This window comes from Telopea speciosissima, chromosome 1, assembly GCF_018873765.1.
Source record: "Telopea speciosissima isolate NSW1024214 ecotype Mountain lineage chromosome 1, Tspe_v1, whole genome shotgun sequence".
Classification (NCBI taxonomy): domain Eukaryota; kingdom Viridiplantae; phylum Streptophyta; class Magnoliopsida; order Proteales; family Proteaceae; genus Telopea; species Telopea speciosissima.
The window spans coordinates 71555573-71618726 of record NC_057916.1 but is presented as its reverse complement, the minus strand read 5'-3'; the positions used below and the strand labels follow the sequence as shown (position 1 = coordinate 71618726).

General features: G+C 40.1%; 2 protein-coding genes and 1 non-coding gene across 3 annotated transcripts; 2 read left to right on the top strand and 1 right to left on the bottom strand.

The window, feature by feature from the left end:
- The first annotated feature begins 26370 nt into the window (after positions 1-26370).
- Positions 26371-28045, top strand: LOC122654011. Its single transcript, XM_043847987.1, has 2 exons — positions 26371-27573; positions 27611-28045. Exons 1-2 carry the CDS (start codon positions 26371-26373, stop codon positions 28043-28045), a joined length of 1638 nt encoding a protein of 545 aa, XP_043703922.1.
- A 21782-nt stretch (positions 28046-49827) lies between these two features.
- LOC122644133 (pEARLI1-like lipid transfer protein 3) lies at positions 49828-50566 on the bottom strand. Its single transcript, XM_043837745.1, has 2 exons — positions 50377-50566; positions 49828-50319 (listed from the first exon to the last, which is right to left on the bottom strand). The coding sequence occupies exons 1-2, from the start codon at positions 50547-50549 to the stop codon at positions 49890-49892; spliced, it is 603 nt and encodes a 200-aa protein (XP_043693680.1). The 5' UTR covers positions 50550-50566; the 3' UTR covers positions 49828-49889.
- Positions 50567-62249: 11683 nt separating this feature from the next.
- On the top strand, positions 62250-62321 carry TRNAG-UCC. The gene has a single exon. It is a non-coding gene; the product is annotated as a tRNA-Gly (tRNA).
- The last annotated feature ends 833 nt before the right edge of the window (positions 62322-63154 follow it).

The following is a 63154-nucleotide window of genomic DNA, read 5'->3' as shown; positions in this document are numbered from 1 at the left end:
AAAACCGCAGTTAACTATGTGTAGCTACAAGTGTATTTTGTTGTAGTGAAAAAAACTGTAAAATCGTAGGAAAATCAAACAATTTTAAACAAAGACCAAAAGAAAGAGGACATACCTGCCTATAACTATCGTGAAGGAAGGGAAGTTGTTTGAGTGGCCCAGACTCAGTTTAAGGAAGCTTCAAGTCGAAATTGATGTAGCAACACAACTCAACCTCAAAAGTGTATTCCAATGTGCAAGTAAGTATATGTGAATATTCTTCAGAAAACCGGTGGTATCGTATCGGAGTCCGCTAAAACGTGTAAGGGTCACCTATTTATATTTTTTTAGAGTCCCAAAACCGTGCGAGGTAGGGGTTCTCAACTTCCAATTGAAGGGAATCTTCTTTCCATAAGAAGAAGAGTTGATATTGACTTTGGATGGAAGGGAATCACTTCGATCTACCAAAGGAAGGTTTCTAGGGTATTATGGAAAATCTTTTGAATCCTAAAATGTGTCTGGGAGCTATGGTTGTGGATAAGGAATAAAATCAAATCCCGAGCTGGTATTTACCAAATCCCCGAGATCTTGCCAAAGCGTCACCATTTGCATAGCAATTGGTGTCGTTTTCCTGGCAGTTGGTGTTGTTTTTGGACAGGACGAACCTGGTCCTAATGCAGCACCAAGGGGTATATTTTAGCCGGGTCTAAGCCCATTCCAGCTAGGGTCTTGGTCTGTGGAGTCAGTCTAGGTCTACATAAATGTGTCAAAATAATTTACCATTATTTTAAAAATCATTTTTTTTTAGCACCTATACCAACATGGGGGTGAGATCATTGCCTAGGGCAAGGGGATACAATGAACTATAACAAGGGTACCACTTCCATACTTTAGGTAGATCCTAAGCTTAACGTTGTCTAGGGCCACTCGGGCCGACAAAATGGGGTATCTACAAAACACCTATCTTTGGCTGAGACTAAGCTATAGTTGAAAATCAAAGAAGTGATTCCTTGAACACATCACATTGTCAGGAGGTGAGCAAAATGGACTTGATACCTTGCACAGGGGTACAAGGTGTAAATCGTGTAAAAATATTAATAACTTCCCTTGAGAATTCAGGGGTAGCTTTGTGGGCCTTGAACCAAAGAAAGTTCAAAGAGAGAAAATCAACTCTCTTGAAAAAGAAATTTTTCAAGAGACCTTGGAATACCAAAAGTTTTTCAAGGAAACCAACTCATCGAAAAATCCTTTGGGAATACCAAAGGTTTTTCTCAATGAAACCATCTCATGGGAAAATCCTTTGGGAATTCCAAAGGTTTCCCTCAAGGAAAATCCGCATTACCTGAAAGACCTTTGGGGAAGCCAAAGGTTTTCTTCTAGGAAATCCCGTTTTTGTTCTTTTTTATTATTTAATTTTCTTTGGATTTTTTATTTTGAGGGTATAAGGTACTTACCTATGAATTTGGTTCCTCCCTTGAACAAGGTGTCATTTGATGTACTTGCTTGATTGCGAGGCACTTCTGTTCTTTTATTTCATAAGTTCGACCTACTTGCAAGGCTCGGTTGAAGTATGATTCACCATAATAATTGGATCAGGTTTCCTCCCGATGGTAGGAATAACATGGGATGTATGCCCTTGCGTTCGAGCTTCACTCATGAACGTCCATCTTTTTTCTGCAATGAGATGGCACCGTTTCGTAGGAACCGGCACTGTCTGCACAACACGGAGTGTCGTCCAGCATGCACCTCGTGTCATTTTGGTAGTGGTTGTTCTTCTGCAACTCGATTTTTCAAGTTTTAAAGTGGACTTAGGGTCATTTTGTCTTCTCTCTTCATCTTCCTAAGTCTCTTCCTCTCTAATCTTCTCAAAATCTCTGAGTCTCAAGTCCTCCACTTAGGGCTTTTGAGTTTTCCTTTTGCCCTTGTAGTTTCAAAACCCTAGGAGCGATTTTGCTTGGTTAGGGTTGTTGGAATCCTTTTGAGTTCAAATCTTTAGGGGGAGACTTGGTTTGATCTCCTTTGATCGTTCAATTCTTCTCATAAAATTTTTTTCTTCATTTTTCCCTCCATTTGAGGTTTTCCTCGAGTTTTCTTTTCTTTTACTTGGAAACCCTAGATTTTTTAGGGTTTTGTTCGATTGAGTACCAATGGCACCAAAGGACAAGGGCAAATGCCCAATGGTTGTTGAGGTGGAACTGACCCATACAACTACGTGCGGCTTATGGGACTGGCCCATACCTCATTCTATTCTCCTTCTAGGATTCTTCGCCAGTATCGGCTTACTCAGGACGTTCTTGAAGAGATTGTGAATTTCTGTTATAATAGGTGTTTGTATTCCATAATTCAAATAGAATCGATTACAGTAAGTATACTTATAATACAAAGAGGTTGAGTTAGAGTAGGTCTCACATGCGATAATAGAAGAGTCCATTATCACATGGGAATGTACAACATGAAGAAGACGTGATAGAGTGTGAGTAAAAGACCAATATAGTGATCCTAGAATAGGAACGACTATATTGGTCAATAATTTCCATCGTTATGAGTGCTCCACTACTACTCTTGTTGTTCATAATGCCAAAGCTTGGTATAACCACGTGGTACTTGCTGACGGCGGTTTCAAGAAGTGTGGGTGTCCCACTGATGCTTACATGAAGTGATGTCGCACACATTTGAAGTTTCTGGAGAGACTCCCTCATTGGAATCCGAATGTATGGACACAGGCAAGTGAGGGAGATTCAAGCTCAAAGTGACAGAAGAGTGATGAGACTAGCAAGGACACGAGGGGTGACCTAGGGACTATAAAGGGACAGATAGAAAAGCTGGAGGAACAATTCCTCATTGAAGCCGAGAAGCTCAAATCCAAACCAGATGAAGAAGCAATCGATCCCTCCCCTATCTAGCTATCCTTTCAGAAGCTAATTTAGACCCATCTCCAATAATCCATCTCTCATGTGAACACACAAAATTCCAAACCTTCCTCACTCCTAGCCAAATTGAAGAAGATGGAGTTGAATCTTTGAGAGAACCATCCTCCTTCAAATATCTTGATCTTATGTAGCTACCAAAAATTTATTTATCATCTTTAATTAACCAAGTCTTTTTTTTTTTTGCTAAAGGGTCAATTTATTAGAAAACACAAAGAGCAATTACACAAATCTGAATCTGGGCAACCCCATAGCGTCCTGAGCAAGTAGCTCACCAATGTGACTAGGAAGAGTACAATCTAAAACTGATTCCCCGGTTCTTGTAGCCCTTTAATTAACCAAGTCAATTTACAAAGAAGAGCTTTATTAATCGTACCTGTCAAATGCAAAAGTCACCCTTCGTCACGAGGTTTACAAACCAAGTCCCATTTCACAGTCACGCTCTTTGAAATTTTTGGGTCGCCTGACCTTATAAAGTTCCTCATCCTAGTCTCCATCAAAGTGATTAGCGACGAGGGCCACCAGTAAATGGAAAAATTGTGTACAAGTAAGCTTGAAATCATTGAATGAACAAGTTGAACACTACCTACAAGAGACATAATCCTCCCTTTCCATCCAGAAAGCTTAGACTTAAACTTGTCCCGTTTCACCCTTCCTTTGAATATATCCACTCTTGTGGGAAAAGAAGAGATAGCTAAGCTGAGTATGTTTGCAAGCTGATTTTGTCTTCTCCATGAGAGTTTTTCCATATAAACCGTACTTTTCCTGAAGTGAATCTTTTGACCTGAAAAATGTTGATATTTTTCTAGAAACAACTTCAAGTGCCTTACATATCTGGTACCTACATTCATATAAATAAATATATCATCTGCAAAAAGCAAGTGAATAGGAACATTTTCTCCTCTAGGACCTCGCAAGGGTTGGAGCTCCCTCTGGCAAAGCTTGGAAACGCAGCTACATAGAACCTCTTCGATCTGCAAAAATAAAATTTTCAACATACATGACTTTATATTTTTTCGGAATTAAGGTTAAAAGGGTATGGTTCATCCCAAAAGGCAAATTAATATGACTAAAGAAATTATGAACATAACCAATGATAGCAGTCTTAACAAGGTCCCAACAATTCTGATAAAAAACTACTGAAATACCATCATGTCTAGGGGATTTTAGATCACCAATATTAAAGACAGAAGTCCTAATTTCCTCTTCGGAAGGGATATTGGTTAGAAAAATGTTGTCTTCCTCAGATAACACCAGATCAAATAAACATTCAATTAAACAATGGATCAAGGGGATTATTAGTTCTATAAATAGATTGGAAAATATCAGCAAACAACCTGGCTTTGGATGGAGCATAGAAAATCTTCTAACCATTATTATTATTTATCATACATGGAATCGAATTGTGACGAAGATGCATCTTAGTTATAGAATGGAAAAATCGGGCATTCCTAGCTCCTTCATTGATATAAAGGACTCTAGATTTTTCCTAACAAAAGACCACTTCTGCTTCAAGCAACCATTTCAAATTATTATTAATCTCAGCTATATGACTAGGATTAATAGGTGAAGGCTCTAATGGTTCTAAAACACCCTATTGTTTAAACAGAAACTCCTTCCTAAGAGATAAATTGCCAAAAACATCTTTGTTCCTATTAGAAATTAACCACCAATCTGGTTATCCAAATACACAGCGGAATTTGGATTGAATATTTTACCTTTGTATTCAAGTTTGAGATCTCTTTCCATAACAAAAATTAATACTGTAAACATATGTTACTTGAGAACCGCAAGTGTAGGGTTTCTAAAACCTTAACAACACACTACCACTCACAAAAGAACAAGAGAGTGGGGAGAGAGAAAATTTGTCCAGGGAGGGGGCTCTGGAAAATTCGGCCAGCACTAGTCTGCCCCCTCCCTTTTGGTATACTTTTATATACACAAAAGAGGGAAGAAGTAGAATCCAAAAGGGACTTTGTGATATTTTAATTATAGTCAATTATATTTATCAAATAAAATTAATGATCATAAATAAAATATCACCAACCTATTTTTAATTTCTCAATTAAATGTCATGCATAATTAAATTTTTTAATTTGCACATAAGACCCTCCACTAAACATGTCTCATGATGAACTATAGGGCATGTAATTAAACAATGGTAAACTCTAATCCATCGTACATGTCTTTAATCAGAGATCAAGTGATCATAAGCGGACGACCAAAAATGAGATTAAACATTATTTGAAATAATATACTAATATGTTTAAATAGAAAATAAATTTTAAAAATCATTTACAAAAATACCACTGGATCCAGATTTCTGTCTAATTAATCACATGCATTCTCTCTACTTGATATTCCCCAATCAAGGGTAGTGGATTCCATGGTGAGCATCTCTTTCATTCACAATACGCAATCACGAATCCAACAAATTGATATTTAGTCCATATGACATCAACCATTGGTGTACCAAAATCCGTGATGTGTACACTATAATGATAAGGATCTCTCAGGTCAAAGGGTCATTGGTGACGGATACGCATTTCTCCATACAAACAGCAACACATGTGAGAATTTGTACCTGATTCTTTTCTATACACACATTATGTGTACTTACATGTATGCCCTGAAAACATCTTTTTTAGTGACATACAATGTAACGACCATATGAATAGGATGTCCAGTTCTATCCCTAGTTGATAACCGTTTTGGTTGAAAATCCATGGAGCAAACTTCTAAGCTTATAAATGAATTCATGCAATAATAATAAAATTAAATTTATTTATTCCAAATTAACCAAGTTTGATGGATCACAATCCAACAGTTCCCATTTTTAAGGAATTAATAAAACCATTATGTAAACAGACTATATTTTGCATACTCTGAGACTTACAAAAATCTAGAAAACTTGGGTGTTTGAACCAGGTTGCTTGGAAATGAAAAAGGTTTTTGTAAAACGCATACTTAGGATTCAAAATCAAACGATGGCAAAACCTTAACACAGACATTAGGCTAGAAATTCAAGAATCAAAGGTAACTATGGCCCTATCTAAAACTTCTCTAATTAGAGAAGGAGGCCTCTACTTGTTAGACCAGATGAATCTAAGACTGCAAGAAGAAAGATCGACAGGCTCCAAATCCGAAATTAAAGTAAGAATATCTTTTCAAACTGTAATTGAGTGGAAGATTTCACATTGTTTTAGAGAGGCTAATCTAATTGCGGACTTCATCTCTAAATCAATTGTTAAAATGGTGTCTCATCTACCCTTAAAGTTTTTCCTCATTTGATTTGAATTAAGCTTGCACTTGATGCTTTTTGTAAGCCTAGATTTCGAATCTCTTCTCATTAGATCATTTTTGTGTTAGGGTTTAGGGTTTAAGCACAAGGTTGCGTAAAGCATTACACCCTGAGTATCGAGTTTGGAACACTCAGGCTGCTGCCTCCAGCTAATATTTATAGGGAAACTAAGGTTTAGGTCAGATGGGCTAATTACTAGATTGGCCCTCATAGCCTGAGCTTTAATACAAATAGGATTATATTTGAACATATGAAGGGATATTACATCAATACCCTTACAATCTCCTCCTATGTTCTACATATATCCGCCACACATGTATAGAAAACCATTGTTCAATCAGTAATTGAATCAATATAAATTGAATAAGTTGAATATCAATAATCCAATAAATCAAGTAAGTAATAAGTAAACTTCAAGAAATAAAACTAGGGTTTTAGGTCAAAACTAAACCCAACAATAAATCTGAAGTTTCACATGCAAGTGGCTAAACCAAAAGAAATAGACAAAAGGAAAAGTCCTTGCAATCCATGTGACTTTACTCCTCAAGTAAGTCATCCTCATCGAGATCTAGATTCAACCGTTCTCCTCCATCTTCGCCATTCTCTGTAATTTGTCAAATATGAATTTCATAAGATAACATGAATTCAATCATTTGCACAATAGTATCTAGTTCAACAATAAGAATTTAGTACATTCCATCAAAAACCAATAAAGCATCATCATCAAGTTTCTTTACAAGAACTCGATCCTATATAGTCTCTATTTGGAATACTGTGTTCATCATATCAGTCATAGATTTATGTTGTATCATCAAATCTGGAATGGTACACCGTACTATGAAATACATGTCATCAAATTTGGAATGACATAAAGACAAGCACAATATCATTGAAACATATCCGACATTTTCCATATTCCTTTGTGGAATAACAAAGTAAGGAAACTTCACAAGAAAAATTTGTTATACCATCAAATTTGGAATGGTTTCACAAACCCCCCATACTTAGTAACTTAAGTTATCTGAAACATGTAAACTGTCCCGACTGCTTTCTAAGTTAATTGAAACATGTAAATTGTCCCGAATGCTTTCTAAGTTAACTGAAACATGTAAACTATCCCGAATGCTTTCTCCGATGGCAATGCTGAAGGTGGGAGAATTGAACTTGCTCTCTTGTTGGAGTTTCTGGTTTGATTCTAGTGTGTGATCTTCCTTCTTCTTCTTCTCCCATATTTTAATACAAATGATCTTTAGGGGAAAAAAAAAAAAAAAAGAAAAGCAGTTTACCAGTTAACACCAACAAAGGAAAATCAATTTTCTGTTTTCACTTTAGATATTGAAACTAAGTACATCAAAGGGTATGGTTGCGGTTTCACCTGACCTGAATTCAAGGCTGATAGAGGAGGAGAAGACCTGCATCCACCGTGCCCAATTTGAAATCAAGCAAGTCACCAACTATTTGTCCTGGTCAGTTTTAACTGATTAATTTCTCTAGATTAAATAACTTCCTGGTAAATTTGACTTTGACCAGTTTTATATATACCAGATATGATTTTTTAGGGAAAAAGAACATTGCCTAGTCGCGTGGTTCTGTGCTAGACATAAGAGTGCGTGAATTTACCATCCCGATTCTTGTGAAATAAAAAAGATCATCCATGTTGATGCCCCTATACATGGTCTCATTAGCCCCCACGCTGGCTACACAACTAGACAGCGACCAAGGAAAGGGTTCCTTGAAAAGCACCGCGACCCGTACACCAGTGTGGGGGACAATGAGAGTGTCCATAGAAGCATCAATAGGGGTGGGATCGTTACCTTTCAGGGGCAGGGCATGCATTAGTTTCACACCCCTTTGTGTTTGGCTAAGGGGCCACGCTGTTTTTCAAGAATTTTTTTTCGTTTTATATTTATACGCCAGTGCAGGGGGCCAATGGGAGTGTGCACAGAAGTACCAACATGGTTGGGATTTCTGTCTTTCAAGGGGCAGGGCGGTCGTTTTACACCCCTCTGTGTCTTGCCACAAGGGCCACACTGCCTTTCACAGTTCTTTCTCCCTTTTATTAATTAGCGAGTTAATTTGAGTAAAGGATGGGTCATGTTTTCAAAGCCTATGCTTTTATGTCTTAGTTTGTCCATGCCAATCAAGGTTTTGAAACCCAGAATCGTGAATGGGATCGGTTTTTGATCCATTGATTATTTGTCGGATTCAATTATGAGTCAAATAATCTAGGAATTGGTCCGGCTAGGAGGGAATGGTCCGAACTTGTCGTAAAACATTACTTGATCGGATTCTATACGCGTTGAATTGGGTTTAACGAGAATGACCCAGGAACGATTCCGAGTCACCTCAATCAATTCTGGGTTTTTAATATTACTAGCTTCCCTGGTCAAGAGACTCACAACCGTCCAAGCTTGCCCCCCTTCATGAGAGGGAGAGACATGCAAGAAAGAGTAGTACTGCAAGTGGATTAAGAACCAGTGATTTGGAATCACATCATAGAATGAGTTAGTGATCAGAATTATCCCTAAAATGCAAAGAATGTTCACCCCATCACCGGTCTTATTTTCTTTTTTTTTTTTTTGGTAGAATGAAGATTCATTAAATGATAGTATGTTTACAGCCTAAAGCTTCAGATCCACAAAGATCATGAAATCACAAAGTGGAATTTTACCAATGTATCATACACATAATAGATAAGACCTTCCTAACTAGGATATTTGAAATAACGTTTATACCTCATGGAATACAATGAAATGATATGGAATCAAAAGAAAAGGATAGTCTCCTAATATCTAAAATAATGTATGGGAAAGTGAATTTAAAAGGTAATTAATGCCTAATGCCCATTCTCTAATTTCTACTTCTGTTTTTTTTATTATTATTATTTTTTAATTTTGGTAAGGTAGAAATTGAATTCACAAAAACAAGTAACTGATGAGCCACGTACCAATGTACCATGACCTAGTACTACTAAGAGGAGGGGAAAGAAGACCTGAAATCGAGGGCCATGCATGCACCCTTTTTGTTTTTAATCGGCGCCCATTGGAAAGGTAGATGAGCTTCAAGAAACAAGTAGATTTGGACTGTGTTTGACAATTTAGGCTGCATCCCTCCCAGTTTGATGCAACCCTGGATTCCCAATTATTTCCTCCTAATCAGTCTCTTCCTATGTTAAGTAACCTTTTAAAATAAAGAGAGAGTGAGGGAGGGATTAGAGGATGATTAGCAATCAAGAAAGATTAGGAGAGGATTGGTGGAGTTTGTTTATTTCCTATAATAAATGGTGGGATTGATTGAGCAAGATTAGGGGAACCAAGATTGGGTGAAGGGTTTTTCTTTTAAAAAGGGCAAAATCATTGTTGTAATTCTCAGATTTTTAAGAATGTTTGAGTCATGGACTCCATTAACGCAATCTTGAAGAATTGCAACCCATTTTGGTTTTCAGTAGCCTAGAAGAGCAACTGAGCATAAGCACCTCTGCTTCGTTTTTAATTCTCCTTGAAGAGTGAATTAATTCAAGCCCTCTCGATCTGTTCCGCTGCCCGTGCTGCAATATCTGAGAATTACAACAATGATTTGCCCTTTTAAAAGAAAAACCCTTCACCCAATCTTGGTTCCCCTAAGATCCTATGGCCAAGATTACAACTTAAATATGGTAGAAGCTAGATGGGGAAAGAGACCATGCTCAATCAATCCCACCATTTATTCTAGGAAATAAACAAACTCCATCAATCCTCCCCTAATCTTTCTTGATTGCTAATCATCCTCTAACCCCTCCCTCACTCTCTCTTTATTTTAAAAGGTTACTTGAAATAGGAGGCTGATTAGGAGGAAATAATTGGGAATCCAGGGCTGGGTCACAGTTTCACACGAATTTTTATCGGTTGCTGTAACTGGAGCATTGCTGTGTGCATCGTGCGGCGCAGTAGCGGCCCTGTGCATAAACTGGAGCGTTGCTGTGCGCATCGTGCGGCGCAGCAGTGGGCCTGTGCACAATGGGCCCGCTGTGCACACATGGCAGCTGCTGCGCCGCACGATGAGCACAGCAGCGCTCCAGTTACAGCAGCGGATAAAGGTCCATTTCACACTCTACGTGAACTTCCGAAGTAAATATATTTAATAATTGAGTTTCATAATGTTTTATCTTTTTTTAAAAATTTTTGTTTTTCCTTTCATAAATTTGAAATTTTCTCTTCATGAGTTTTGTTTTCGAACGATACACTTTTAGTGTGAAATATTTAATCACATTGGAAGTGGACTAGAACAGAGAAGGGTATGTACATACTTACGGGAATTATAAGGAACAAGAGCTCTTGAATGGAAGTACCTCTCTTGCCATGTGTTCTGGTGGGTTCGAGGTGTTTTCTCATCCACGCCAACCTCTGTGGGCTTGGACTTAGGCCCATGTGACAAGTAGTCATGACTTGTAAAATAGAAGCCCGTGTGGGCTTGGACTCGGTTCCATGTAGCATGACTTGTAAATACAAGCTTATGTGGGCTTGGACTCGGACCCATGTGACAAGGAGACCTTACATATAAAATACAAGCCCATTTGTACATAGACATATACATTCGAATATGTTTCAGTGCAATCCTAACAACGTATTTTCACCCAAAAAAAATCCTAACAACGTATTGAACAAATGTTGTTTAAAATTCGTCTGTCTCGATCCAGTTTTGCATTCAAACCCGATTAAACCAAAGGGGGCAAATACTGACTTTAGTAGAGTGTCAATTGACCCTTCTCAACTCTTGTCAATAGGGGTGCAAGTTTTGCCCTGTCGGCCCGAACCCGTCCTGAGCCCGAACAGGGTCTGGGCTGAGATATTTGGCCGTGAGGGCAGATCAGGGCTGGAAATTTCTGGCCCTGAGTCAAGGTCGGGTCGGCCCAGAGTTAAGGCCTCGGGCTAAGTTTGGCCCGGCCCGACCCTGTTTTAAGTTATACTATAAAATATATATTGATATAATATATATAGTATAAACTTTAAACGTCACACACATTTTGTTATATAATATATTATATATGAACATAATAAGTGATATAATACATTTTATTATAGTGTTATTTTACGTAAGATTGATAATTTCCTCCCCGGCCCATTCCACCCATACATTTCCTTCTCCCTCCCCATGATCAGGGCAAATCAGGGTCAACCTAGCCCGACCCTGAGGGCGGGTTAGGGTTGGATTTTTCAAGCCCTGAATCAGGGTCAGGTCGGGCCTGGGCCCAGCTAAGGGGACTCAGGGTTGGGCTAGGGTTCTATAAAGCCCGGCCCAACCCGACCTTGTTGCAGCCCTACTTGTCAACATACTTATTGGAACGATTCAAGTTCTACACACTCTCCTACCACAACGCCTCAACAAAAAAGTTATCTCATATAAAGTCTTATCCTATTTTTACAACACCTTTACATACATACCAAATGTCCGCTGGTATAGTTCCATAGCCTAGCTATCGTGTAGCAACTCATGAACTTTGACAAAGTTAACTAACTTCATGGTATTTACATTAAACCAATGCTAATTAATTAGGAAAGAACACGTCTGGGATACATTCACCAAGTAATAACTATGACAGTAAGAGTTTAGATAAAGTAGGCTATTCTGGGATCTAGTGCTTGGTATCAATAGATTACTCCATAGATTTCATCTTGTTATTCCCAGCTAACAAGAGGAGGTGTATTAATGTATTCTAATTAAAAAAAATTCTTCCAAGGCTATAACACTAATTGTCTACTCTACTATCAACTGATGGCACTATCTCTCAAACAATCTCAGCACTGTCAAGGGAAACTGTCTCACACACCACACAGCTTGCACTACACTCCCTATACTGACAACTATCACAAAACATACGCAATATCACTATTCTTCCCTCGGGCACTTAAACCCATGCACAATCTAATTTTGGCACGAACTGTACTATTTCAGGCAATACTACAATTCTCAGGCAGAATCCTTGACAAACTGGGACAATCCCAAGTTTACCAGTTACCAGCACACACAATCACTCCCACATACATAGTCATGTAACATACATTGCTTCTCAACCACAAGACTAAACATCAACTACCCTTGTGACAAGGTCTGCGTGGTGTACACACCCATGTTGCAATAAAAACACTCTAATCTCCACAACGATAAATAATCACATGCATAGGACACCAAATATACGTGATTTGGCGATATGCCTACATTCTCGGGGTAATGCCCTAACTAGGTTTTCGTATTGTATCCAATACACAACTCACAATTTTGACCACTACAACGGCTCAAGTGGTTCTATACCTACTTCAACTCTTACAATACAAGAGCAAGGGCTTTAGCCCCAAAGTTTTCACTTCCTCAATAGTGAAGACGTTGCAACACTTATGTGTCCAGCTGCAACTTAACACCCTAAATATAATAAAAGTTGGTTTATATTAATGCCTTACAATGTAGCACAATAGCACATGCAAATCTCCCAATTACACTAGAAACATTCACATGGGCATTTTTACAAATATCTAACCTACATATGAAATAGAACTAAATATGGAAATGCAAAGGTGGATTACCTTAATTGAAATAATCCCACAATCTTTGGAATCTCCAGTGATGGACGTCTCCAACACAAGCTTGCAATTTCCCTCTTATCCCTCTATTCTTCCTCTTCCCTTTCTTTTCTTCCATAGCCTTGCATAATCAATCGTCACACTCCCAAGTCACTATTTCAGCATTTACATTGTTTTAAGGGCTTCAAGAATAATAAAATAAAGCATATTAATTAACCCCAAGCACCCATTATCCCCTCCCTTTCTCTTCCTTGCAAAAACCTGTAACGTATTCAAAAATAGCTCACATATATTCTCATAACCTCAAAATATCATAGCAACTCATAGAATGGATGAGGAATGGCATTGGAATGGTAGTTAGGATGGATTCAATGTAAAACACAAGCAAAACCCCTCCCAAATCTTCATCAATGCTCACCAACCTTTCAATTTCTTCATTGGAGCTTTAAATTAAGAAACCAAGGATGGTGGTTGGAAATGAGTCAATCCACCTGTACACACTGAATTTTGTCACCCCCTCAGAAGTAATGACAACAGGATGTAGATTGACGTAGCATCTCTCTCAAGAAGGACTCGGCCACATAACCTACCCCACCATGACCCCAATAAGGTTCAGACATGATTTTGAGCATACAATACTTGATGCTAGCCAATGGTGCAGAAACAGTGTTAAAAAAGACTATCGGGAATTCCCCCGACACCAAATTAGGGTTAACTCTTATGCTGAGTTTTAAAATATTTTTTACCAAAACTTGGACCAACACCTACACTATTTTATAGTGCTCTGAAAGGTAATTCCAACATTATATTTTACGAAAAAATACCCGATGTCCGGAAGCGAATCGATGCCCAAAACTAGACTAAGGGATCATTCACGGACCGAAAGTACTATGTCAGATCACACGAAGCAATCTACGGATCATTGAGTAGTTCCACGGATCTATGAAACCGCCAAATCGACAGACTCTTAGAGGTCCCACGGATCCGTGGATCCAATTTGGGTATATAGAGGAATTTTAAAATGCCATCTTGGTCCTTTCTTCTTCTCCTGCAGTAGGACCCCCCTAAGGAAATAAGATCCGAATTTACACATCTAGGTCATTTTTTTAGCACTTTCCCCCTGTTTCAGTGTTATCTTGACACCCCGACCCCCCCTCCTTTATGTGGATAATCCTTCGATGTCCCAAATCAGCAAAAATGAGAATTTCTCCAACTTGGTTTAGAAGTGTGTGCATGATCCACTTCTAAACTCAACACTTTTTATAAGGTATACTCCTTCAATAGAGAGAGAAATAGTCCTTTCCCCTCCACTAGAGCTGGGGTTCTACCCGAATGTTGTCAAAAAAGTACGGAGCCCGATAAGCCAAAGCTCTACCAGAATTTCAACAAAGTTCTTTCGATACATCGAGGTTCTGCCGGAATTCCGTCAATAAAAGTTTGTTTGATAAGTCGAAGTTCTACCCAAATTTCGTTGAAAAATTTCCCTGATGGAATCGAAGCTCCGCCAAAATTTCTATACAAAAGTTCTTCTCTTTCCGACCCTTGTTAGAGATCGTATCCAGGTATTTTTACCTTCTCACTTCATTTTGAATTGGGAATAATGTAAGCCATCAAAGTATCTTCCTTTAATGTAAATATTAATATTTTTAAGGTATTTTATAAAGTTTCCATGCATATATGTCCATCATGCATCACAACTATACATAAAATGTCATTTCTGCCATATAGGGGCATTTTGGTAATTTATCAAGTGCGGGCACAAAGCGTCATTTCAGTAATACCAGTTGTTATGCCTGGACACTTTAAAGTGAGCGACATCACTGTTGATGTCTACAATACCCCTAGGTTTCTGTTTTGACATTTTTTACCATTTTACCCTTGGGGGCATTTTGCGGCCAAATTTTGTTCAGGACCCCAGAGAGGATCCTACTACTTTTACTTCATGTTTTAACATTAGTAAACATGTTTTTAGGCATAATACAACATTTTTATGCATTTTTTGCATTTTTGTCCTCTAGGGGTATTTTTGTAATTTTTACTATTTGTGTAGTTTACATCTTAGATATTTTTCATACCTCACATGCATTTTTTTAATGTAATTAGTCATGTTTTAATCAGTGGTGATGTTCAAATATGACTTTACGTACTTACTTCGCCTCCCTTCAATTTAGATCGTTAAGGTAACCTGTTGTAGTGTAACTATTAATGTACAACAACAACAACAAACTTAGCTTTATCCCAACTTAATGGGGTCGACTACATGGATCCAAACCAAACAAAGTAGCGAAAGAAGAGTTCTAATTTAAAAGGGGAAGAAAATATGGAAAAGAGGGATGGAAAAACAGGTGGGAAATAAAAAAAAGAAAAATACAAATGAAAGATGGGATATAAATAGAAAGATGAAAGCTGAGAGAAGAAAGATAATAAGAGTAAAGAGGCACAGCCCGACACGTCAGAAAATTCTTAGCTACTTGAGGTCTGCTACATGGATCCTTACCCTCCAATAGGCTCTGCTCGAGGTCATACTTGGTACCTTACCTACTTCTTACTTTTTCTAAACACTATATAAACATGTAATATGCCTGCCAAAGCTTCCAAACACTATCAAATTTGCTAAAAACCTTTGTAATACTGTCAAACCATATTCACACCAAGATTGATCAGTGTACTCTACAAACTCACTATCTAACACTATTGAAGCTGCCACATCACCTGTAAATTATCTGGACACCTCCAGAATGCCACCAAACACTGGCACATAAGTTGCCAACAATGACAACTAACCCATGATCCAGTTGTCCAACAATAAAAAATCCACAATTGGTATCAGAGTTAAGGTCACAGTTTCGAGTCATTCGACATATGCTGGGGGATTGTTGTGCCTAAAAGGTCAGCATTTTCTCGTAATTCTACGACTAATCGACTGCCTTACATAAGAAAATAAAGTTGTGCCCTCTCTACTACTTGTTGGTTTTAGAGTAACGGTTAGCGCTTGATTCAAAAAACCAACAAGACGTCATAGCCTGCCCACTTCTCTTGTATAAGTTGTAATATTACTCATATATAGATGGGGGTAATTAGTTAGTGGCCTTGAAATTAATGAGAAAAGATGAATAATAAGTACCCTCACTTTCATGTTTTGGGTTTCCTAAAAGTCTAACTAGAAGGTTTTCTAAAACCACGTGAAGTTGACATTGATAAGAGATAAGGACAAAATCCCTACACTTAGAAGGCCGAAACAACACAAGGCCAAGGGACACTACAAAACAAAGCAACACATTGAACAAGGCAAGAAAAAACTACAAGGATTAGCTCAATAGGAACCCATGCTTCTCAATCCAGATTGGATGCACTCTTTATTTCTGAACTAGGAAGAGGTTTCTAGGGGATTGCTTGCACTTAGGAATATTAACACTACACATATCCTCTACATTGGCTTTGATATCTCTAATGATGCATGGTAAAGTATTCGTCTTGTTGCTAAATAAACAAAAGTTTCTCTTCTTCAAAATATGGGCAATTGTGGCATAAAATGCCAGCTTGATAATACAACCAATAGAATCACCCTTGAAGATCCCAATCCATTTTGCTTCCAAAAGGATGTCAGACCCTGAACTTCTAGATAGAGAGCAAATACTCAAAATATTTCTTCAAATTTGTACCAGATGATTTTTTATTCTCTTCCAGACTGTAGTTTAGAATGTGTGAATCAGTATATTACAACATTCATTAACTCATAATTAAGCCACTGAAGTCCTAATATCCATTTTTTGTTTGTTTTTTGCTAAAGATCAGCAATGTATTGAGATATAAAAGAAAAAGAATGTGTTACAAAAATGATAGGAGTCCCATCTTACAACCCTCTCTAAGGTGTGAGACCTTTTGCTTTCGGCAAAGCCCTCAGCAAGAGGTCTAGCCCCAGAGATCAAGAACTCAAAACCAAAAAAAGGGTGGGAGCCCCACGGCTCAAGGAACATGCTAGGAGAATCGATAATAAGGCCGGCCTAGTGCCTCCCAAACCACTATATGATCAATAAAAGCAGGGGGAGGGTGCCAAGTGTTTGAGAGCTTCCTTTTTGCAGCATGGTTTGCTAGGGCATCTGCTGCAGCATTAGCTTCCCTATAGCAATAAGTGATTCTCCACTCAACAGAGTCAAGGAATGGAGAAATGGACCACCAGCTTTGCATGAAATGCCATGGAATCTTACAGGAGAGTATGGCCAGGACCGTGGCTACAGAGTCACTTTCTATCTAAAGATTAGAGATGCAAAGATCATGTGCTTCTTTAATTCCCTCCATGAACGCCACCATTTCTGCCATGGAATTAGTTCCAACCCCCCGATAGGAGGCGAAACGTCTAATTGGAGAGCCGAGGTGGTTTCTGAAGATCCCACCTGCGCCTGTTGATCCTGGATTTCCCAACGAGGAGCCGTTAATACTTAGTTTCCACCAACCTGCAGGAGGATGCTTCCACTTCACCTCCAAGATGCTTTTGGCTGGAGATTTGAGGATAGGAACCAGTTGTCTAGTAAGGAGCAGCTCATTCATTGAGTTGATCTTCACCCCTATAGTTTTGATACAGTCCTTGACTTCCCTGAGGCACAACTTCACCACTTGGGAATGTGTTCTTTTCAGATTGTCGTAGCGCCATCTGTTACTCTCCGGCCATATATGATGACATATAATAACTATAAGGGGACCCCAAACTTTGGGTAAGTGAATAAACTGTAACTTTCTTCGCCACCAAGAAAATAAGAGCTGGATTGATGGGAACCCGCTCCAACTTTTATTGAAGTAAGATAAAATTTCCCTCCATATATTGCACGAGAAGGTACAGTTGAGAAACATGTGACTTTCGGTTTCACAATCCACCCCACAGAGCTCACACCTTGAGACTAGAGTGACCGCTCTTCGGCTAACATTATCATCAGTTGGAAGGGCGCCATGCATCAAACGCCATCCAAATACTGAGACTCAGGGCTACAAACTTTGTTGCCAAATCATCCTACTCCATGTTGTAGGCGCTGCCTTGATTCTTAGAGCTTCCCAGGTAGACGCCACCGTGAAGGTGCCAGTGCTGGAGTGAGCCCAAGCACGGTGATCTCTCTAGCTGGTATTTAAAATATCCACGTTCTCAAGAAGAGAAAAAGCATTTTGCAGGGCTGGGGCTGAGGTCGTAGGCAGTTCCCAAGCTCCCTCCACCATAAAATCAGAAACCGTTGCTTTGAGAGAGCGTGGAATCAAGTGAGGCTGCAAGAGGTCTTCCACACTTTAGTTCCCTACCCATTTATTGTACCAAAAATTGATGGAGTGTCCATTACCCACTACCCAACGTTCGGCCGAGCCGACAAAGCCCCAAACCTTGCAAAGCCCAGGGAGAATAGATGAGGTTCCTATGGCTTTTCTAAGGGAGCCATCAACCTTTACTAATCTCCCTCGCATGAATGCGGCAAAGACCGAGTTATCAGTTTTGATGGAACATGCAAGTTTAGATAACAGTGCTAGATTAAGATCCCTTAGCCGACGGATTCCAAGTCCCCCTTCTCTTTTTGGTTTGCAAAGGCTGTCCCACCTGATTGTAATGGCTTTAGCACTATCAGCCTCACTGGACCAGATGAAGTTGCGGATCCATCTCTCCATAATCTCCACAATTGTAGCCGGCCACATGTAGACAGAAAAGTTATGTATCGGAATACAACCCATTATTGATCGTACTAGTTCAACACGCCCTGCCATAGAGAGAAGGCGACCCCTCCAAGCAGCTAGTCTATTCTTGAATTGATCTAAAAGGGGTAATATCATCTCACGATTCACCCTGCCTTTGTTGAGTTGGATCCCCAAGTATCTCGTTGGGAAAGCACAAACAGGGATTTGTAACTCCAAAAGCAGGCAATGTCGTCTGGCCACAGAGATTCTTCCCATGAAGACTTTACTCTTTGCAAGGTTGATTTTTTTACCCGAGCACGAGCCATAGTTATCTAGGAAGCGCTTCACCCTCTTTACTCCCTTCAAGTACTCTGCTTTCATAAAAATAAATAAGTCATCAACGTAAAGAAGGTGGGAGGGAGTTATCAGCTTCCATGGGCATGGAAGTGCAGCGATCTTGCCCTTGTGATGAAGCTCACTAAGGCCTCTACATAAGACCTCCTCAGATAATATAAAAAGTAGAGGGGATAGGGGATCTCCCTGACGCAGGCCCCTTTCCACTCCAAAGAAACCCACTGGGCTGCCATTGATCAACACTGAGATTCTTGTAGATTGCAGAATTTGATGAACCCAAGAAATCCACAGATTTGAGAAGTCAAAAGCATTGAGAACATCAAACAGATAGGACCATTCAAGGGTGTCAAATGCTTTCTGAATATCCAGTTTCATGCCCATTCCTCCTCCTCTGCATTTGACAGACATAAGATTAGTAAGCTCAGAAGCCACCCCAATAGTTTCAAAGATGATTTTTCCTTTCTGAAAGGCACCCTACTCTGCCGAAATCAATTTGTGTAGCATAGTAGATAGACGGCTAGCCATTATTTTTGGGATTAGCTTGAAAAAGAAGTTCCCCAAGCATATTGGGCGGAATTGCCCCCACCTTGTTTGCATTGTCGACTTTTGGAATCAAGCTTAAAAAATTACAATTGACACCCTTGGTTACCACCCCTTCTCTGAAGAAGTTTTGAATACCCCTACAGACATCTATTCCTACCGTGTCCCAACAAACTCGGTAGAAAGTACCTGGGAATCCATCCGGACCTAGAGCACTGGAGGGATCCAGATCAAACACCGCTGCCTTTATCTCATCAGGAGAGGAAATCTTAGTAACCATTACATTATCTGCATCAGAGACCATGGGAAGGATTACAGAGATCAAATCAACATTCTTTGTTGAGACACCACTTTTAAAGAGAGATTCAAAGTGGGCAGCAAGACAGGAGCCGATATCACTAGGGTCGGTTAGAACCGATCCGTCTTCATTTGTAATCTCTCAAATTGTATTATGAGCGTTCCTGATTTTAGCAAAGAGGTGGAAGAACTTGGAGCATCTATCACCACATTTAATCCTTTTTTCTCTGGCCTTTTCGCTCCACAATTTCTCTTGTAACAAAACCGCCTCATCATAATTTCTCCTGGCGTCCAATTCTTGTACAAATAACTCTTCCGAATCCCCTTTAATATCAATTGCATGCTAAGCCGACTCAAGAAGAGCCCTGGTGCGAGCGACTTCGTGATCTATTTAAGGGAAGGCTTCTCTCACCCAATTTAAGAGGGGGGCATTTAACCGCTTTAGTTTCCTAGCCATAACAAAGAGAGGGGAACCTTGCATAGGAGCTACCCAAGAGATCTTCACAAAATCCCTGAAATCTTCATGCTCGGACAAAAAGTGCTGTATACGAAAAGGCGCATTGGGCGGGCGAATGGAGACCTCACAAGAGATGAGAATGGGGAAATGGTTCGAGGAACCCCTGACCAGAACTCTCTGAGCACAACCTGCAAATTGCTGCCACCATAGGGCGTTACAAAAACTACGATCTAAGAGTGCTCGCACATTCCCCACTCTTCTATTGTTCGTCCATGTAAACTTTGCACTAGTCAATGGGATTGGCGAGAGAGAAGCAGCATCCATCATAGCTGCAAAATCTTCAGCAGATCCTAAGCTGAACCGACCAGGACCCCTCTTCTCAAAAGAGTACAGACAAGCGTTAAAATCTCCACATACTAGCCATGGGCGGGCGACCCCTGCTAACGACACCAAATCGCACCAAAACCGATGATGCACTGCTCTGAAACAACTTGCATGGACCAAAGAGATAAAGCATGAAATACCATTCACCTAAACCTGGAGAGAAATCTGCTGGTCCAAGTCAAGGACTACGACTGGGCGTACCAAACCTTCTCTCCAAAGGAAGCATATATTCGGAATACCCCCAACTTTGGGGTTGGAAATTATCTCTGCTTTAAACCCAAGCTGAGAAAAATATTGTAAAGGGCATCTGTCTACCCCAATTTTAGGTTCTACCAGACACAGGAAGTCTGGCTTGTGTTCCTTAGCGATCAATCGCAGATGCGCACGGGCCCTATTATTGTCGATCCCTCTCACGTTCCAATAAATGCACTTCATGGTAGATCAGAAGAGAGCTCAATATGGCACCCATGTACGGCACCCTCTTTCTAAGAATTGGTAATGGCATTGGCCACCATTCCAATCTCCACATCTCGATGACGACAACGAGTCCGGGGGATGATGTTAGCTTGCTCCACCTTCCTGTCTCTGAGTTATCGTCGACGCTGCACTTTAGTGAAGGGAATTTCCCCTTCATCTTCCTTCTCTTGGTCGTTTGGGGCATGCACAACCACTGCCATGCGACCATGATCATGGCTGGTTACCGAAACCAGGGAGAGAACCACCTCTAATTGTCCTTCCCCTTGCGAGATCCTTCTCGACGAGCTGACCGGACTTGGGAGCCTTGGTCGGACCGCTTCCACCAGTTGGGCTGCATCTATAAGCTAGGTTGGGGACACATGAGTCAGTTGCACTGACCCAACTGCCTCTCTATCAACTTCCTCATCGAAAGAGGACTCTCCAGAGGTAGCATCTCGGTTTTGAGGGGAGAGAGAGTTAGGAACTCTAGTTAAGTTATGAGCAAGGTCTTCCTGAATATCCTCTCTCCAAGGGGAAGAGTCCAAGTTATTCTCAACAACCTGCGGGAAGCACGATACAGTGTCCTTGTCCAAAACCACCACCTGGTCACCGGAGCCCTGCGCCTCCCTCTCTACTGGAGCCTGTATTGGCTACTGCCGCTGTCGCACTCTCTGTGGCAGTGCATCCACATATGCTGCCCCCAGAATAGCTCCATCTTTAGGGTTCTTTGTTTCTCGCTAGGGGCAAGCCTCAATTTTATGACCGTAACCGAGACAACCTAAACATCGAGAAGGTGGCTCTTCATAGATGACTGGTTGCTTGAAGACGTTCAGTTCTGGGGAGCCTTCTTGCTCCCTCTCAACATAGACCTCTTCCACTCTAGGACTTGATACATCAACATCCACACATACCCTTGCGAAATGGCCATAATAGGAGTTTGTGGTCTTACGATCAATTGCAATAGGCCTCCCCACAACTTTCGCAATTGAGAACAGTATATCTTCATGCCAATATTCCTGCGGTAGCATAGGAAAATGAATCCAAGTAAGCCAATGTGTGATAGACTGGGCATCAACCTTGAAGTCCTTAAGCCATTGCTGGAAGCGAAGGATCTAGCCATCAACACGAACTGGCCCTCTCCTCTTGACGATTGTCATATCATGAGCAGGCCAGGAACCTTGGGAGAGGAAGTCCAACTTAGTGTAGACACCACATTTTGACACCTTGGAAGTGTGTCTAGGCAATGATGGTCAAGGACGTAACTCGTGTGGTGACTGAATGGCAAGAATTACCCCTACCCCACTTTTTGTAATCAAACTGTCCCAAATAGAGCCTAAACCCCTAACATAGCCGTATTTAACCATTTTAAGTTCACATTTGAAGTTTCACCCAAATCCAACACCTTTCATGAAAATGACCATTTTGCCCCTAGCACGGTTCTCGGTATCTAGACCACCCGATTTAGTCCGAAATACTTTGGATGACCTCATTTGGTCATATTAAGTTTTCACGTAAAGTTTCGACCAAATCAAGTAACTTTTGTGAAAATGACCGTTTTGCCCCTGGTATGGTTCTTGGTACCCGAGCCACCCGATGTGATCTGAAATCATTTGGATAACTTTATTTGGTCATATTGTGCTTACACGTAAAATTTCATGTAATTTTGGTATCATTTGGACCTTGATCGGTGTGAAACACCATTTATGTGCTTTTCCTCGATATCCGTGCTATTTTTAGGCAAAATCCGACCATATCTGTCACACGGATGAAAAGTACGGGTTGAGACCTTCGCGGCAATATGTGGCGCGTCAAAATTGGCCACACAGATTGGAAGATATCAATATTTGAATGTACGCCTTTAAAATGGAATCTTTGAGAAAGAGAAAAATAAAATTTAAAAAAACATTTTGACCGACCCGAGTCAGGCGGGACTGACCCGAACCGGGTCAACCCAGTCTGACCCGGCCCAGCTGGACTGTCGGCAGGGGACAAACCCCCACCATTTAGGCTGAGCCACACAAGGACCATCACCCATGCCCACTTGCCCAGCAGGCCTAGGCACACGCATGCCCAAGCTGCACAGCAAGCCTAGGCACACGCAAGCCCAGGCTGCTCAGCAAGCCTGGCCACACGCAAGCCAGCCCATCACTCACCTTATCCCCAGCCATTAAGGCCCCAAGGGTCTTTGAGACCTTTCCTCGAACAGATTTTCTCCTATAAATAGGAGGCCATTTGGAGGGTCTAGAGACAGAGGAAAATTAGTGAAAAATTACCTTCACGTAGTCCTTGATCCTCTCTTTCCATACATGGTTTTATTATCCATAGGTTATGCTCCATTACGGATATAAAATTCCGTAAATACCCCTTCTTCACCACTCTTGCCATTCGGAGCAACCACACTTGGAACGGCTTTTGGAGGTTTCCGGCGATACTTACGGTCAAAACAAGGTTACTCAAGCTGAGCCCAGGCACTTCCACGCTTCAAGGGTATTTTTCCATATTTTGTACTTATTTCTAAGTATTTGTTTTGATTTTCTTTACAACAAAGGTTGTTTTTCAGTTATAAAAATGTTAAAAATAATTCAAGAGTGATAAAAATATGAACTTTTCAGGGATGATTCTTGTCACCATGTTTGACATTCATTAATTTTCTCAAGCTCCAAATCATTTTTTTTTGGTGACATTTTTGCCTCTGTAAAGGATTTCAGATTATGTAAAATCTGAACATGTGGGTGGGTATTTGGACAAAAGTGTTATGACCATGTTAAATATCATGTTTTGATTAGTGGGAATGGGCTCTGGTTTGATCCAATTCGGATCTGTGATGGGGATTTTGTATTTTTCTTTGTTTTCCCTTCTTTTTTAGCATTTCAGAAAATATTAAAAATAATATAAATGCATAAAAACTCACAAAAAAATTATGGAATGCATATTTCATCATGCTTGATTTTATGGAATCATTATCCACTGACATGCATGTTTGATAGTTTTTATACATTTCCCACCTCATTTAGGGGTATAAATGTCATTTTTCTAATTATAATGAAAAATTCTGGAAAAATAGAAAAAAATGTTTTTATGCATGACATGCTGTTTTAGAATGGTTTATGATGTTTTCATATGCATACGTGACCATCATGCTTGATAGATATGCATACAAAGTCATTTGCGCCCTCTAGGGGCATTTTGGTAATTTACCAAACGTGGGCCTAGGCTATCATTCTGGAAATATCATTTGGTGTGTTCAGTCATTTTAGGATGTTTAAGATCACTTTCGATGCCTACAATGATTCTAAGTCTCTTTTGACACTTTGCCATTTTGCCCTTAGGGGCATTTTGGTCATTTTGTGACCAAACCTTGCTTAGGACCCTAGGAAGGCTCCTGTTACTTTTGCCGCATGTTTTAACATTTAATAAACATGTTTTAAGCATAAGTCAGCATTTTCATGAATTATCATGCATTTTCTACATGTTTGCCATAATAGGGGCATTTTGGTAATTTTTACCACCCCACATTTTCTTGCCATTTCATGTGCTCTTGATGATCCAAATGCATGATGTTAATGTTATTTAAACTTGTTCTGCTTATTTACAGCATTTAAATATGATTTCATGCCTTTGTACATATTTTGGCCCTTTAGTGGCATTTTCGTAATTTTGGCTATTTTGGCCTATAAGCTGTTTTGCTTATCAATATAATTTTCCTTCTCCATGATATAATTAGACTTGGTTTTCCTTTTTACACTCAACCATGTTTTAGACCATAGAGTTAGGCTTTCTAATTTAGGTAAAATCCATTAATTAGCTTAATTAGGATGCATAATGTACATAATCACCAAACTTAGTAGTAGTAATTAGGATTAAAACATTAATCTTAATTAGCCTAATTAGGTTCATAAATTTCAATCAAGTTAATAAAAAAATCTTCAAAAAAAAAAATTAGTTTAATTAGGTGCATAATATGTATAACACAACAGTACACAACAGAGTTTGGTCTAGGAAGACCGGCCGTCGGCCGGGCGGTTGCTGGGTGCCTAACACCTTCCCAGCCCGTAAGTTGACACTTACCTAGAGATCTGGGGCAGACCATCCATTGAGTCATTGGAGTTAATTTAGCGCCCCTTCTGCAAAGGAGGGGCACCATTCATGGGTCCTAGACCCTAAATCTAGGTGGCAACTCCCATTTTCCATTTTCTTTCTTTCCCCTCGGGTGCATGCCCGCGACCCTCCGTCCGCTGCACCTACAGTGGCAACTCCGCTGGGGACTGTCAGACTTCTGATTGACCACTCTTTGTTGTATACTTATTGTGTTATACATAATTGTTTGTATATATTGTGATTGTACTAACTGCATCATGCATCGTGCTCGAAGTGAAATCAAACGACGAGGGTATTCCCTGTTGTGCCTCTACCCCTGGGGAGGTGGGGCACATCATACTAAGTACTCTGAGGTCGGATGATAGCCACTTCTTGCATCACATTCGTGCACACACTCACTGCATGGAATCACTCAACCTCGTGGTTAGTCGTTGGAACCCATGTGTAGTCATGGGTAATCCGCGGCGAAGCCACAACCCTTGATATCGTACCTTTGGTATATCAAAGGAACCACGTACCCTCGACTTGCTTCGTACATACGAGCGATAGGTATATCGGTTCTGTCAAGGGTGACCTTTTCTGTCCTATAGCCTACCCTATGCATGCATCATGTATTGAACATAGACCCAATGCGTAGGAGCGCCACAATTAACTATACTTTGTCTGCGCTCCATTCCGGAATTCCTTTATAGCCAATCCTACTAGTTTCAGTCTCCCATCTATTGACAGATGAATAAGGATTTGACTTTAACATTAGGGCGCAAGTGTTTACATCAGTGTTGGTTTTTACATCCACACCACAAGATTGGAACTATAGGGTGATGCCTACTCCTCGATAATCAATCCAATGTGGCGTAGATCTCAACCTGGTAAAGGTTTTACATTTTTATCCTGGCAGTAAGGGAAGACCCGAATTTATCCACCATATGGTCCATATGGTCTTTGGTAACTGTCTCAAGGTAGTGTTGGCTGCATGAAATTCTTGTTTGGACCATCTTATTTGTTTTGTCAAAAGAGGATTCCCCCAATTTGGGTATGCCTTTCCTTAATGTGCTCTTGAGTTGGTGGTACTCTCTTTTGAGCTAATTTTTGTGTGTTTGAGTCCCCCATTGTATGCCGAATGTCTATGACCGTTTTTAGAAGAGAGATCATCACCTCCATTATTCTCACACTTCCTTTTCTCCTCTTATCAAGGGGGTCATACAAAGTCAGACACTGTAATCTCCCCCGCCTCACATCATTTCTCGTCAAAGAGTTTCTTGTCAGAGAGAGCCTTGGGTCAGAGATCCCACTACAAGCAGACTTGTCAAAATTCCTTCTTTGCCTCCGTCAAGTGTCACATCAAAGAGCTCAAGAAGTTCCATCAGTTCAGGCAGAATGAGTGAGCATGGTGATCCCCCGTCTGGATGGGAAGCAATGGAAAATAGATTAATGGCCAAAATGGAACAGATGATGGTGAACATGATGACAACTATGAGGACACAAGGGAATCCCAACCGTACACCAAATACTCCTGTACAATCGGATCCTCCTTATCCTCCAGGATTCTTCCTGCATCAGCCTACACCACCAACCCTAGCAGCTGATGGTGAGGACCAAGTCGTGATCGATTCCACTCCTGCTCGGCAAACACAGCAGAGTCAACAGGATAAGACTTGGGAAGATAAGTTCTATCGACTTGAGCATACAATCAGAAACCTGAAAGGAGTTGAGGATCAAATCATCGATACTGAAGGATTATGCTTCTTCCCCCATGCAACACTCCCTGACAGATTTAAGTGGAAGACCGAGAAGTTTGATGGTAGAGGAGATCCTCGTACCCACTTGAGGTCTTTCATCGGCCAGTTGAAGTCTCGTGGTTTCACAGATGAACAGTTGGGGCAAGCTTTCCAATTTTCACTAACTGGTGCTGCTCACCGTTGGCTAATGGCCTTAGATCCATCTGTGATTCGGACTTGGGAAGACATGATGAAGGCTTTCTCCCGTCAATACTCCTACAACACTGAGGTAGAATTGACCAGGCGAGAATTAGAGACAACAAAGCAATTGCCTGACGAGGGGTTCACTAGCTACCTGAAAAGGTTTCGTGACAAAGCAGCTCAGATGTGGGACCGACCCAGTCAGCGAGAGCAGGTCAGCATGCTTATGAAGGGGTTGCGGCATCCATACCGCACATACATATTTGGACAAGGCATCACCACTATTGATAGCTTGATTGTCGCTGGCAAACAGGTTGAAGATCCAATTCATGAGGAGAATCTCCCACAGGATGGCAGATACCAGACAGGTTCCTATGAAGCAAGCAGTAGTAGGAGACCTCCCCGGCCGAGAAACAAGGAGGTGAACACAATGATGGTAGCTGCTCTTCCTCCACTTCCTCTTCCCGAGCCAACACTATCCACAGTACCATACCAGTTGGAACAAGCAGTCCACCCGGCCCCTCCTCCAGCTCCTCGACCGTCGAAGAGAAAGTTTACGGATCTGGGCATGCCATTGGAAGTCGTGTTTGAAAAGCTCCTCAGAGCTGGCTTAATTGAGAAATCTGGACCCCAACCAATCCCAAATCCTCCTCCAAAAATGGTATGATCCTGAACTGTATTGTCACTATCATAATTAGAAGGGGCATGCTACCAACAACTGTTACAACCTCCGGCATGCTATTCAAGATAGGTTGGATTCTAAGGTGTTTGAACTCCGACCAAAGCAGCCAAATGTGAAAACCAATCCTCTTCCATCACATGACTCTATCAACATGTTGCAAGGAGAATGTATGGAGACAGATCCAACCTCATTAATCCAGCCAATGCCAGCAGATGACAATGGAAAGTCAAGTGACTCAGAAGCAGAATTCAATGAAGATGACACTTGGTCATTTAACTCTGGGCCCCCATACTACACGCCGTCTACCCCTCCGGGAGAATACATATGGGTAGATACAGATGAGTTGAACATTTCAGAATCTGCCCCAATCCCAGGTCCAACCAGCTCAGAGTCTACCACTGAATCCGATTCTGATCCTGAAGATATAGAAGAATGGGAGTTTTACATTTAGGAGCGTAATGTCGAGACAAAAGATGAAAAAGAAAGGAAGATTGTAAGGCGAGAAATCATGCATTTTTTGAAGTATGGAGATCGTGATTTGGGAGGATGCGGCACTCTGGAAGTTCTCCCTCCTGACTTTAAGATTCCTGATGATGCCTTTAATGTGTACCCTCTTCGGAGCCCTATCAATGCAGTTGAACCACACAATGCAGCTGACCTATCTGAAGTCTCTGACTCCGCAAGCATCAATGTAATTGCGGCTGATACCCAGGGATTTCCTATTTTGGAGCCTCAGATAATTGAAGTTGATGACTTAGAGCAGTATGATATGGAAGTCCATATACCAGGGCATGGTCCCAAACCGGTGGCGGTGAAGGAAGAGTTCGAGATCTACATCCCAAGGAAGAGCTCAGAGGCGACAAGGGAACAACTAGATAATGATTTAGAGTTATACATCCCTATCACTACTCCCCAGTCTGAGGAAGTGGTTGCGGAGACACGGAGTGGGAAGAAGTACAAGCCCTCTTGAGTTAATTGTTGAGAAATCGGGGCAGCGAAGGATCCAAACAGGCAATCAACCAGGCAGAACCAGAAAATCCAGTCATGAAGCAGCTAAAGAAGACTCAAGCTCAGATCTCCATCTGGGGGCTACTGATGGCATCCCCTCCTCACCGAAACGCAGTGTTGAAAGCTTTAGCAACAATTCAGGTTCCTATGGAAACTAACACTACCGAATTGGCAAATCTTGTAGGGGCAGTGTATGCAGTGAATTCCTTGATGTTCGCGGATGCGGATCTCCCTTCAGGGGGGCCTAATCACACTAAGGCATTACACATCACTGTGGACTGCAATAAGAGTAGGGTCCCTCAGGTTCTGATAGACAATGGGTCCGCTCTGAATGTAATCCCACTCCGTACTTTCAAGCGTTTGGGATTCGACCAACCACAGCTAAAGCCATCAAACCAAAGCGTTAGGGCCTATGACAATATAAGGAGGGACGTATTGGGTGTATTTACCACCATTATCACCATTGGATCAACCAATTTTGAAGTTGACTTTCAGGTCATTGATATACTCACCTCGTTCAATACATTGTTGGGTCGTCCATGGTTGCATAAGGCTGGGGCAGTCGCTTCAAGCCTCCATCAGAAGGTGAAATTCATATCCAACGGGAAGGTAGTAACGGTTGAGGCTGATCCTGAACTAGTGAACACTTTGGCTACCATTACAGTTGATGGTAAGGTGGTTGGTGATGTTTGTCTTGGGGGTTTTCATTTAAGTAATGCGAGTGCCATAAACGGACCATTTCCACCAAGAGAACTATTTTTCCTCCCAGAGTTCAATATTACCAATCCTGTCGTACCGCGAATGAACCTACAGATGGGCTATTTTCCCGGGATGGGTCTCGGAAAGTATCAACAGGGCATCATAGTTGTACCAGCTATTTCCCCAAATAATCAACGTCTTGGTCTCGGATATATTCCAACTAAGCAGGATTTTCAAACTCGGGATGAGAAAAAGATAGTGAAGAAGTATGAACAAGAAAAAGCCTATTCAAGTGGTCATAGGGGCCAAGACTGTGGTCGAAGCAACCACCAGCAGCAGAAGGGTGAAGGATTTAAGAAGTCAACAATCATACCTGAGCAAAGTCAGTCTGAGGGTAGAAATCTCATGGCAGGCAATGGCAAGGGAAAGGCAGCCAGCACAGTGGCAGAAATACCAGATCAAAAACACAAAGAAATTGAAGACTTCAAGATGGCTCCCTATTTTAAAACCCTGAATGGACAATTTATTAGGAAGGGTGAGGACTATCCATACTGTGGGTTTCCTGAGCCATGGTATGATGGGGTCACCAAGTGCAAAGATTCAGGTTTCAAGATCTTTTTTGATGTTGAGGTTGATTGGGTCGAGGTGGAACACGACATCCAAATGCAGATGAACCAGTTGCAAGTGGAAGAGGCGAACAACCTGGATCTAACAGATTTGTTCAATGAAGTGGCTATGGTCATTGAAGACGGAGGAGATGACGTTCCTACCCCACACCTAATGATTCACCCTGCAATAGGCGTCCTCCCCAACTGGAGCTGCTTGGGTGACTTTGTTTACCACCCTCTGAATACTGTGGAGTCTGTTGTGCCTGGACCTGAGTCCTTAGAATTCATAGGTTGTCCAATCCTTACTCAGTCCATTCCTGTAATCCCACCATATAATAATGGTGCTTCTGTTTCTGCTTTTCCTTTTGAAATGTTCGAGTCGACCCCAGTTGGGTCAGTTGCGTCTGATGTAACCGCTACTTCTGGAATAAATGAAATGACTCCATTTGCGTATGATTGTTGTCCCACCTTTCATGATTCTCTTTCTAATGATGATGAATCCTGCGATGAACCATCACCCAAATTTTTAGAAGCAATAAAGGCCTCCGAGGAAAACAAGGCCCAACCCTTACCCGATGAATTCAAGTTGGTCAATTTGGGAACAGAAGAAAACCCCCCAAGAAGTCAAGATCGGCATATCTCTCAATGAAGCTAAAGAGGACAAATTGGTGGAGTTGCTACAGGAATTTCAAGAGGTATTCGCTTGGTCGTACGTTGACATGCCAGGCATCGATACTAGGGTGGTGCAGCATAACCTCCCTTTATACCCGAATGCAAAACCATTTAAGCAGAAGCTCCGACGCATGCGTCCTGAGTGGGCCTTGAAGATAAAGGAGGAGATTGAAAAGCAGTTCAATGTTGGGTTCATTGAAGTGTCAAATTATGCGCAATGGGTGGCGAATGTTGTAGCAGTGCCAAAGAAGGACGGTTGAGTCAAGGTATGTGTAGATTACAGAGATCTAAACAAGGCAAGCCCCAAGGACAATTTTCCTTTACCACATATGGATGTTCTGATAGACAATACTGCAGGGCATGCACTCCTATCATTTATGGATGGTTTCTCTGGCTATAATCAAATCCAGATGAACCTTGAAGATAAAGACAAGACTTCCTTCATCACAGAATGGGGGACATACAGATATAAGGTGATGCCTTTCGGACTGAAGAATGCTGGCGCTACCTACCAAAGGGCTGCAACTACTATCTTGCATGACATGATACACAAGGAGGTGGAAGTGTATGTTGATGATATGATTGTGAACTCTATCGATCGGGATGGACATTTCAAGGCCTTAAGGCTCTTTTTCGAGCGAATCAAGCAGTTTAAGTTGAGACTGAATCCCCAGAAGTGCGTATTTGGAGCAACAGCAGGGATGCTCCTGGGATTCATGGTTAGCCAAAGAGGAATCGAGGTCGACCCATCAAAGATCAAGGCGATCCAAGAAATGCCTCCACCTCGGACAGAGAAGGAAATAAGAGGGTTTTTGGGACGAATCCAGTACATCAGCCGCTTCATCTCACACCTAACCACAATTTGTGAGCCTATTTTTAAATTACTGAAGAAGGGACAACCGAAGGAATGGAACCCTCAGTGTCAGGAGGCCTTCGATCGCATCAAGGAATATTTAATGAATCCACCAGTTCTCGTTCCTCCAACACCAGGGAGGCCTCTACTACTATATCTTTCTGTGCTTGAGGATTCAATGGGATCGATGTTGGCCCAACATGGACCAGATGGTCATACAGAGCAGGGTGTGTATTACCTAAGCAAGAAGTTCCTAGATTATGAAACAAGATACCCAACCTTGGAGAAAACTTGCATGGCTTTGGTATGGGCGACACGGAGGTTGAGGTATTACATGTTGGCTCACTCGATTCTCTTGATTTCCAGGATGGACCCCTTAAAGTATTTATTCGAGAAGCCTGCGTTGATAGGGAGACTTGCCCGATGCCTACTACTTTTATCAAAATTTGACATCACTTATGTCACACAGAAGGCTGTCAAAGGAAAGGCCATCACAGAGCATTTATCTGCACATCCAGTCATGGATACACGAAGATTAGAGGATATCTTCCCTGATGAAGAAATAGCAGTGATAAATACAGAAAGGGAGATAAAACCTTGGCAAATGTATTTTGATGGTGCAGCCAATCAGAAAGGATGCGGAGCTGGCATTCTACTTATAACCCCTGAGGGAGTCTACATGCCCATGGCCACTAGATTGGAATTTGAATGCACCAACAACATGGCCGAATATGAAGCTTGTGTCATTGGCTTGGAGGCAGCTCTCTCCATAGGGGTAAAAAACCTGCAAGTGTACGGTGACTCGTCCATCGTGGTATGTCAGGTCCGAGGCGATTGGAAGACAAGAGATGAAAAGCTGAAGCCTTACCAAGGGTATATAGAAGTCTTGATGAAGCAGTTCGCGGAGATTAGTTTTGACTATTTCCAAAGGGACAACAATAGATATGCTGATGCCTTGGCAACGCTTGCGTCAATGATCAATTTTGGCCCAAAGGAGAAGATTCAACCATTCATGGTAGACTTAAGAAGCCAACCCTCATATCAGAACTGCATTAACACTTTGACCCCTGATGGCCGGCCATGGTTCGCCCCCATTATAGATTTCATTCGAGAAGGGAAGTATCCGACAGATGCGACCTTGAGGGAAAAGAAGTTTCTTAGGCGTTATGCCACCCAGTTCATCATACATGAGAATATCTTGTACAAGTGATCTTACGATGGTGTGCAATTGGTGTGTGTTGATGAAGATCAAGCCCAGACCATCTTGGACCAGATACATCAGGGGATTTGTGGGCCACACATGAATGCTCGCATGCTAGCAAAGAAAATTCTAAGGTTGGGTTACTATTGGAACACCTTGGAGGCAGACTGCATTGAGTATGTGAAGAAATGTCATAGATGCCAAGTGTTTGCGAACCTAATCCATGTGCCACCAATAGAGCTACACACACTAAGCTCTCCTTGGCCATTCTCTACATGGGGCATCGATATCATCGGGAAAGTGACACCAAAGGCCTCGAATGGGCATGAATTCATCTTAGTGGCCATCGACCCTTTATGAAGTGGGTCGAAGTCCAATCTTATGCAATATTGACAGCGGCTAAGGTAGCTAAGTTCATCCAAGAGAACATCATCTGTCGATATGGGGTACCCCACGAGATTATCTCTGATCAAGGTACACATTTTCGGGGGAAGGCCCAATGGATATGTGATCAATTCAAGATCCTTAGGCACAGATCTTCGCCTTATCGACCTCAGACTAATGGAGCGGTTGAGGCGGCCAATAAGAATGTGAAGGTAATACTCCAAAAGATGGCTGACACCCACTCGGATTGGGCCGATAAACTATCATATGCACTATGGGCATATAGGACGTCTATCCGTACTCCGACTGGGGCAACCCCATATTCCTTGGTTTATGGTATGGAAGCAGTTCTCCCCGTTAAAATAGAAGTACCATCATTGAGAGTACTCATGGAATGCCAACTCCCTGAAGCTGAATGGTTGAAGACGAGGCATGAAGAGTTGCACTTGATTGATGAAAGGAGAATGAGGGCCATGGACAATGCAAAGAAATATCAGCAGAGGATTGCAAGAGCCTTCAATAAGAAAGTCCACCCATGCCCTATGAATGTTGGCGATTTAGTGTTGAAGGAGCAGAGGGCTCCCATCTCTGACCCAAGGGGGAAATTCTGACCAAATTGGCGCGACCCATTCAGAATAACAGAGATCCTCCCAGGGAAGGCAGTTCGTCTTGTTGACTTAGACGGCCGAGAACTACAATATTTGACCAACTTGGATCAGCTGAAGAGGTATTATGTCTGATCCATCCACCTCCACAAACTACGTTTGACCTGATTCCCTACTTGGGATACGTAGGCAGCTTTCAAGCCCGGTTACACCACCCATCACATCATCATCACCATAAAAACCATCATTTTGGGCTTCTCGTGAATTTCCTTAGACACTTTTATTTTGAGGGAACAATGAATTCATCGCTATTTTCATCATCTAATCCTCCCATCATCTTAGTTGAATTCTTTCCACTGCCTACTCCATCGGTAGAATTCCCAAAGAGTTCTATCCATCTTTAACGTCAACGGGATCTGCTCTTGCTAACCCGCCATCCACTTTTCTTTCAAACCATCAACTTCTTTAAAATGGTGCGACCTCTCTCGCGAGCTCACCATTCCTTCCAATCTCTCTGTCTGTGGTAGAGCCATCGGACGTCCCTGCGGAGTCCTAAAAAAAAAAAAAAAAAAAGTCTCTTATGGTTGTCATAGGTTTGAGTGGGTCCAGACATAATGTGTTCTTTCTTGAATAGGTCATCCTAAAAAATCAGTAGCAGCAAAAGGGGAGTGCAACCAAAAAAAAAAAAAAAAAAAAAAAAAAAGTGAAAAAAGAAAGAAAGAAAGAAAAAGGGTGTGGGGATGTGGTATGTTTATCCGACTAATTTGTGGCTTATGGTACAGATGCATCGACCACGCACCGAGACTTTGGATGATTTACTACGAGGATGGACCCTCACTAGGTCCACCGAACAGTCCGACATTCTAGAAACTGTCAAACTCCAGGTCCTTAGCCGCATGAGATGTATGGAACTACATAATGATTTTTTGCGTCAAGTACCCCGATTTTGGATACCTGATTTGCATGTGTTCCAGTTTGGATCAGTAGAGATTTGCCCTACCATTGAAGAATTGAGAGCCTGCTTACTATCTCCTCCTCAAGGCAATGTGTTCTGTCCCACTCTACGACAGGATTACTCTCAAGATATCCAACAATTCTTCGGCTGGAGTACCAAAGAAATGAGGCAATTTATGAACTTTGGGAAGATCGACATCATGAAGGTCGCCAAGTCATTCGTTCCTCGATGATACGCAGAAGGAATTTTTCATGAGCAAAGAGAGAATGCTTATCTTTTTTGCATGATAGCTCAATGTCTTTTACGTGCCCCAGGGCGTGGTGCATCCCCCATTATCATTGATGTGATCAAACAGCTCAAGGAGGGTCGCGACATTGTGCCTACAGTTTTAGCTGAGACTTTCAAGGGTCTTGACCGAATGCAACAACTTCAGAAATTTGGTATAGATCATTTCGCAGGTTGTCCTTATGTCCTCCAACTCTGGTTGACTGAAAGGTTGCAATTATTGAAGCCCTTACCAGCTGATCACCTTAGTACATTCCATTATTAGTGCAGGAGAGAGACCACAAATTTTCATCTGATAAGTGATTGGCAGAAATTTCTCCAAGATAAGACAATTGAGGACATCCGATGGGATTGTTGATGAGAACATTTATGTGTGAATTCTTGGGGCATAAAGCATACATTTTACCACATTAGACAGAGTTACTCGGTGCTTTCTTGTGCTTTTCAGGTTTTAGGTGAATTCTTGTGAAAATGGAGGAGATGATGCTAAGGAAATGTTTTTAATCTGTTTAAGGTGTTAATGGCTTGGATGCGTAGCCCATCGAGTCAGCTTCGTAACGGTTCAAACGACACTTAATTCCGAGTTGAAACGAAGAAGTTACGGCCGTTTCTGTAACGACGCGCGAAAATGGTCTGTAAGGGTTTATTTGTAATTATTGATAGTCGGCTGGGGACAAAGTGAAGCAAAAGCTCGGATTCTAGGGGCTTTAATGCAATAACCAGAAGTTATATTTCCTGTACCCGAAAGATTCCATTTGGAGGGCTCTGGACAGTCCAACTTTAACTTGAGATATCTTGGGCTCACGAACTCCAAATTGGACGAAATTTGGGTCTATTTTGGGTGATTTTTCGCAAGGAACACAATGGTGAGGCCTATATAAGCACCCCATGCTCCACGTTTTTTTGAAGGACAGAATGGGTATTTTATTTATTCTTGAAGGAATCCTAGTCATCACCCTTACTCTCTCTCTCCTCCAACTTCTCAAAGGCACTTTTGAAATTCTACTTGGGATAGATTTATTTTGAAAGATATTCTCTCACCTATGGAAGTTGAAAAGTCAAAGATGCTTTGATTTTATTGCTTGGAGAAGATATCTACAAAGAAAAGGAAGCACTTGTTAGAATTGGAAGTTTACTTTTCTAGAAATAGAAAGTCTATGTAAACAATCCTCTCTACTTCTTCTTTCTATTTTTTTCTTTTTTCTTAGGATTCAAGGCATTGTAAAAGAGGATAGAGAAGAGAATATTCTCTTTTCTTAGGGAATATTTCTCCTACACTTCCCTCTTCTCTCTTCTCCTCTCTTCCCCTCTCTTCCCCTTATAAATACCCCTTGCCCTCCCCTTGCCCTCTAGGTTGTAAGAAGTTAGTAGTTTTAGTTCAGTTTTTAGTTAGTTTCTAGTTCAATTTTAATTCAGTTTTTTAGTGTAATTTTTATTTCATTCACTTAGTGAGATTTTCTTTTCTTTTCCTATTTTTGGCTTAAGTTCTTAGTTTTGATTTCAAGTTCTTAGTTTTGATTTCATAAGTCTAGTTTAATGATTGTAATAGTTTTAGTTTAAAGCTTCCTAGTCTAAGTTCCTATGTTGATGACAAGACATGGAGATTTAGAAGAGGAAGCCATGGTGAATTTATTCAAGTATTCAAGCACATCAAGGTATCTCATTCTCTAAACCCTTAATCTCATTCTCCCTTTCCTCTATCTCTCTCTATCTTCTTCTTATTCTCCCTCTATTTCTTTTATTTTTTTATATGGTTGTGGTATGTGGATGCACTTTTATTCCCTTATTTCTTTTTATGTGATTATGAAGTGTGGCTGCGTTTTTGTTATTCCTTTCAATTCGCTTTAGTTTGATAGGTTAGATGCTCATGTGTTAGGACGCCAATTTAATCCAATAATTTTGTTAGATGCTTATGAGTTAGGATGCATTAATTTTCATTAGTTTAATTAGTTTAATTTAATACTTTAATATGGTTCACTTTGCATTACTTTTAAGTTAATTAAATAGAGTGGCGTATATCTCCTCGTGTTCGACCCGTACGCTTGCGGTATTATTTTAACTCAAACAAGTTTTCGGCGCCGTTGCCGGGGAGATTATTGACCACTTTATTTTTCTGATTTTTAAGTAATTCGAAGTGCTTTAGTTTCTTCTCTTTCTCCTCTTCTCTTTAAAAAAAAAAAAAAAAAAAAATTTTAAAAACCTCCTCTTGTTTCTCTTCTGTTTCAAATAGTGTGCGCCCAATCTAAAGTCCTTCATATGCTCAAACCCAGCCAATCTTGGTGCCCCTTGATTCGTTGGGTGGTTTGGATTGGCATGTGACTTATCTTTGGAGGTGACCACTCTTGATAACAGGAAAGCGACATAGTGAGAGCGTTGGAAACATAAACGTATAGTAGTCCTCCACCCTACATCAGAATCCATTTGGAGTCACCCGTAGGTGGCTCGTGAAGACTATACGGGTTCCCTTGCTGTCAACCTATATGGCAACCTTACAGCTTTGAAACCATTGTTTCGATTTTTGAGGGATAGATGCACTATCTACCTTGGGCTCCCTCTTGTTTTTAGTATTTTTTTTTTTTCTAGTCTTTTATTTTTCTTTAAACTTTTTTTTATGGGAGACCTCAATTTGGGATAGATGATTAATTTAGAATAATGGGAGATACACTTCCTTATAAGACTTTGGGGGAAAGATGGACCTATGCTAAGGCAACCATGATTTTGGAGGAAATGTTTAAACAGGTTAGGGAAGCCAAAAGTAGTGAGATAGAGAACAATTTTGCACCACCCCAGTACAATTTTGCTCCCCAACCCAACCATGGGCTTTCGGGAAATTTTGATTGGTCACATCCTCAGACTATCCATGGTATGGAAGGATGCCCTAATCTTTATGGGGGTAGCAATGGTGATGAGAATGTGAGTCCTCAATTTCAATATAATTCTTTTGGCACTTACAATCACGGGTGGAGTGATCATCCCTATTTCCCGTGGGATCAATGGAATAACCAAGCTGGACCACCCAATTTCCAATATCATGGTCAGTATGGTCCTCCAATGCCCAACCCTCCATTGAATCTCAATGGGCCACCTCTCCTTGAACCATACCACCAACCCCCTGAATTTCAGAACATGGGTGAGGAGGCCAGACTGAATGAACTTGAGAAATACATAGATCTTCTCACAACAAGCCAAAATACTATGGAGAAGCAACTCTCTCAACTGATCACCATGGTGCAAGAGGAGGAAACGGGTACATTACCTAGTCAGCCTGAACCGCCCCATCCCCAGTTTAATGATATTGAAAGTCCACCACCCCAATTTGAGGTTAATGAGAGTCACTCCCAACAAGATGTTTTTCATGACAATTTATTTGTTGAGATTGAGTCTCCTAAAGATATTAGTGAAGCGAGGTTTGATGAGCTACCTGGGGAAGTCCACCTTTTGCCTGAAATTTCTGATTTTAGTGAGCCTAGTGAATTTATTGATTTAGAATCAGATTTTCATGATAACATAAAAAGCCAGGAAATTCGATCTCCCCCTCTCTCTTTGGAAAACTTAGATAATTGTCATTTTGAGGATTTCATTGTCTCATATGTTGATTTGTCCAAACCTCCTAGGTTTGACGATTTTATTGAGGAGGATAATGTTAGTCATAATGCCTTTCAAGCATATTTCCATGATCCTTATTTGGCAAACCAAGTTATGCAAAGAGCGGATAGTTGTATTGCCAGGATTGATTTGAGTAAACCTCCAATTTTTGATGATTATTTAGATGAGGTTATTCATAATCCTTTTTATGCTTATTGTGATCCGTTTTTGATTGGTTTTTCAAAGAATGATAGGTGTTCTACATTGCAAACGGGAGAGGAGGGACGGATTTATGGCCTGAGTTTTAATGCCTTCATTTTCCACTGTCCCATGAGGATAGATTTTTCTATTGGATATTTCTCAGTTGTTCTTAACTTCCATATTATTTCTCGCTTTACTAAAATTCATGGTCGAGTGTTTTCTGGGTCTGAAGCTATTTCTCCATTTACTGGCCATGGATTGAGATTTTTGTTTCTGCTCCTAGCACTTTTTGTAAAGCTCATGACTCTTCATGATTCTCTTTGTTGATTATATCTGGTAAGCCCCTTCATCTCCTCCCTTGTCCTTATTTTTTTTCTTTTATGCATGCATTGAGGACACTGCATGAATTAAGTGTGGGGGGGATGTTGGGCTTAATTGATGAATTTTGATTGTGACAATAGTTTGATTTTGTGCATATGTCTCTTTGATTGCAAAGCGAGAGAAAGAGGAAATTAGGTGTCCTAGCATGCGAAATAATAAAAAATCCCTTTTCTAGGACTGTAATTGGTTTGTATCTGGTAAGAGGGATTGAATTGAAAAATATGAGCGTTATTTCATTTGATGGCGAGATTCTTCTATGTGTTTTATGGACCCTTTGATCTTTTGGCTAGTAGTTGAGACCAATTTGTTTGTGGCAAGGCAAGGCATGAAAGTGGAAGTGAATGAAAAAAAGAAAAAGAAAAAAAATAAGGAATAGAAAAGAAAGTGGAATTCCTTGGGACTAGACAGGGCACTGTGCCTCATGAAGCAGGGTGACTTGATCGAAATTCCTTGGAAGGAAACTCAAAAAAAAAAAAAACTCTTGCATCAATGTCTCAATATCTTATGGATATATGCAAAAAGCGAAACTAGCAAGTATTTGGGTGTCTGGTGTATGCTCCACCATGTCATTCAGAGAACAGTAGTGGAGTAGAAATAGAGTTTGTGGTTGAGAAAGAAAAAAACTTTTGCCTTAATGCCTGAAAAAAAAAAGAAGTATGGTCAACAATACTCAATGCCTAAGTCTTTGGTTCCATCGATGCTATGGGGGGTTTACTTAAAGGTGAGTAGTGTTCAGAAAATATGAGGAGATCCCTTGAACTGGATGCATGCTTGTTACTTGAATTGATGTGGGGTGATAAAATTCAAGTGTGGGGGAACCTTTGGCTCCTTGATCTTTAGTTGAACACTTTTTGGGATTATGTGCACTGTCCTACTTATGCTATGATTAAAATTTACAGCATTCATTTACAATTAAATTTTGGGTGTATATTCACTGCAAACACCCACGAGACATAACTCGTCCACTAGGGGTAACCTAGGGGTTTAAAGGCTTGTTGCACATGCTAAGTGCAACCGTGATTCCTACGAAAGTGAGTTAGGATTTTCTGCATTCTAGGTTAGTTTTTCTTTTGCTTTACTTGAGGACAAGTAACGTTCAAGTGTGGGGGAATCTGATGAGAACATTTATGTGTGAAATCTTAGGGCATAAAGCATATATTTTACCACATTAGACAGAGTTACTCGGTGCTTTCTTGTGCTTTTCAGGTTTTAGGTGAATTCTTGTGAAAATGGAGGAGATGATGCTAAGAAAATGTTTTTAAGCTGTTTAAAGGTGTTAATGGCTTGGATGCGTAGCCCATCGAGTCAGCTTCGTAACGGTTCAAACGGCACTTAATTCCGAGTTGAAACGAAGAAGTTACGGCCGTTTCTGTAACGACGCGCGAAAATGGTCTGTAAGGGTTTATTTGTAATTATTGATAGTCGGCTGGGGACAAAGTGAAGCAAAAGTCCGGATTCTGGGGGCCTTAATGCAATAACCAGAAGTTATATTTCCTGTACCCGAAAGATTCCATTTGGAGGGCTCTGGACAGTCCAACTTCAACTTGAGATATCTTGGGCTCACGAACTCCAAATTGGACGAAATTTGGGTCTATTTTGGGTGATTTTTCGCAAGGAACACAATGGTGAGGCCCATATAAGCACCCCATGCTCCACGTTTTTTTGAAGGACAGAATGGGTATTTTATTTATTCTTGAAGGAATCCTAGTCATCACCCTTACTCTCTCTCTCCTCCAACTTCTCAAGGGCACTTTTGAAATTCTACTTGGGATAGATTTATTTTGAAAAATATTCTCTCACCTATGGAAGTTGAAAAGTCAAAGATGCTTTGATTTTATTGCTTGGAGAAGATATCTACAAAGAAAAGGAAGCACTTGTTAGAATTGGAAGTTTACTTTTCTAGAAATAGAAAGTCTATGTAAACAATCCTCTCTACTTCTTCTTTCTATTTTTTTCTTTTTTCTTAGGATTCAAGGCATTGTAAAAGAGGAAGGAGAAGAGAATATTCTCTTTTCTTAGGGAATATTTCTCCTACACTTCCCTCTTCTCTCTTCTCCTCTCTTCCCCTTATAAATATCCCTTGCCCTCTGGGTTGTAAGAAGTTAGTAGTTTTAGTTCAGTTTTTAGTTAGTTTCTAGTTCAATTTTAATTCAGTTTTTCAGTGTAATTTTTATTTCATTCACTTAGTGAGATTTTCTTTTCTTTTCCTATTTTTGGCTTAAGTTCTTAGTTTTGATTTCATAAGTCTAGTTTAATGATTGTAATAGTTTTAGTTTAAAGCTTCCTAGTCTAAGTTCCTATGTTGATGACAAGACATGGAGATTTAGAAGAGGAAGCCATGGTGAGTTTATTCAAGTATTCAAGCACATCAAGGTATCTCATTCTCTAAACCCTTAATCTCATTCTCCCTTTCCTCTATCTCTCTCTATCTTCTTCTTCTTCTCCCTCTATTTCTTTTATTTTTTTATATGGTTGTGGTATGTGGATGCACTTTTATTCCCTTATTTCTTTTTATGTGATTATGAAGTGTGGCTGCGTTTTTGTTATTCCTTTCAATTCACTTTAGTTTGATAGGTTAGATGCTCATGTGTTAGGACGCCAATTTAATCCATTAATTTTGTTAGATGCTTATGAGTTAGGATGCATTAATTTTCATTAGTTTAATTAGTTTAATTTAATACTTTAATATGGTTCACTTTGCATTACTTTTAAGTTAGTTAAATAGAGTGGCGTATATCTCCTCGTGTTCGACCCGTAGCTACGATTGACCCGTTCGCTTGCGGTATTATTTTAACTCAAACAATTGTCATTGGTGGCGAGAGAGCAACCCGATACTAAGATCTCCAGGCTATAATTACATCAGATTGATGGGCTTGACCCATACTTCATTTTATATGCCGACTCGCATTCTTAGACAGTATCGACTAACTCAGGGGGACCCGGTTGAGATTGTGAATTTTCACCCGCCTGAGGAATTGTCAGATAGGACGGTTCGCTTGATCTCAGGGCTATGGGGGTGGCATCAGGACCAGGCCTCAAGATAAAGTGGGTCACGAATGTCAAGGACTGGGGCATCTAGATCTCTTTGACTCCTCTCTCATGTCCCATGTTTGTTTTTTTGTAACCTTGACTTTAATGCAATGTGATTTCGCACCATTATCTTGTTGCCCTCCATGCTGCCCATCTCAAGTATACACATGACATCATGTACCCATCTGAAATTTCAGTCTACACACCTGAATTCGGCCGGTGATACCTGGTCTCTCGAATAAACATGGTGATAGATTGCTTTCTTTCTAAGTTCCTTCTTGCTTGACCATTACTGTGTTAGAATATTTTGGTAATCACTAAACATGTTATAATAAATGCATTATTTTCTAGCATTCTTAAGAAAATAAAAATAACAAAAGTAGCATTTTGCCTTGAACTCTCATAACGAGGTATTATATTCTCAGGGTATTTAGTCCCAAAACAATGAGGTATTTAGCCCTCTGGGTATTTAGTCCCAAAATAACGAGGTATTAAACCCTCAGGGTATTTAGTCCCAGAACGACGAGGCAGTTAACCCTCTGGGTATTTAGTCCCAAAACAACGAGGTATTTAACCCTCCGGGTATTTAGTCCCAGGATAACAAAGTTTTTAGCCCGCAAGGGTCAAATGGTGCAGTTGATCGCAGTTTGGAACTTTTGCACTCATTTTTATTGGCGTAAGAGCTGTAAGATTCCACTTCACCAGGCATTATTCTTGTGGAAATTCAGGTAAGTATCTGACCTCCTTCCTTTAAATTAAGCAAGATTTGCCGGATGTTTAAAATAGTTAAGGGATTTATCGGGTTTTCAATCGGGTAACCGCCTATTTGGGTTATTGGGTATCTCATATTGCTGATCTTTAACGACTTCATTTCCGGTCTACTTTGCTTCTTTTTCTCTTTTTGAAATTCTTGGAATTTGTTTGCCGAGGGGGCTTTCGTTTTCCGGATTTTCATTTTATTTTAACGCTTGCATCCTTGAGCAAGGTGTAGGTCGTATTTTTGTTCCCCTGTGACAAAATGCGGAGTCATTCATTTGACTTTCGTCCACTGCGTGCCCTCAGTCAAATGGGGGCATTCTGTAGACACCACATTTTGACACATTGGAAGTGTGTCTAGGCAATGATGGTCAAGGACGTAACTCGTGTGGTGACTGAATGACAAGAATTACCAAATTACCCCTACCCCACTTTTTGTAACCAAACTATCCCAAATAGAGCCTAAACCCCTAACATAGCCGTATTTAACCATTTTAAGTTCACATTTGAAGTTTCACCCAAATCCAACACCTTTCATGAAAATGACCGTTTTGCCCCTGGCACGATTCTCGGTATCTGGACCACCCAATTTAGTCCAAAATACTTTGGATGACCTCATTTGGTCATATTAAGTTTTCACGTAAAGTTTCGACCAAATCAGGTAACTTTTGTGAAAATGACCGTTTTGCCCCTGGTATGGTTCTTGGTACCCGAGCCACCCGATGTGACCTGAAATCATTTGGATAACTTTAGTTGGTCATATTGTGCTTACACGTAAAATTTCATGTAATTTTGGTATCATTTGGACCTTGATCGGTGTGAAACACCATTTATGTGCTTTCCTCGATATCCATGCCATTTATAGGCAAAATCCGACCATATCTGTCACACGGATGAAAAGTACGGGTTGAGACCTTCGCGGCAATATGTGGCGCGTCAAAATTGGCCACACGGATTGGAAGATATCAATATTTGAATGTGGGCCTTTAAAATGGAATCTTTGAGAAAGAGAGAAAAATAAAATTAAAAAAAACATTTTGACCGACCCGAGTCAGACGGGACTGACCCGAACCGGGTCAACCCAGTCTGACCCGGCCCAGCTGGACTGTCGGCAGGGGACAAACCCCCACCATTTAGGCTGAGCCACACAAGGCCCATCACCCATGCCCACCTGCCCAGCAGGCCTAGGCACACGCATGCCCAAGCTGCACAGCAAGCCTAGGCACACGCAAGCCCAGGCTGCTCATCAAGCCTGGCCACACGCAAGCCAGCCCATCACTCACCTTATCCCCAGCCATTAAGGCCCCAAGGGTCTTTGAGACCTTTCCTCGAACAGATTTTCTCCTATAAATAGGAGGCCATTTGGAGGGCCTAGAGACAGAGGAAAATTAGTGAAAAATTACCTTCACGTAGTCCTTGATCCCCTCTTTCTATCCATGGTTTTTGTATCCATAGATTATGCTCCATTACTGATATCAAATTCCATAAATACCCCTTCTTCAGCACTCTTGCCATTCGGAGCAACCACACTTGGAGCGGCTTTTGGAGGTTTCCGGTGATACTTACGGTCAAAAAAAGGTTACTCAAGCTGAACCCAGGCACTTCCACGCTTCAAGGGTATTTTTCCATATTTTTTACTTATTTCTAAGTATTTGTTTTGATTTTCTTTACAACAAAGGTTGTTTTTCAGTTATAAAAATGTTAAGAATAATTCAAGAGTGATAAAAATATGAAATTTTCAGGGATGATGCTTGTCACCATGTTTGACATTCATTAATTTTCTCAAGCTCCAAATCATTTTTTTTTGTGACATTTTTGCCTCTGTAAAGGATTTTGGATTATGTAAAATCTGAACACGTGGGTGGGTATTTGGACAAAAGTGTTATGTCCATATTAAAGATCATGTTTTGATTAGTGGGAATGGGCTCTGGTTTGATCCAATTCGGATCTGTGATGGGGATTTTGTATTTTTCTTTGTTTTCCCTTCTTTTTTAGCATTTCAGAAAATATTAAAAATAATATAAATGCATAAAAACTCACAAAAAAATTATGGAATGCATATTTCATCATGCTTGATTTTATGGAATCATTATCCACTGACATGCATGTTTGATAGTTTTTATACATTTCCCACCTCATTTAGGGGTATAAATGTCATTTTTCTAATTATAATGAAAAATTCTGGAAAAATAGAAAAAAATGTTTTTATGCATGACATGCTGTTTTAGAATGGTTTATGATGTTTTCATATGCATACGTGACCATCATGCTTGATAGATATGCATACAAAGTCATTTGCGCCCTCTAGGGGCATTTTGGTAATTTACCAAAGTGGGCCTAGGCTATCATTCTGGAAATATCATTTGGTGTGTTCAGTCATTTTAGGATGTTTAAGATCACTTTCGATGCCTACAATGATTCTAAGTGTCTTTTGACACTTTTGCCATTTTGCCCTTAGGGGCATTTTGGTCATTTTGTGACCAAACCTTGCTTAGGACCCTGGAAAGGCTCCTGTTACTTTTGCCGCATGTTTTAACATTTAATAAACATGTTTTAAGCATAAGTCAGCCTTTTCATGAATTATCATGCATTTTCTACATGTTTGCCATAACAGGGGCATTTTGGTAATTTTTATCACCCCACATTTTCTTGCCATTTCATGTGCTCTTGATGATCCAAATGCATGATGTCAATGTTATTTAATCATGTTCTGCTTATTTACAGCATTTAAATATGATTTCATGCCTTTGTACATATTTTGGCCCTTTAGTGGCATTTTCGTAATTTTGGCTATTTTGGCCTATAAGCTGTTTTGCTTATCAATATAATTGTCCTTCTCCATGATATAATTAGACTTGGTTTTCTATTTTATAGTCAACCATGTTTTAGACCATAGAGTTAGGCTTTCTAATTTAGGTAAAATCCATTAAATAGCTTAATTAGGATGCATAATGTACATAATCACCAAACTTAGGAGTAGTAATTAGGATTAAAACATTAATCTTAATTAGCCTAATTAGGTTCATAAATTTCAATCAAGTTAATAAAAAAATCTTCAAAAAAAAAAATTAGTTTAATTAGGTGCATAATATGTATAACACAACAGTACACAACAGAGTTTGGTCTAGGAAGACCGGCCATCGGCCGGGCGGTTGCTGGGTGCCTAACACCTTCCCAGCCCGTAAGTTGACACTTACCTAGAGATCTAGGGCAGACCATCCATTGAGTCATTGGAGTTAATTTAGCGCCCCTTCTGCGAAGGAGGGGCACCATTCATGGGTCATAGACCCTAAATCTAGGTGGCGACAATCATTTTCCATTTTCTTTCTTTCCCCCCAAGTGCACGCTCAGCGACCCTCCGTCCGCTGCACCTACACTTAGACACATCAAAAGCTAGGGTGGGCCCTTTAGGAGAAACCACTGAGAACAAGAATCGCTTCGTTCTTGAATCTAAAAACCACAAAGCCCTTTCCAATAGATTTCAGTGCTACCGTGTCCCTCAGAGCCCAAGCCTTGGCCTCCTCACGAACTTTATCCATTGTGGTGAATCGGAAGTTAACCCTACCCAGTAGAGAAAACTGAAGTTTTTCCAACTGGGCCACATAGGCAGCCTGGGACATTCGAATTCTCGTCAGCGTGCCATCTCTCACCGGGGATGGCAGATTCGAAAGCTCCGGTAGTGTAGGTTTGGCCACTGCTGCATAGGAGCGTGAAGGCACAGAGGCCTCCTGGGAGTGCACCAGCGCCGGGAAGCCAAGGGAGCCACCCAAATCCACGACTTTCTCCATGAACTTGTGAATAACCATGTGAATTTTCAATGTCATCAATGTCATGAATAACCATGTAAATTTTCAACTAATCTGCACATAATATTTAGCCTATATACATGAAAATGAGGAGGTTGGTCATCCATATATCCAGATTACATAGCAGAAGCAACTAGACATTCTACTTCTCATGTACACATAACTCTGGCGTTATCCATTCATTGTGATGTCTACTTCATTTTGGATTTGCAGTTATTTTTAATAAAATTGATTGAAGATCAATCAATCACTTCACTATCCTGATATATATGGTCGATAAAAACCAGTTAGCTTTGCTAGTCTTGACAAAACTATGCCAACACCCATTCCTTGCTCAATTGATGGGTTCTTTGTCTACGTTTTGTTGTTTTGTTGTTACGTGTACGTGCGTCAAAATCCTTTGGCTAAATGAATAGCAAAGATAGAACAAATTACATTGACCTGCGAACCACTGGATTTGTCTCATTACCTGCAATGGGCCAATTTGATTGTCTTGTTCTTTTCGATCTATACATTTTGATTCTCTTTTTATTAGGGAAATACCTTCTACTCAAATGAAGAGGAAGACAAAGAATGGCCTCGGAAGAATTCTTCTGTCTGATGAATTTTTGTGCAGGTCATCATAGCACACTAATTTAGATATTTTGCATGGTAATTTCCTTTTTTTTTTTTTTTTTTGGTAATCATATTTTGCATGGTAATTGGTAGGAAGAAAATCGAGAATTGTTGGGGTACAATGTCTTGTATTCCGTTGCTTGCATTAGTGGGTTGATTCCAAAGGGCTGTTAAGGGCTATTAATATACGTGATTAGAGCGGTCTCGACAAACTAGTGGGTCTATGCAGGGTTTGGGCACGGCAAATCTTGAGGAAAAAAATTTTAGGGCTAAAGTTGTGGAACCGAAAAGAGTTAGAAAGGTGTGAACAAAGCCTGACTGGTTAAAAGCGAAGAGAAAGGCTTATGGCTGAACACCAATCTGAACAAATCCCAACCAAGCAGTTGGTTTTGCGGGTATTTCGATAAAATTCCTGCATAGGGCTTTGCTATATATTTGTAGCGAGGGTTTTCTCTTTGTAACGCAATCTGAGAGAGGTGTGAGGATGAGTGGCTATAATCCTATTCATAGTGAAACAGATCTTATCGCACCATTGACGTAGGAAATTTTGCCAAATCATGTACATCCTTGTATGCAATGTGTGATTGTTTGTTTTGTGATTTCCATTCTTTTCTACGTCGTTATAGGTTATGTTTTCAACAGAGGATTCTATTGGTAACTTTACTTATTTACGACAGCTCAAAACTCAACTAGTCATCATTCCGAGCCATATATATAAGGGGTTTTCTTATGGACAGCCCTTGAGAGGATTCTATTGCTCACTTTACATATTTACAACAGCTCAAAACTCAACTATTCATCATTCCGAGCCATATATATAAGGGGTTTTCTTATGGACAGACCTTGAGAGGATTCTATTGCTCACTTTACATATTTACGACAGCTCAAAACTCAACAATTCATCATCTTAGCAATCAGAAGAAAGTTTTTTTTTTTGGGTGAATATCAGAAGAAAGTTATATGTTCTAAATACATCAATAGAGGTGTCATTTAGACAATCCCCATATAGATATTGTGCATGGTTCACGTAGTTGAGGCATCATAAATCAGATCATAATAATAATCAAACATAAGGGCTTAGGCTGTGCTAATATGTGATAATTAATCCAGTTATAAGATGAACAACCGGGATTTTTAAAAAAAAAACACCTATTAGCATCTTTATTTAACACATTCCCACCCAATTCCTTTGTGAAAGTTATGTTTTTCACTCCAAATACCAGATCCAAATGAAATGATTGCACTAACAATAATGGAAAATCACACAATGCAGCCATGTTCCTGCTGCCCCAATCATGGGAGCGGACTTGGAATCCTGAAAGATATTTTGGAAAATATTAAAATCTAAGGGGGTGTTTATGAATCCAAAGGGGAAGGGAATTTTACTCCAAGTTGGTGCCTGCTATCAGGGAAGGGAATCCTGAAGGATATTTTGGAAAATATTAAAATCTAAAGGGGTATTTATGAATCCAAAGGGGAAGGGAATTTTACTCCAAGTTGGTGCCTACTATTGGGGCAGCATGAACATGGCTGGAACCCGGGTTGCAGCCAAATTTTTTCCAACAAAATAATGATTGGGCAAGAGAACGTTAACAGATCGTGTAGCCCCTCTACCAGCGCGGTAGCCAATGAAAGTGCACACAAAGGCATTGATTTGGATGCGATTTTCGATTTCATTGGGACTGAATGGTCATTTCGTACAACAAAAGCATTGATTTGTGTCTAGGCACAGGAACCACGCTAACCACGTGGCCGGTTAGAGTTCTTAATTTTTCCCATAATGATTATAAATATTTCATGATCTATTTGCAGCTGTTATAATTTAACAAGTCAAAGTCTGGGTTGAAGATTTTAATTTTTTGGTCTCCTAATCTAAGGTCCCATAGGCCAACTACAAAGTACAAAGGAAAGGCTAAGACAAGGCAACATAATCTACAACTACCAAGGGGGAGGGGGAAAGGGTCTCCATTTATGGCACAAATATGCCAAGAGAGTGGAACCCTTGACTTCCTCGGGGGCATGTACTCTGACGGGCAAGCCTCCAACCATCTGAGCTAGTGGCAAGCCTTCGACGGGGAGGGTGCCATTTATGGCACAGCTATGACCAGGAAAATTGAACCCTTGACCTCCTAGGGGTATGGACTTCAACTGGCAAGCCTCCAACCAACCAAGCTAGCGGCTGTTCACTGGATGACTAAGATTGATGCAAATGAACCAGCCATCAAATTGCAGTTACTAGTTCTCCAACACACAGCCTGGAAACCTTCGATAAATGCCGCAGGAATCAATAATTAAGAAGCAAGACAAATCAATTAACTAAGAATTTTGCTTTTATTAATAAGAGAATCAAGTGATAGTCATTACATTCCATAAACTACACAGATTCACTGTACTCGCACATGTTGTTACTTGTTACAGCACAACATACTTATTACCATTACAAGGGGACTAGCTATAGCGAAACTCTAGAGGAATATACAACACGATCAAATGAGAAACAATAATTCCTCAAATCATATCGTAACCATTCCAAAGTCCTAAAACAGAAATAGAGGAATTGAAGGGCAGAAAACCAAAAAAAAAAAAAAAAAAAAAAAAAAGGAAAAGAAAGCTAGAGCATAGCTATAATTAATAAGGTGGCACAAATATGTCTAAGAGCACTGGTAGCCGGATGGGACATTCTTTCCGCAATAATTCAATAGCAAGCTCAAGGAAATAGGGATGTTAAGGTTAATCCCCAAGAGGTTGGCCTTGATGGCAGTGCAAAGGCAAACAGCCGCATCAAGATCAACCAGATTCTGGATGAGACTGCAGCAAGAGCCGGTGGCTGGAAGTCCTATAGTTATGCCGAGCAAGCTCTGCAGCACGTTGGCACAAACACCCAGCTTAAGGGTGTCTATAGGGCAACCGGTAGACACTGGTGCTGGTGCTGGTGGTGTTACTGGTGTTACTGGCGTTGTTGGTGGTAATGGTGTTACTGGTGTAGTTGGTGTTGGTGTTACTGGTGTAGTTGGTGTTGGTGTTACTGGTGTTGGTGGTAATGGTGTTACTGGTGTTGTTGGTGTTGGTGTTACCGGTGTAGTTGGTGTTGGTGTTACTGGTGTTGGTGGGTAATGTGACTTTGGTGGTGACTTTGATGGTGGCTTAGGTGACTTTGGTGGTGGCTTAGGTGACTTTGGTGGTGAAGGTGATGGTTTGCAATGGCCACACTTTGGTGGTGGTGGTGGGCAATAGGTAGACGAGACCAAAGTGAAGAAAAGGATGTTGAGCATAAGGAGAAGGGCAGTTGATGATGCAGCCTTGGAAGCCATGATCGATCTCAAGTACCCAAGTAATAGAGTGTATATGGGATACAACACTAATTAAGGTTTACGTTTAATTCTGAGGTGAGAATGTTGATGGGAATTGGTCTGGGTTTTATAGATGGAGATTTGGAATGTAAAATTACATTTTTGTGGTGGCATGTACATTGGCTTGGTTCAACCAATACCACATGCATTGCACCGCAAGTGGTGGACGGGTAGGGCCCTAATTTAAGAGATAGAAGATTTGATCAAGCTTTCTGTGTACTGTCTTTATTGATTAGAAGTTTATCAGTTAACACTAACAAACGAAAAACCACCGCTTTAAGTTTTAAGGATGATTTGATCTTCTGTTTTTACTTTTAGACATTGAAACCAGGCCAGGTATGTATGGCAACGCTTCTGAGTTTTTGGAGTGTTTTTAGGTTCGGTACACTTTTATGTGTTTCTGTGATCGTTTCTGGGTCCTGAAATGTTGTATGGGAACACTAGAAAAAAAAAACAAACGTTTATCTAACTAAGAAGAAATAAAAAAACTTGTATGGATCGCACTTAATAGAATCGTTTTTGGTGTTTATCAAAAATTACGTAAAAGGCCACCTATACTATAATTTTTATAGTTAATGTTTTTTAAGTTAAATATCACCATTAAAAACTACTTAAAATGTTTAGATAGTATATCCCTAAGTTTGAATCAATTATTGTTAGGATTTAGGGTTTAAGCACAAGGTTGCTTAAAGCATTACACCCTGAGTATCTAGTTTGGAATACCCAGATTATTGCCTCTAGCTAGTATTTATAGAAAAACTAGGGTTTAGGTCAGATGGACTAATTACTAGATTACCCCTCACAGCCTGATCGAGTATTATTACAAGTAGGATTATATTAGAACATATAAAAGAATATTACATAAATACCCTTACAATTATTACACATATATTTAAAGTTGAAATAAAACATAAATAAGAACAATAGATATGATTAGGTTTCATATCCACTTGTTCTTTCTTGAGAACCAACCTGATCTTGGCTACCATGCAATCTAATAACTTTATCTTAGTACGAAAAAAAATTCAATTCAAATGTTACCCTAAATGTTCTTACAGTCGGCCAGACAATCACAATCTTTATAGCAAATAAAGATAACAGAGAAATGGTGTCGTGTACATAGAACATTCTAAGCATCCTCATTGATACCCAAGATTGAGCAGAAAATTACTCAACAATAAGGAGTAAAGACTGAGGTGGGGTATGAATGTTTACAGGATCAAATATGGAGGTCGCAACAATGCTCCAGAGCATTTCTTTGGGGGGTAGAATGGTCCAAAGCATTTTCTTTGACGATCCATAAACACAACTGTTGAATTTCAGTGCCAAGGCCTTGGAGCGCCATTATTGCAATATTGGATACTGATGAAAGACGACTTTATTATTGACACTATTATTTTCACAGCTAATAGTTTTTCTTTTTCAATTCTCATCAATTCAACTTACTATTGGTTAAGGATAACTAAAGTCCCAGCAACAGTGACAACCCAAGTGTCAAATAAAAAATTAATACAGATCGAGGACAATGAAAGAGTTTAAACTCGAAAGGCCATGTCCATCGGATTCTACTTTGAATGTATGGCTTCAAAGATCCAAAGCTCCAAAATCAAATTAAACATTTATTAAGTTCATGCATCTTTAATCATGCCCCAAAATCATAAGCAGAACATTAATTTGAAGAAAAAAATTTGATGACCTAAAGGAAAGTCAGAAATGTCTAGGGTTGCAAGAAAGGGGAACAACAAGAGAACAACTGCAAAAAAGTTTTTTCTTCTGCTACTCCAAAATCATAAGCAGAACCATGCGATTTAGGGTTCTTAAAACCCAAACTCCAAGTAAGATGGATCACAGAAACTGTGCGAATCTGTTGTGCGATTCAAAGGATCACCAAGATGCAATGGTCGTCGAGAGTTGCAGCTGTCATCCTCCTTCTCTTCATATTGAGCTGAGGACAACGGCTCTTCTCTTCTCACCTTTGTTCTCCAGAGAATGGATATGGTAGAAGAGAAAGAAAGAAATGGTTTTGTTATGTTTTTATTGTCAAAAGATAAAAATACCCTCACTCACTTAAGTGAAATTAGTGTTTCTCCGACATTTTGCCAGAATCGTTTCTCACATGCAGAAACATGGTGTTTCTCAAATGTGGATAAAAAGTATGCCAAGTGCACGGATGGTTTAGAAACAACAAAAAAGAACCGAACATACTATACAGTTTTCTCCCAATTTCTGTTTAAAAAACAAAACAAGAATCGTTTTTTTTAGCATTGCCATATAGAGCCAACTAACTGGCCTAGTAAGTTTTTAACTCATTCTCTCCGAATTAAATAACTTCCAGTAAACTTGACTTTGACCAGTTTAAGTCAGAATTGTGAATGGTATCGGTTTCCTAGACGATTTGATTATGAGTCAAATCGTCTAAGAATTGGTCTGACTAGATCGAATTGTCCGAACTCAATGTATATAAAAATCTGAATTTGATTCACATCTATATTCGTATAGGGGTATCTATATTCGTTTAAGAGTATCTGGATTTGAATTCGAATAATCCGGACAAAAAAAAATTTATCTAATCAAAAATAGATATTCAACTAAAAATAAAATTAAGTAACTAATGATCTTGAGGGTTTGGAAGATTCAACATTCTAAAGAATGAGGAAATAAGAATAATAAGATTAATAGACAATTGAGAGACAGATTGAGAGTGAAGCATATCCACCGGAAGGTGGGGGAGGAAGGTCCAAGTTCCAGAAGTCAAGTATGTAAATGGATAGCCAAAAATCTGAATCGATTTACATCTGTATCCGTTTAAGAATATCCATATTCAGGCAGCAAATATCCAGATCCAATCCATTGGATCCGTTTACATCTCTATACCTCAATGCGATTCAATATAAATCGAATTGTCCAGGGAACGATTCTGAGTCAACTCAACCAATTATGGGTTTTAATATTACTAAGCTTCCCCGGTCAATTGGTCAAGTGACTCACAACCGTCCAAGCTGGCCCCTTTTCACGAGGGAAAGACATGAAAGAAAGAGTAGAACTGCAAGTGGGATCGAGAACCAGAGATGTGGAATCTATCTGGAGATGAATGGTTTCTGTATGGCTCTCTGACTTCCATCTTAATGCTCATTTCAAGGATAGCCCTAACTTCTGGTCCGGAGGGCTATGTCTTGCGCGTGTAGGACTGAATGGCCCATATCAACTCTTGAATTGTCGGAGTTGTGTAATTTAGACATCTTGTGCTTTTCACGCATCAATAAATGATCTTCTTTATACCGGGAAAAAATAAAAACATGCCATGTATATACGAAGATAGGAAAAAGGCATCATAATGCAAATTTGGTAATTGATATCCCATCATAAAATGCACACACAGATTCGATGATCATTCACCCATCACCGGCCTTATCACCACATAATGTGGAGAAGGGATCAAGTTCTCGTACGAGAACACCTCATAGGCTCCACATGTGGTGGATTCCATCCGTACGATTGTGAGGCGTTCTCATACGAGAACCTGATCTCAACTCCATAACGGGTGCGGATAGATTTTTTTTTTTTTTTTTGAGTAAATGTGGGGAAAGAAATTTAAAAGGATAAGTAATGTTTAACGGTCATTCTCTAATTTCTATTTCTATTGATCAGCCGTATCTTTCTCGAAACAAAAGAAAAGAAAATGAAAGATGAAACATAAATCATGGATCAATTAGAAAATTGATTAAGAATAAGAAAGTGGAATCTCATGTAAATATCAGGAAATAAAGTTTGATTCTATTCATGAGAATTTCGTAAATATCTCATTCTAAAAATAGAAAACTCAAAACAATTGAGATTTTTTTGGATATTAAATACAATTATTAATTCATGATATATGGAAAAGTGTTCTCAAAATTTTATTTTATTTTTTTTTTTTTTGGTAAGAACTGATGTGCTACCATGGCCTACTAAGTAGGGCAGGGGCTGGACTAGAGGGGAAGAAGACCTGAAATTGAGGGGCCATGATCGAATGCACCAATTTGTCTTTAATTGGCCCCCGTCAGAAAGATTTTTTTTTTTTTTGGTGAATCCCCTGTGTCAGAATGATAGATGAGCTTCAAGAAACAAGTAGATTTGGAGGGACCTACATCTATTGCGCAGCTCCATTTGACAATTAAGGCTGCACCACCCTTACCTTACCAGTTTCACACCCTACGTAAATTTCCCTTGGATCGTGATCTTCTAGGGTGATCTGCTCGTAGTGGTCTGTGCGATCCAGACAAAGCGCCATATGCAATGTCTACCTTATTCTTGCTTGAGCGCCTTGATTGAGCAAAGGTAAGGCAGATATTACACGCAGTACGTGCTGTCTGGTTCACACAGACCGCTACGGGCAGGACACCATAAAAGATCTGTATTGATTGCCCTTCATATGGAATATCCAAGTCTTGTGACAAGTGTGAGGTTAGGGGTTGGCCAACTCATGTTCTGTTAACTAAGTTTTATGAGCTGTTATTTTGTAAGCCGCCTGGCTGGGGCCTCCCTTCTCTATTAAAAAAAAATATATCTAATCCATTAATATTCCTGCTTTCTAGATTCTGCTCCTTGATTCATTGATTGATCGTGAGAGGAGTAAGAGAGTGAGAAAGAAGATAAGGTAGGAAAGGAGCAAACCGAATCTATAGCACCAGTTCCTAGCCCAATCATGTTTACATTCTAAAACCACATGTTGTTGTTGCTGCTGTTGTTGGTTCATTCAATTATCCCAAGTCAAGCATGTGTTAAATGTCTATCCGCCCTTTTAGTGAGCTATCGTTTTGTGTTGACTATGCTTTTAGCCTCTATTTTTTTTGTTTTCCTCTAAACTTTTCTCATGAAATGGAATTCCCTGTTTTTCCTGCCACATGCACTTCAATTTGGATTGGCTCTTGTCCTTGGCTGACATCCCAAATCAGAAACAAGGGCACCTACGTGGCGCATCAGGCTTGCACAACACTTGGAGGGTAAAAATCCATCACTTTTCTTGTGTGGTGTACCCTTTAATGTGTCACATAGGTGCACAGCACTTGAGAGGATATAAATTCGTGGAGGTGACACCATAGTTGCATGGAGATGCATGTCTATGTTAAGAAAACAATGTACGCCCAAAAATGGGATTTGCAGAGAAAGAAAAAAAAAACGAAAATAAAAGAGAAGAATCAAACGCACAAATACACCACGCAAGGATTTTACATGGTTCACTATTTCTCTGAAGAATATTACAAACCCTCAAAACTCTCACCCATCTCTCAACGTGATAAAGAAGACTTTACAAAGAAGCCTTAACCCAGAAAAGTACAGAAATGCTCCTAGTAAACCAAAACAGAACACCCAGTCAAGATTGGACCAAAACTGAACATAATTGTTTAGACTTGAGATAATGCCGGCCATTCCAGGATCTAGTGCTTGTTATCAAAGAATTGGTCCTTGGATTTCATCGGAAATGTTTTATGCTTCTTGATGCTTTTTCGGCAACTATGAAATCTTCGGATGACTTGCCAAGTAGGTAAATCCATGGTTTTATTGCACGGGATTGGAAAAAAATTTACTTCCCCTACGGGTTCATAAATACCGTCCTAGGTTTTAGTATTTTCTAAAGTACCCCTTAAAATCCAATTTCCTTGGCTGCCAGCCTTGTAGGAGGAATGTAGCATCAAAATTTAGTCCATCGGATTGGGTATCGATCACCTTTAAAATTGTTATGATAACAATACGGATCAGCATCGATAGGCCCATATCCAACAAATTTGCCCTTGGTTTTTCTATAAAATTGGGGTTTTTTTTTTTCTGTTTTATCCCTTATCCGTACCATTTCACCAATATGGCATTGGCACGGTAACGGGATCTGTGGCTAGCGATACCAATACGATACCTCAAACCATGGATAAATAAGGTCTGCATGTTATTTTTTTTTTTAGGGGGGGTGAATGATTAATATATTAATCGATATGGCATTGGCACGGTATCAGGATCGGTGTGAATGATTAATATATTCACCAATTTGGCATTGGCACGGTATCGGGATCGGTGGTTAGAGATACCAATACGATACCTCAAACCATGGATAAATCAAATTCACATGCTGTTGTTTTCTTTTTTTGTTTTTTCTTTTTTTGTGAATGATTAATAATTTAATATATTCAACGAAGTCCATAAATCTTTTCCCAAATATTAGAGGAAAAATAATACAAGAGAAAGAAGAAGAGAAATAGAGAAAATGAGGGAGATAACTCCCCAACAAAACGACAACCTATCCCTATCAATGGAATATCCAATTGATTAAATTTTTATTACAGAATTGTTCTTCTTTTTTGAATTTACCAGTAAAAGAATTTTTCATTTTACCAAGCAATTGAGAAACTCACGCTTGAGTTTTTATCCTTCGTGGGGATGTTTTCTTATTTTTTTGTTATAGGTAATATCAATTTATTGTAAAAAGAAAAATCAATTACAACACGAAGGCAACCTTACTAAGAGACAGGGACAAAACCCCTACCTTCAGAAGACCCCCAACAAAACAAGACCACAACAAAATTAGACTAGGGGGCACTACAAAACAAAGCAACACATTGAACAAAGCAAGAAAAAACTACAAGGATCGGCTCCACAGGACCCATTTTTCTCAACCCAGATTAAATGTACTCTTCAATTATGAACAAGGAAGAGGTTCCTGATGGATTGCTTAATCTTAGGAATATCTATTCTAAACCTATCTTCAACAACGACTTTAATATCTCTAATGATACAAGGTAAAGCCTTCGTCTTGTTGTGGAATAAACAAAAATTTCTCTCCTTCTAAATACGAACAAACGTGGCACAAAACTCCAGTTTGTAACACAACCAATAAAATCATCATTGAAGATCTTTCAAATCCACTTTGCTTCCAAAAGGATGTCAACCCCTGAACTTCTAGATGGAGAGCAAAGACTCAAAAAATGTCTCTCCAAATTTGTACCAGATGATTTATTCTTTAAGACTGGTTTAAGATATGTAAATCAATATATTACAGCATTTATTAACGCTCATAATTAAGCCACTTGAAGTCCTAATACCCATTGATAATACCATCAGCTTCATGAATAACCATGTGAATTTGGATCCGGCTCCTCTCCAGGGAGCTCAGCACCCAGGGAGTGCCCCGGGGGCATTCAATGGTTGGATTGTGTCGCACACATTTCGATGCATGTCTAGAAATATGTACGGCACAGCCCATCGGCTGGATACATCCTGGGCTACTGGGCTCCCTGGACACGAGCTCAATTGCTTGCAATGGGTATATTTAACCCATATCGATGGAACTGAGGAGGTCGGTCATCCATATATCCAGCTATTGTACTTCTCATGTACACATAACTCTGGCGTTTACCATCCCATTGTGATGTCTATTTTAATTTGTCACTTATCATAGCTGATCCGGTTGTGAATGATGTCTACTTCATTTTTGGATTAACGAGTTGAACTATAAGACTTTAAAGATATTTTTACTAAGATTGATTAAAGATCAATCAATCACTTCACTATCCTGATATATATGGTCGATAAAACCAGCCAGCTTTGCTTGTCTTGACAAAACCATGCCAGCACCCAGTCCTTGTTCAATTGAGGGGTTCTTTCTCTCCGTTTTGTTGTTACTTGTAACTAGGGGTGAAACAGGCCGGATTGGGCCGGGTTTTTTAAAACCTCAGTCCAACCCTAAGTCTTCCTAGTTCAGCCCGAGCCCAACCCAGCCCTAGGTCAGGTTGAGATATCTCAGTCCAGCCCAGCCCAGTCCAACCTGACCCTGATTGACCCTGATTTTTGCGACCCTAACTGACCAATTTTTTATTTATTTATTTTTTTCATTTGTGTCCTATGCATTAAAAAGATGAGAAACATGTGATTGGATATTGGTTTGTTTCATACTCAATTGACTATTAGAATTTTTTTTTGGTTAAAAAACTTAGTCCAATCTTAATATTTTAAATACTTTCGTTCAATAAATAATTAGATTTTTTTCATTAAACCAATAGATAATTCGATATTAAACAAAAATTGTAATTTGTAAACACTAAATTGTAAAGCATAACCCAACACAGAGCTGGGATGGGCCGGGTTCAGCCCGAGGTGTCAACCCTAGCCCAGCCCTACCCTAATCCTGAGCCTGAAAATTCTAACCCTAACCCGCCCTCGGTGTTGAAAAATCCAGCCCTGGCCCTGTTTGGGCTCAAGGCAGGCTCAGGCCGATAGGGCCAAACTTACACCCCTACATGTAACAGTGTATGTGCGTCAAAATCCTTAACGGCCCGAACCTGCCCTGAGCCCTAACGAGGCCTGGGTTGAGAAATCTTGGCCCTAAGGGCGGGTCAGGATTGGAAATTTTTGACCCTGAGTCAGGACAGAGCTGAGCTAGAGTTGAGGCCTCAGGTTAAGTCCGGTCCGGCTCAACCCGACTCTATCTTCTTCTTCTTCATGTTCTTTCTTCTTATTCTTTCTTCTTTTTTTGTCTCCTTTTCCTTCTTCTTTCTTCTTTCTTTTTTCTATGCATCTCTCTTCCCTCTCATGGTCAGGGACAATCAGGGGCAAGTAAGTGTTGGATTTTTCTTGCTCTGAGTTAGGGTCGGACCGGGCTTGGATCCAGCTAAGTAAATTGAGGGTTGAGGTGGGGTTTTAAAAGATCCGGCCCAACCCAACCCTCTTGCAGCCCTAAATTGCATTGATTGTCTTATTCTTTTCAATCTTTACATTTTGATTTTCTTTTTATTAGGGAAATAGCTTCTGGTCAAACGAAGAGAAAGACACAGAATGACCTTGGAAGAAATCTTCCGTTCAACGAATTTTTGTTCAAGTCATCATAGCACACCAATTGGGATATTTTGCATGGTAATTGGTAGGAAGAAAATCGAGGCACAAACTTATAACTAGTTGATATGTTATGTATTACTCTGTGCGACGAAATAGGGTAGAAGATTGTTGGGGGTACAATGTCTTGTATTCCGTAGCTTGTATTAGTGGGTTTATTCTGAAAGGGCCTAAGGCCTCGAGTCCAGGCCCACCGTTCATGTTAATCTACGTTATTAGAGGGGCCTTGATGAATTAGCGGGTCTATGCAGGGTTCGGGGGTGGTAGGCCCCGATGAAAATTTTTTGAGGGCTAAAGTTGTTGAACTGAAACAAGTCAGAAAGGAGTGAACGAGGCCTGACAGGTTAAAACCCAAAGAGAAAGCACTTATGACTAAACACCAATCGGAATGAATCCCAATCGAGCAGTTTGTCCTCGGGGTACTTTGATAAAATTCATATATAGGATTTCGCTATATATTTGTAGCAATGATTTCTTTCTCTGTAATGCAATCTAAGAAAAGTGTGAGGACGGGTTGTTGTAATCCTGTTCTCCATTGATAGTGAAACAGGTCTTATCTCACTATGAATGTGGGCAATCTTAGCCAAACCATATGAATCCTTGTGTACACTGTATGATTGTTTACAATTTCAATTCTTCTCTGCATAGCTATAGTTTCCGTTTTCTGTAGAGGATTCTATTGAAAACTTTACTTATTTACGACAGCTAAAAACTCAACTATTCATTTTTCTTGACCAAATATATAAGGGATTTTCTTATTGACAGCCCTTAAGAGGATTCTATTGATCACTTTACTTATTTACTAACAATTCAAAACTCAACTATCATCACTCAAAAGAAGGTTACATGTTATAAATACACCAATAGAGGTGTCAATTAAACAATCCCCGGCCATATAGATATTGTGCATGGTTCATTTAATTGGGGCAGCATAGTCATATCATCATAATAACCAAACATAAAGGCATAAGCCGTGCTAACATGTGATAATTAATCCATTTATAAGATGAACCACCGGGATAAAAACCCTATTAGCATCTTTAATTAACCCAGTGCCACCCAAATCCTTTCTGAAAGTTATGTTTTTCAGTCCAGAGCTATCCAAATTATACCCTTCCCAAGTAAACCCTCTATCAAGGTTAAAGAATTGGTTACACAGTTACGATCCATGATTCTTTAAAGGATCGATTGGAAGCTACAGTCAACAGTTACAAGCAGCACATCGACAAGAAGTGGCACGGAGTTCTCTTTGGACTTGGAGATTATGTGTGGGCTCTATTGCTACCAGAGTGGCATCCCGTTGGTACATACAACAAGCTAAGTGATCGAAAGATTGCCCTCTTAAAGTATTTGAAAGAGGTCATTTCCTGCCTTGCTGTGTCTCGACAGCACGGTCCTACCGAACAGCTCGACAATAGAGGATCCAAATTACTTGAAATCAGTGGTCTTAATACGTATCCTTTGAAGCTATCACCCCCACATTAAAACATCCAACATTTTTAATATGAAGCATTTGACACCTTATATTGGAGATTTGTCGGATGATGGAGATTCGAATTTGGGGGCGAATTCCTTTCAACTTGGGGGAATGATGCAATCTCAGACCGAGAAATCGATGCAATGGAGGCCCAAGCCTCGTATTTCAAAACACTTAAGAGGTCAGCAAGGCTCAAGGCCCGGAACATTAAAGCTGGACTTGGTTCACAGCAGCAGTCCCAGTCCAAGCCCAAGTCAGGAAACCGAGCTAGCATCAAGTACCAACCAACATGCTATGTCAGCTAGCCCCATTTCCTCATCTCCACGCCCCTCTAAGGAGGCTGACTCAGTCTTCTAGAACCCCCAACAATAGCAAGAAATCTCCTTTGTCCCTTGACGATTTCAGCCTCAAGGAGTTTCAAATCTTTTGGACTCTTTCCAAATTTCAAAAGGAAAGTTCTATCTAAGGGTGACTTAGCGACGAATCTAACTCCTCTCAGGTATTCTGTCCGGTCAGGTTCGTAGGTTCCTCTCATAGGGGGCTAGAAATGATGACCTCACCCCATGCCCAAACACACTGCCCGAGTGGGGTGAGGTCGTCATTTCCGCCCTCCTATGAGAGGAACCTACGAACCTGACCGAACAGGAAGCATTAGAGGAGAAAAATTCCTCAGCGATTAGGGTTCTAAGGAATGATAATATCTGGCCTACTCAAAGAAAGTCTTAAAGAAGAAGCATCCCTCAACTACCGTCAATATTGAACAGTTCATGATGAACGATTCTAGCAGCCAATTCTTTCAATTTTTTGTTTTTTAAGAAAAATATGTCAAGGAAGCTTGGACGATCAGGATTCCTTGGGGTTTCTTATGTTTTTCATTTTCAACTTATTTTAGTGTTTAATCTCAGCCGTGCATTGTTAGTGTAGGCATGAGATTTATGGTTTCTGTTTTTCTTTTTCTAAAACCTATTAATATTTAACGTTCTCAGCAGTAAAGGGAGTAAGTTGATTTGAAGTTGCTCAAAGATCGAGTTGATTCAAAAGAGTGAAATGATACATTAGTACTAGTATGATCGCACCCAAAAACATCTTACATTCATTGACAAAGTATCAACCAGGGGGCTAAGCCACAATAAGACCCATTGTAGCTTCATTGGTCTCCTTTGATTCAGGGACAAGGTTCAATTCATGTGTACACCAAATTAAGTATAATTTTAGCTAGTAGCAGTCAATATTTGTTGTTCTATCATGCGATCGTCAATAGATTTTAGAAATTTCTTAAATAATGTAAGGATATTTTTATTGAAAAAAAAAAAGGTTGTTTGTAATCAGCGTTTGTAGTCCAACGGTTAGGATAATTGCCTTCCAAGCAATAGACCCGGGTTCGACTCCCGGCAGACGCATTTAACCTAAAAAAACCAAGGGTGAAAAGAGGTTTTATTTTGAAACTTAAAATAAGATTTAAGATTTTAATAAATAAAATCCAACACTTCACAGCTCAATTGGACCGCATTCCTCTCAACCTAGATTGGATGCACTCTCCATTTTTTAACAAGGACGAATTTCCTACAGGATTGCTTGCCCTTTACCTCTACACCTGTCCTCTACATCGATTTTGATATCTCTAAATTCTAATGATGCAAGATAAAATTTTCATCTTGTTACGAAATAAACTAAAGTTTCTCTCCTTCCAATTGTGGGCAATTGTGACCCAAAATGCCAGCTTGGAAATACATCTAATAGAATTCTCCTTGAAAATCATCTCAATCCACCTTGCTTCCAACAGAATGCTAGTTCCTGAACTTTTAATTTGAGAGCAAAGACTCAAAATATCTTTCCAAATTTGTTTTTCAAGATTGTAGTTTTGGATGCATAAAAGGAGTACATGACAACATTCATTAACTCGTTATTAAGCCACATATGAATTTTTGATTGATCTGCACATTCTTAGAAAGGACTTAGCTCATGAGGGTGGCTTAGTAATTTTCCTGCCCATACAAACCATGTGCTAGGTCTCTCATTGTGCAGGACATAAGGCCCCCTTGATTTTCCTTGTTTGGTGGAATTCCTTTGTCGCCTAGTTTGTATGTGTTGGAAGGTTTTTCTCTTTGGGATTGGTTGGCCTCTCTTGGGTTCTATCCTTGAGTAGCTGATCCCCTGCCTTGCTCTACATTCCCACTCCCTTTTCTTTTTTTTTCGGATTTTTTAATAAATTAATTTTCATCAAAGAAAAAAA

What these genes read in the sequence shown, in the direction of transcription:
- LOC122654011 (XM_043847987.1), top strand. Translation starts at nt 26,371, where the DNA reads ATGAGTGAGCATGGTGATCCCCCGTCTGGATGGGAAGCAATGGAAAAT. An exon ending in CAAATCCTCCTCCAAAAATG is followed by an intron (nt 27,574 to 27,610) that starts GTATGATCCTGA and finishes TATCATAATTAG; the next exon opens with AAGGGGCATGCTACCAACAA.
- LOC122644133 (XM_043837745.1), bottom strand. Translation starts at nt 50,549, where the DNA reads ATGGCTTCCAAGGCTGCATCATCAACTGCCCTTCTCCTTATGCTCAAC. An exon ending in CCAAAGTCACCTAAGCCACC is followed by an intron (nt 50,320 to 50,376) that starts ATCAAAGTCACC and finishes ACCAACACCAAC; the next exon opens with TACACCGGTAACACCAACAC.